Genomic DNA, 72,089 nt, shown 5'->3' with positions numbered 1-72,089 from the left:
TGGGGTAATTGTTATATTGCCCCATTCCTGCAAAGTTGTCACTTGGCCTTGGCTGCGCTTCCTGTGTCTCCTGCATGGCATTGTTCTCCCCCACATTCATTAACATAGCTCCTTTCATTGTCCGTTTCGTTCATTTCTTTTGCTCTAACTTCGCTTCCTCTATCTTTCTTTCTGTCCTTTTCTTGTTTCAATCTGCAATGATGAAGAATAGTCATTTGTATCTCAGGCCACGGTTTTTCTTCTACTTCCCCAATCTTTTTTAATTACCTCTGTATCTCTTTGGGTATTCCCTGAATCAAAATGTGATAGTAAATGGTGATATTTTTGTGCCACGGTTCTCTAGTCTCTAGTCTCCATTGTTTTGGAATGTTCAGTATACATGCCATGGGGTCTTCATCAGAACCCATTTTTCGTGTCATGATTGCACCCATATCTGATGTGCCTTGATATTGTATTCTGAGTGCTCTGCTAACTTCTGCTCTGAATTTATTAAAAGTTGCCCGGTCATGTGTTGTGTTTTGGGTGGGCACCCAGGGATTCCCTGCATGCTTACAAATGTCATCCGATTGTTCGCAAACAAGTTTTGTATGTCACCTACTGCTACTGCCATCCCAAGCTGTCATTCTTTCCAACTCATGAATCCACTTCAACACCCCTGTGGGAGCAAGGGTAATTTATAAATCACATTATTTGTATCGGTGTGTGGCCACGCTATATCTTTTGCTAGTCATCCCCCTTTCTCTAATAAAGGGAACTGTTTTATCCCCAGGCCCCATCCAACCATGGAAGCACCTTTTGTGTTTGTCACGACATCTGTCATGCTAACTCTCTTTCGTCCTGGTGGATTTCGTCCTCAAAATCTAGTCATCCCAGGGGCTGTCTCCAATATGCCCTGTCCATCAACTCTTCCATTATGTCTCTGACTTACTCTGACGTGTCTGTTCTCCAACTTCCTATTGCACCAATGTCACCCTTTCTGTTCCTGTCTAGACTGTAATGTCTCCTTCTCATAATACCTTCTTCCTCTTTATCGGATACTGCATGTTTGCTCATAATGTCATCAACTTTCTTGCACTGTCTCTCTAGGCTTTCTCTTTCTCTTTGTCACCTCACCATTTCTCTCTTTCTGTCTCTTCTCGTTTCCTTTCTCTTTCTCTGTCTGAAAGTGTATGGCCCTTAATAATGTCATCAATTTCTTGTTGCCTCACCCTACTGAAGATGAGGAGCAGTGGGTGTCATCGACCCATCATTGTGCTGATTAAGCGTCCATTCTTTTGTATTTGGCTCACTTTGTCTTCTCCAAAAATGTTATATAGTTGCAGTATACCTTACCTGTTCTGTAACTATTTTCCCTTATATGCTGCACGTAGATTGGTGCACATGTGTTGTAGTAGGTCTTAGAATGAGTGTCTTCTTGTGGCCAGGGCATGAACATGTTGCTTGCTGTGTCCCTCACCCGTTCGGTGTGGCAGCACAAAACACCATTCACCCACCGGGCAGCCCCACCTCGCAGCTCCCACACCAGACCGCACCCCTCGGGCCATACCTCCACTAATACACAAAGATCCACCTCTACAAAGCCTACAGTATCCAACAACCTGGGCCTGGTGGCAGCAATAACTAAACAACAAAATACAATACAGTTGTCTTCTCAATTTCTGCGAGGTATCTGTATCTGCCCTGTATAGTTGCTTACCATGGGATCTTTTCCAACCCTTGTCAGAAAATATATTTTTCTTTCCTTACTTTCTTATTTCTTCACAATCCCACAATATACAACAATGCCCTCCTCCCATTTTGCCACGCCTTTGTCAAACTAACATCTACGGATCTGCTGAAGTTCTACTTCAGCCTACTTCCCTCTGCCGTACGTGGCACCCTGCGGGGACAGGACATGAATTTTCTCCAAAGGGGGCTCCTGTCATCCTCTCTTTGTTGCGTGTATTCTGGCTCTCCACATGTTACCTCCACAGTCTTTGGGGACACGGCGGGACCCCTCGACAATCCAACAACACCTATCCAACCATCGTAAGCTACCATTTGTTAAGATGGTCTCAAAAAGTCCCAAATAACCAAGAGGAACTGGAGTGAATCCAAAACAGACACAAATGAAATACACAAAGTGTGCGGCAAAACACAGCTTTATTATCATCCTAATAAAGTAGGGACAGTATTTGAATCCTGTGTTTCTTGGCATACAAGTTAGAAACAATCAGTTAAATACTACAAACTCATCATCAATTACATCGTAACATACTATCAGCTTACAAAGCCTATGGGAAAGGAGATAGGTTAGTGGGATTGGATACATATAGACTGTACAGGTGTTGAACATTCTATTGGGTTACAACTATCTGATGGCACCACCTAGGACCACCTTTATTTTGATAAAGATAAAAAGACATCAACCCTACAACAAGTGATTGGTTGGCAAACTAATTCATGGGCGGTACAACACTAGGGATTCTGATAGGTTGGTTCCTTGCTAACCACCCTTGGACACTTGAAAGGTCATCGAGATATGAGCCAGACATGTAGTAGGGGAGAGAGGCCCATAGACTGTCTTTTGTTTAATTAAAGAAGTTACCATCCCTCATTCCTAGCCCAAGACACTGAGCAATCTCTTTGTAGTTTACCTTTTGTAGTGCCCAGTCTCTATGTGTACATGAAGGAAGTACTTTCAGGTGTCCTATCTTTGCGCATTCTAATGAATAGACAGTGTTCTTAATTATAAGTCACATGCTACGAGACTGTGTATGAAATGGAATGACTGTTAGGCAGAGTTTGTATGCAGTATCCTTTGGGACCAATAAACACAACTAGGACTACAGGTGTAAGCAAATCCAACCTTTCATAAAAGTCTGTACTACACAGTGTTGTGGTAGCGCTGCTGAGCAGTCAGGTTTATCTCAAGAAGGAATGTGAGCTGAAGGATGTTACACGAAGGTCTATAATTACAAGTATTCAGATAGACACTTATACTCAATGTTTCTTGGTAAAACACTTATTAATTTATTACACAGTCAGTTAGAAAACATTCACTAGAAGGAGGCAATATATATCACACAAAAATATACTTCAGTACTTCACAATATCAGATTCTGAGGCATTTAAACTACTTTGAAGGAGAAGCAAAATGGTATTCATAACATTTGAAGTAGGAGCAAAAAGGCATAAGTTAATTAAACGGATATTACAGTTAATCTTAAACAGTGCAAATAGTTTGAGTTTGCCAGAGGAGCCGATTCAAATGCAATTGGTTAGGCCAAAGTCAATGGGCTAAAGTCTTGTATTAGATCAAGCAGTTCTGGAAGTTAAATGGAAAAGTCTTTGCCAAAGTTCTTAGAAGTAGTTTGTAAAAGAAATATTCATATGTCGGGTCACAAGCTGACTCGGCCTGCAAGTTACCAAAGTTTCAAGTAATTTTGCAGTGAGAGGTAATTTCTCTCGGTCGGGTTTTCACAGTACCTTACAATGAAGAAAAAGATGCAGCTGAAGATGTTGGTTCCTGCATTTCCTGCAGATCTCGCTGTTCCTGAGCATCAGTGGTGGGGACAAGAGGGAGGACGTTGGGGGACTCCTGCACTGCATGGGGACTGGTCCAAAAAGCTGGCAAAAGCAGATCTTCGATTCCGGTAGCTGTCCTCAAGCACACAAACTGGTGTCCCTCTCCCTGGCTATTCGGTTTCCTGCAGCACTCTGAGGAAAATACAACCAGATACGAGAATGGTGTCCAAAGGCGAAGGAATAAAGGGACCAAACCTGGTTTGGCGCGCAGAGACAAACTCTAGAAGGACCTTTCCAAAAAGAAATGGCAAAAAAGAAGACCGGGACCCGTTTAAACAAAGGAGTTTCAGACGCCATCTTGAAAAACATGGCTCCCGCAATTTAACGCTAACGGTGTTCGCGGTTGTGAAAAATCATGGTAGTTTGTTGTAAAACCTCTTCCACCAGCCATTTCAAGAAGAAAGGGTAGCATTCGACTGCCACATGATTTTCTAGACATAGGGGATACTAGGTAACCCCTCCACACTCTATTGTGAGATAGGGTGTGCAGGGCCTAGGAATTTGAAAAGACTAGTAAAGTCAATTTCACTTTACTTTATCTGGGAAACAGTAGTTTATCCGAGAGAAGGTATTTAAACCTTGGGACAGCCAAAAACAGCTTCCCTCTGTTACTGCACTGAGGGTGCTGTGTGACACACATGAAAAGATGATGCCTCTGGAGTTGTCTAAAATTCCATAATCAAAGAACACACGAGTAAAACACACATCAAAATACATGAGAGAGTGGGAAAAAAGGCTCACACTCTCTCCAGGTAAAAAATCAAGTCCTCAAAAATCCAGCAAAGTTGCTGGGGGTCTCTAAGGTGAATGGAATTAGCACATTTATGAGAATTCTCCCTAACAATGACCTGCTTTTTATTTAGAGTTTAGCTAATATTATTGTGTGTCACATGCTTTCTGTTGCCTCAAGGGACACTCATGGGTTATTTTTCATGGGGTCTTTTGGCTTGTTATTTTACTGCACCTGACTGACCAAGACTGGTTGTGCTCTTATAAACCTTTAATTAATCTGGGAGTATCCTGCTTGTGTCCTGGGAATTTCTATCTCGTGCCTTCACTCCGTCATTCCTATCCTCCCTATTTCCTTCTAAACTTAGCACTAACTGCCATCTACCGTCTGAGCTGCACGGATCTGTATTTCTGTGAATTCAACATTTTGAGTTATCTCGAAGTCTTGAGGCCTTTGTTCATTTAAAAACACATTGGGCCTCATTCCGACCCAGGCGGTAAGTTACCGCCTGGGTCGTACCTTTACCACCATAGCGTAAACTACGTTTACGCCATGGTGGTTGGCGGACTTACCGCCCCATTCCGAGGTTGGCGGGGCGGTAAGTCCCCAATCCCCATTTACCCTTCCCCATTCCCATTTTTGCCCCATAGGGCATAATGGGAGTGGGGAAGGCGTTAATTACGCCACCGTAAATTATGGTGGCGTAATTACCAACGAGGTCCCTTAGCGCCATGGATTTTAACACCTGCTAAAAGCAGGTGTTAAATCCTCCATGGCGCTAAGGGACCTCGGAATCAGGCGGTAAGGGTCGGCGCTGTTTATGCTGCCGTAAACCCCTTACCGCCTGGGTCGGAATGAGGCCCATTGTGGCTTACATTTTAAAGAAGATGGCCTCCCAACTACACATGTGTTTCTCTGTTAGTGTGCTATATTCACGTATCGTTCATGTTGCATTGAACGTATACATTTGTTATGTTAGTGTTCTTCATGTCTTGTGGATGCTATGTTAATATTCTTCATGTATAAATGCATATATTACCTATTGTATGTGTTCTTCAAATGGAGTGCATATGTGCTTTGTGTCTATTGCATGCACTTGTTACTATGACAACGTTAGTTGGACTGCTTTTGACATCTTCAGTTTAAATTGTCTCTATGCCCTATTGCACCCGCCTGGCATAAGGGTGGTACGGTTGTCTCAATGAGTAATGTTTCTCATCTTTGCAGTATTGGGGCGGGGAGAGGCAGAAGCCATGGATGACATATTCATCTGTCTCCTAACATTGTCCTTAGGAACATCAAAAACAAATGAACACATCAAGTTTAAAGTCTAGGGTGATACAAATGTATCCCCATGCACAGCATTGTAAGATCCTGTGTGCACTGTTAGAGAAGTTACTAAAACAGGTCAAACGTAAAAGGGAAACATAGTTTCCCAGTACTGATAGTCTGAAGGACTGATCATTTCCCCACACAAAATGAACAAAAAGGTCAGGGAAGTGAAGCTGAAGACCACGTCTCTGTAAAAAGACATCACAGATTAAAAAACAAAAAGCAAGCATTTTGGGGTGCCTTTAAAATATGAAGGCAATGTTTCCTAAAAGATAAATCTTTCCCAACACCCCTCCAACTTTGCCCCCCGCCCCACACCCTGACCCCCTTGACTAAACTTTGCAAAATCATTTGAAGTCAAGGCTGTATTGTTTTACAAATTGTTCTGCAAATTCATCAAACAGCACCAAAGAACACCCGGCGCGTGAGTTGTGATTGCAACATTGACGCCGTATCATATGAAAAGTGAACACATGTTGTAATGTTACAAAAACAAAAATATAAAAGAATCTGCGTCATTCTGCCAGCTACGACAACGGTAAATACGCCCGCAGTGCTGCTTTATTTCCTTTTTTGTACGTGGCTCCCCCATGTAGCGCGGCCCTTTACCCTTTCCTAACTCCCATAACCCCCTTCCCTTTATACCATCCCCATGTGTGAGAGCGGGTCCACCGAGTGCCAGTCTCCTTTTATCCGCATAAAGGCATTTATAATATTAACAGTATACAAAAAAAAAACATTACCAGCGAAATCGTATTATTGCCACGATTCGTGTTTCAATGGAGTATCATTTGTCTGATGGTTGCATCATTTGCGTTCCGAAATTCCATCTAACTAACCTATTTGGATCCGATTGTGTGTGTGAGTGTGTGTGCGTGTGTGTCGCTTGTGTGTGTAATGCTGTATATCTCTCGCAAGGCTGGGTTCTTGCTTTCCTGCCAGGATATGACCATTTATATTATTACAGTGCTTCGTATCATGATTAAGATTGGTTTAAACGCCTTTTATTTGGGGCTGTCACTTTTGATAGAGGGAAATTGGACTGATCAACACATCTGACAGGAGAAGTCTCTTCTAGGAAATTGCATTGTACCGAGGTGTCAAGTTCAAACAGTGACAACTCTCTCCCTTCTCTGCTGAATTACAATGGCTGCTGTGGCGCCGACCAAGAGAGCAGAAATGCTCACATACACATGCCACTGTATTAAGATGCAGTGCATTGCTACACATTCCCTGCACTGTGTCCTTGAAGGGTGGGACCCAAACTGAAACTCACGAGGTCAAACACATTCACTGTCCACAGCTAACCTCTTCCCGGGGGTTTCATATGCGCTGAAAGCTCTTTTAAGATTCGTCCTGAGCTAGGTAGGTGCAAAGGAAGGTGTTGGATTTGCTAGGCATCAGGTATGAATTTTGTAATTTTGGTAATTACCTAAAACTAATTACATGCTCATCCTTCAGATGGCATAGGCGATGTCATCTCTCATGAATCCACAATTTGCCCCTGTTCCATTTAGGGAAGTCTTCACATAATACTTGATCCAAATAAGTAATTAAAAGCACTGCTCAGTAATACATTCTTGTATTTTACACCTCTAATAGAGAGATCTTTTTTTATTTTATGTATTACCTTATTATATAGTAGACATAAGTCAACTTTTAATACAATATTCCATGAGCCTTAAAATGGTAAAAAGGTTAAAAATCCAAAAATAACATCACAGCAAAAGCACAAAACAATCACGAATAAAATCAGTAAGTAAAGAAAAGCATCCATATACTGTTCCAAGAGTCAACCGGCTACATTATTCAAATTGAAACACATCCCACATGTTATGTAAAAATATCCCAAAAAATCACAATCTTTCTCCAAAAGATGGTTAAGGAAATAATACACAATTCATGATTTCCACTCATAAACATAGTGCGGCGAGCCTCCCATTTTAATAGCAGTGGACCTTAGTTTCAGGAGAGAGGGACATACAGACAATAGATGTTTAACAGATTCCAGTTGTGTCTCACCACACAAATGATATTGTCTCTGGTCCCTCGGGATATTCATCCAGGCTCCACCAAACTCAAAGGTCTTCACAATGTTCATTTTCAGTTTTATGTAATTCCAGACCAAGGAAATACCCACAAAGTATTAAATGTAAATTCGGGATTTCACCCGCTTCCAGAATTAATCAATGAACACTACAGAGTTGCTTTTGGTTGCTAGGCCAACAGCTGATTGTTCCTGACTATACCCATTTGAACCAACTTCATTGTGTTCTCAAAATTGTTTAATTGTAATCCCAAAGGATTCCCCTAGGCCAGGGCAAGCCATCGATCAGCAGTGAGCTTAATATTAGAAATACGGCTGGTGTGCATATGACTAGCTGAAGATAATAACACTTCATAGATGACCTTACTCAAGGAGATAGCTGGGGCATTTCCCTATTTCCAGCACGCATTCAAGCAAGAAAGCAAAATGTTCACATGTTACACAAAGATATTAAATTCAAGATGTATCATTTCAAACAGTGCTTGGGGAGGCAATCTCATAAGTCTATTTTAATAGTGCAGATTGCACTTTGTTTCCCTTCCGATAAAAGTTCAATCAGCCATAGTTCAGCCACGTACACCATGGTTGAAAGAATTTTGCCTTGGTATAGCTGCATCAAACATTCCGGCTGAGTATCTCCCACCCTTCCACGCGAGGGAACCAATGCTACCAGCTATCTGTGAAGTTTGTTTATTGGCCTGATTCAAATTCTGTGTGCCCCGTAGTTTAGTGTTCAACACAAGGCCAACATATTTATATTGGCAGACCACTTTGCTGTCCATGTGCCAATGCACCTTTTTTACCTTTTTATAAGGTGGTGTAAAAACCTTAACCTTAGCTTTATTGATGTTAACTACCAGGGAGTTTAGGTCAGACAGCCTCACCCAGTTCAGACACGTAAAGATTAAAAAATATAGGAGCAATAATGCATCCATGTTTTAGTCCTTTCTGTGTAGGTATCCATGAAGACATCCTACCATGTTGGTCTAGCCATATCTTTACTGTGGTATGTTCATGCAGGGAAAAGTATCCTTTTTAATAGACCAGGCAGAATGTTTAAATTAAGGAACATTTGCCAAAGTCTGCCTCAATCCACGGTATCGAATGCAGCGCTAAAATCAATAAATGCAGCATAGTCCGGCGTCCTAAGTACAATCCTTGCCTGTTGTATGATGGTGACCAATGCTAGAAGTGTTGACCGCTGTGCAAAAGCCTTTACGGAACCCAGTTTGCTTAAATGGGATGAGGTTATGTAATTCTACCCAATCCGCATGCTCGTTCAATAGTACTCGGGCGAAGATTTTAGCTGGGCCATCTACGATCACCAATAAATGGTAATTTTGAGGGCCGGCGTGGCTTCCTTTTTTAGTACAGAAACAATTATTCTGTACTGCCATGAAGGCGGGATGGATTGAGTATACTGATATATTGAACTAACCAATATAGAGCAGTCACCCAGAGTTCTGGGTCAGTCTTTATCAGCGAGCGGCAGATCCCATCCGGGCCGGGCGTCCTGAAGGACTTGCTGGCCATGATTAAACTACCGGATGTCATTAGGGCTTTTTGAAAAAGACCTACCAGTAGATATCTTAGCTCCCATAAACTGCGTCTCCTCACCCCCCAAGAGACTGATGAACATGCGTGACGCAAACCTGTTCCAGAACGCCATTAATATCTCTATTCATGTACTTATTATTACGATTTATGATCTTCCAGAACATAGTAGGGTCATTGGTAACTAGAGCCCTCCAGCGAGTATATTCAAGCTCATAGTTGTGCCTTCTTAGCCATTTCCGGTAATTCGTTTTTATGTTTTTCACCCGATGGGCATATTCAACTGAGTTAGTTACTTTGGTGGCTATATCACGTAGCCCTTTTCACATAGCCCTTTTCTTAAATTTGACCTGTTTATCAAAGGTGTGACGGTGCAGTGACTTAGGGCCAGTACCAGCGCAGGAATTAGTTACTGCCTTTATGAAGAAGTTGGAAATAATAACAGAGAGATAATGACTTGAATGTTCAGGCTATTGAAATAAGTTTTCAGGAGTAACAAGAAACTAAACAGATGCTACTGATTAACATATATATCCCACCAGGCAGTGTGCTTACACCTAGTATACAAGACACTAAAGGAGAAACATTGATAGGATATATGGTTGAGACCGGGGAAACAATGGTCTTGATTGGAGGAGACTTTAATGTACACTGTATAGACAAGCAAAAAACTGATTCTACTAAAGATATAAATGCTGTGTGCTAAATGTGATGAATAACCCCCAACTTGCAAGGGAAGCAATCGTCACATTGTAGGGTGGAATAGGAACTGTCCATGATTAATGGTTGCACACAGGGAGATACTCCTGGGAACTATCCATGGAAGGCAGGCCTCAGGGTGGCTACCCTGGATTACTTCATAGTAAGCAATGATGAAAACATAAGGTTCAGGACATGACCACTAACTTGGCTCCTTATAGTGACCATGCAATGCTATCCTTTCAATTAAGAATAAATGATAATACATGCAGCCCTAGGAAAACGGTGACACTGAGATAAATTCCAGAGGAAACAGGATCAACTGGTCAAGTAATGTAACAGCCATGAAGTCCCATCTGGAAGTATGGTGGATATATGATTTTTTGGATAGACCTGAGGCCTCCGCAATAGACATAATAACTTTGCATAAGAAGTTGATGGCTGCGGTGGTCCCTATTGGAAATAAGTATACCTACAGAGAAGGATCAGGGCATTCTGGAGCGTATGATCCTAAAATAAGAGAAGTTAACTGTCTATTGAGGAAATGCATTAGAGAGATCAAGAGACAGAATATGGATGTATATGATAAAATAATATGTATTAAACAAGAGTAAAATAATGTCAATAACTGGGTAAAAAGATGGCGGTATTCGGTCAGGAAGGAGCAATGGCAAAACATTTTCCACATCTTAAAAAAAACAATACTAAAAGTATGCGGAAGGCATTTAGTGAAGCTGATGGGACCAAGTCTGGTCTGGTGATAAACTCTATTGATAAGCAGACATGGTGAAGAGGGAGGCTCAGAACATACCCTCTGTCCTGGAAGACCCTCCAACAGGAAGAAGCAGCCTTGACAATACAACCACTGTTCATACAAACGCAGGCCAATTGCCACTGCTCCCACGATGGAGATCTACCACGAGAGATAACCTCCCAGCAGACCCTACAATTCAGCAGTAGTGTGAATGTGGAATCAGTAAAAATACAATATTACAGCTGTTACACCGAGCAAAGGAAAATACACCGACACAGGTTTATAAAGATTCCCAGAAACTTTATCACAAAAATGAACAGTATTCAACAAAGTACACAAATAGCTATTTGGCCGTCAATACATCACAGAGACCACCAGCAGGGTTCAATGTGAGCAGTGAAAGAATTTCCTAGCTGGACATCGACACATTTATACAATTTGTAAAATGATGTCCAGCCCTCTTACAGGTTAATCATACACTGGGCTAGGGTCGCGCCAGGTTCACTTTCCTAATTTACATATCTCGTGCATGCGGTTTACTTTTCAATACATTTACTAACACACTCCAGTATTCTTTAATTTAACATATACACTCTTTACATGCTGGTTTAATACAGACCAAACAAATGTTTCACTTATTATATTTTGGGATAGCATTACTGTCCTTATACACTTGTAGTTTAATTTTGCTAATTCAAGTAAACCCCTGCTCCCGAGGTCAACAAAGGACAAGGTCTACATGATGCTAACATATAGCCTGAGGGCAGTAGGACATTAACTCCCCTACCGAGGTTGGAGAGGTTAAGGCAAGAACAAGGACACATGAGACGGCCATTTTAGATTACAGGGTGACTTTGTATAAAACTCCAAAATGGCGGTTTCTAACCTAAAATGGAGGCTTGATTGAAGATGGCGGTTTACATCAATTTATAAGGTCAAGACCTTGCCGTAGAGAGTTATTCGCGTACAATTTTAAACAACTTGGCGTAGGCCGATATACATACAAATCATTTGTAATAAGAGGCATAATTTAATATCCAGTTTGACAAACCCTCCTTTTGGCCTATGCCAAGTGCTAACAATATTTCTGGTTTGCCTGCAAGTAACTCCATACGTCATCTTCCATACACCCCGAATCATTGTCGGACATATCTATTGCTATTAGGTCTGATACCAGAGTTTCTTTCAACACATACTCTTTGGAGAGCTCCTTTGGGGCGTATATTTTATTTCCTAATACACGTGTTGCTTGCACGCAACATCCCCCTAATACTGAGCATATACCAGGGAGACACTGTATAAAACAACAAAGAAACAGAAAACTTCCCAAGATAATCAGCAGGGCCAAGAACAACTTCCATCCCCATGACCGTAGGAGGTCCCAAAACCATGTACCAAGTTCCCAGTTTCCCTCAGGAACATGTACTTCTGAACTAAGAACATGTAGAATTTGGATCGCCCTAAAGATCGTTGGAGAGGAGTCTGGAACGTAAACGCAGCAAGCGGACCCCACTAATTTACACACTCCTCCTCGCTCTGCCAGGATGACATCTAATGCCATCCGGTTCTGAAGAGCCACTAATCTTATCGCTCTCTGCTCTAACGTCATATTATAGAGTATGTCAGTGGTCCAATTGATGGTTCTCTCCAATACTCTCGCTAGGCCCCCGATATCTTCTGAATTCGTAATTTGCCCAAAAAATGGCACAAAGGATTTCATAATATCTCCTAGAGTTTGCGCTGGAGTATCCCCTTTTACACCTCGTCGTGGATGAGTCTTTGGAATGTCTGTAGTAATGGCAATAAATACCCCATGTAATAGAATCCCTAAATAACAGGTTCCTTGCCAATCCCTGGGCAACCATGGAAATGCCACATTACCGCAAACAAAATAGACAGGTTCGCCTACGTACAGAGGTCTGTTTTCACTAGTCAAATTCGCAACGTTGGCGCACTTTCTAAAACTACCCATTGACCGTGTTCCATTCCTCTGTATGCAGAAGGATACTGAATCGGGGCTATGATTAACAGAATAAGATGGAGGCGTGGCATCCTTATTTCCTATAGGAGCCATTTTGAAAGAGATTAAAGACTGAAAAGGACAAGACAATCTATCAGAGGGCCTAACAGAAGCAACGTTTGGCTTACTTCTATTTGCAAAAAGCGAGCATCCCAGGGGCATCAAAACATTTTTTTAAAAACTATTTAAATTTGTACCATCAAAATTCCCTGAGATGCTGTCATTCCATCGACCAAAAAATAGTGCTCTAAGAGAAGCGTAACAGGCAGTTGTCAGAGGCAAAGGGTAAATATACCAACCTAGCCCCTTATCCCCATGTTGCAGTAGATGTGTACAGATCCAGCAATTGGTCTTGTTAAAAATTGCATGAGTGGCATTCATTATTAACAAAAGAGTATTATTCTGATAATCCGTCTATGCAAAGAATCTCTAGGCGACAAAGTATGCAATTGCACAGAAGGAGTGGGAATCACAGATACATTTTCAATAGGTAAAAAGTCCTCTAACGGATATGCTTCTTCCAGATACCATAACCCAAACCCAAAAGTCATTACAAATCCAGTAATTATCACGAGAAGGCAACAATACACTTTGGGGGTCCCCTTACATACTTGATCATTGTCTCTGCAAGTCACATTTTTATCTAAAAGTTCAGTACGAGCGGTAGCGGGTGCAGGCATCGTAGTCTTCAATCGAAAAAACACCAACTGTTCATTTGCTGGTGACTCCAGTCGTGCGTCTTCTTAATGTCTTTCCCACAACCCTTAGCCAACAGAATCTTCCCGTACAATCGGGCCAAAAGGCAAGCCCTCAAATGATTTTCTCAATCGCACAGTCAGACCATGCTGTACGTTTACTTCCTTGGGCGCAAATTATATTTTGCAGTTTCTGGTGGGAACAAAGTGTTGTCACTTCCTCCTGGAAGTGGCGAACGGATGGAAATGGGATCAAGAAAGGATTGACCCGGAAGTTCCACTGTTGGGGAGTGTGGAGACAAGAGGGCTGTTTTGTCCGGCCCTGTGGATTCTGAAACGGTCTCCAATTCTCCCTTGTTGGTTGTTGCTGTGTCAGGCACGCTAGTTACAGCAGTGGGAAGGGATTCTGTGTCTTCTGTATCGTGAGGCACGGGCTGTGGGATTCGTTTGGTGTGTGTCGCATGGATCCAGTGTTTACGACCCGCTACCCGTACGGCAGTCTGAGTGACCAGCAGGACTTGGTAGGGACCCCTCCACCGAGGTGCAAGGCAAGACGACCTCTCAAAAACCTTCATGAGGATCCAGTCCCCCGGTCGTAGACTGTGACCAGGACCCTCGTAGTGCACAGGTAACGCCTCTCGCACCTGGTGATAAATTGAAAACAGATTTTTAGTCAACTGGTTAGAGTAGTCTGAAAGAAGCACATTTTCTATATCCCGTAGTGAGCGACTTCTTGGCATACCCCAAATATTAGCAGGTCTCCCCATTACCACCTCAAAGGGAGAGAGCCCAGTCTTAGTTTGAGGGGTTGTTCTCATAGAAAGTAACACGATTGGTAAGGCGTCCGGCCATTTAAGCTTGGTGCCAGCACACGTCTTAGCAAGTTTGTTCTTTATAATGCCGTTGTGCCTTTCCACTAATCCGGCACTCTGGGCATGTCTAGCTGAATGGAACCGCTTGTCAATCTGTAATCCTTTGCAAATGTGTAGGATTACATTGGCAATAAAGTGTGGCCCATTATCAGACCAGATGACTCTCGGCAGCCCGAACCTAGGAAAAAACTCTTTCAACAGAGTTTTTGCCGTGGTTATGGCCATTGCATCCCTAACCGGGAAGGCCTTGACCCACTTACTAAAGGCACAAATAACAACCAATACATACTTAAGATTGTGACACCATTCCATTTCAATAAAATCAAAGTGAATAACCTCAAACGAGACGGAAGGTGGAGCGAAACTTCCTCTAGGAGTTGAGGTACCTTTTCCTACATTGTGCTGCAAGCAAACCATGCAGTTCTGGACAAAACGCTCAGCAGTTTTGAAAATCTTATCATTGGCCCCTACACTGTGTAGCATTTTTGTTAATTTCCGCGCACACACATGTGTCGGATCATGAGCCATAATAACCATCATTGTAATGTAGGCGTCAGGGAGTAACCATTTCCCTTCAACATTGTCTACCCAACACCCATCATCATCCAATCTCCCTGCACCCTCGATCCATCTCTTAATTTCCTCTATGGTAACATATGCTGGAATATCTTTTACAGCATCGATACTTTCGCCCAAAGTGCAAACATTTACAATTTCTTTTCCAGCGTACATTTCTGAACTGAAATCAGTGGCAGTTTGTTTAGCTATCTGATCGGTGAAGGCATTCCCTTTTCCTACATCATCTGTAACTTTTTGATGTGCTGAACATTTTATGATAGCTAACTGAACAGGGAATGCAAGTGCTAAAATCAATCGCACTATTAAAGTGCCGTGCTGGATTTCTGTTCCGTGCGAGGTCAAGAAACCTTGTTCTTTCCAAAGTCTACCGAAATTGTGGGCCCCATCCCGTCAGTATATATGTTCACTGTACGCCCTTCAGAAAGCTCACAAGCTCGAGTTAATGCTATAATTTCTGCAGCCTGCGCAGAGTTATGCATAATTCTTTTACTTTCCACAACCGTGCTTAAAGTAGTGACAGCATAAGCAGCCGTGGATGTACCGTCTGGAAGTTTAAAACAAGAGCCATCACAAAATAGCTCTCCTTGAGGGCTATTCAAAGACGTGTCTTTCAAATCGATTCTGCCTTTAGTCTCTTGTTCTGTCATATAAAGGCAATTGTGTGATGTATCGTCATCATCAACAGTATTTTGTGAGACAGGTAAAAGTTCAGCCAGATTTAATACGCAACACCTCTGAATTTGAATGTGGGGGGCAAACAAGATCAGTTCATATCTTGTCAATTGTGCAGAAGTGAGGTGTTGCGTTTGAGTTCTATTCAATAGAATATCTACAGAGTGAGGTACCATTAGGGTTAACGCATGACCAAGGACCATTCCCTCACTCTGTTTAACAGACGCAGCAGCAACAGCGTGCAAACATCTCGGCAAAGCGCATGCTACAGGATCAAGGGCAGAGGAATAGTAGTCGCACGGCCTATTCTTCCCTCCATGTTCCTGCGTTAACACAGCCAAAGCACATCCATCACGTTCATGCACAAACAATACAAAGGCCTTATCATAATTCGGAGTTCCTAAAACCGGCGATGAACACAGCGTGGATTTGAGCAAATCGAATGCTGTCTGGTGTTCCAAGGTCCATGGCAATGGCAAAGAAATGCCCTTCTTTGTCAAAGCCAGCATTGGTTTAATCGTTAACGAAAAATGAGGGATCCACAATCTACAATAAGAAGCCATACCTATCAAGGCTCTAACTTCCTTTTGCGTATTTGGGACAGACATACCAGAAATGGTCTTTATTCGCTTAGGTGTCAACTGTCTTCCCTCCTTTGACAGGAGGTAGCCTAAATAGGCGCCTAAATAGGCGCCCTCCTGGCAACAATATTGGAATTTCTTAAGTGGAGCTTTGTGGCCATGTTTTGCTAGATGACAAAGCAACAACACGGTGCCTTTTTTACAGGCACTCTCAGAATCAGCAGCCAAGAGGAGGTCATCTACGTACTGCAGTAACATGCAAGTAGTAGGCAACTCGAGGGTATCAAGCTGCTCTTTCAATTCCCTAAGATAAATACTTGGACTCTCAGTGTACCCTTGTGGTGCACGAGTGAATGTAAACAAGCGTCCACCTAAGGTAAACGCAAACTAATACCTGCTATTCTTGTGTTTGGGAATACTGAAAAACGCGTTTTTAAGATCAACAACGCTAAAATGAGTGGCAGAAGCCGGAATCATAGCTAGTATCTTTGTGACATCAGGTACAATAGGAAATTGAGGAGCCACAATTTTGTTAATAGCACCTAAATCAATTATAAAACGAAAGGGAATCGCATTATCACCTTTTTTGTATACTGGCAAAAAAGGGCTGTTAAATATGCTACCCGTAATCTCCTCAATTTCTCCACGATGCACAAAATCAGAAACTATACATTTCAAAGCCTGTTCGCCTTCAACTGAGATCTTATATTACGTGATGCGAGGCAATTTTACTCCATGTTTCAAAATAATTTTAACAGGTTCAATTTGGAGAATGCCCACATCATTATCATCAATTGCCCATAAGAATTCTGGAACATTACTAAATTCTGGCGGTAAAGGTCGAGTCAAAAACTGAGAGGCGAATGATTGCTGATGTGAAATTGTTAGCCGAATTCCATCCGGAGAACAATGAATTACTGCGTGTAATGCCTTCAACAAATTTAGCCCCAGCAAGTTCTCCCCACAGTTTGTGGTAAGTAGACATGAACACTGTTCCGTGAAGGGACCCAGTGTTATAGCTACTGGCAAAGAGACCGGACAAACTACAGGTGTGCTGAAAACCCTACGGAAACGTTGGATTGCCCTGACAGGGGAATATTTGGAACCCGCAAATGATCAATGGAACATTTCTGTGCTCCCGTATCTACTAAAAATAGATGCTTCCTATTTCCCACCGCCATCTCAACGTAGGGGCCTTTCTGATGAACGGGAATAGGCGTAGGTTCCAAATCCTGCTTCGGGCAATCCTAGCGGAACAGGATATTATCAAAAGGAAGTTCTTCGGAGAGGTACGCAGCAGAAGGGTGATCAAAAATGTTTCTATTATCCACATTTGAAACTTGCCTATCTTGTGAAGGAGGTTGCTGTGATTCTGGTGTAAACTGACCTCTGCCAGGGCCCCCTGCACCTGGGCGACCTCTGGATCGTCTACTCATGTTCCCAAATGACCTTTGCTGTAAGGTCGGACATTGTGCGCGCCAGTGGCCTTCCTGCCGGCAATAAGCACACTGGTTAATGGTTACCGGAGCCAAGGGCGCACTTCCCTGTGGAATGTACTGACCTCTAAACTGATTACCCCCTCTAGGGTTTCTAACTATCTGCTGCAATAAAACTTTAGTTTTCAAGTCACCCTTTTTTTTCTCAAGTTTCTCTTTTTCAGTATTTACACGATTTTCATAGTACGGAGCCATATTCAATACTTCTGATTGGGATTTTGCCTGCCAAGCGCTTTCAGAGGACATAATCTGTAACTAGATGTCAGGCAGCAATCCACGTACAAATTTGTCGACAAACAACCTTTTCCCTGACTCTGTGCCCAAGTCTTGTCCACTGAAATCCGAGAATACCTGCTCGAACCGATTGAAAAAATCGGTAGCACCCTCAGACATTCCTTGGACACAGGCCGTAAGCTTGTCCCAAATGATTCTTTTTTTCTGGAACCAAAGTTTTCAATTTTACAATAATTCTATCAGGCAAGGTTAATATCACTTGAGGTGGTCGTTCGCCAGCTGGTCTTTCTCTGTCTAGCCTAGTCATGTTATCCCATGTATCTCCCAACCCAGGTATGTCATCTATAGTTCTAATCTGCATCCACAAATCAACTGGCAGGAGTACGGGAAATAATAGATCAATATCACTTAAAGTGAATACCGACGACTGTAAGACCGACTCTATTTCTTTATAGAATCCGGTCGGATTTTTTCTTATATCAGGAATAGACTGCTTTATGGTGTTCATTTCCTGTCTTGAAAACGGGACGTGAACAAACTGTGAACCGTAATGTGCAGGAATTTTTCCGTCTACTATACCTCGTGCAGCATCAGCCGCATTCTCAACTTTTGGGACAAATGTCGGAGGGACCTCTCTCATAGGCAACTGAGAAGTAGGCAGCTCTGAACGCTTACTAAGCAACAGAGCCAAATCAAGCGCTAAGGCAGTCGAAGAAGTATCAATTGAAAAAGCTCTCTTATAAACACTCAACAATTCTGCGGGACAACAAATCTTTCTTCTTACACACTCATTCTGCAGGTGCTCTACCATCACCTGTATTACTTTCTTGTACATTTCTAACGTATACTGACTATATGTGTCATATACTTCATCTGGAGTTATCGACATATCCGAAATCCATCTTATCGCATCCTTTGTACAAATTCGTGCTTCCTCACCTTTTAATTCTCAACGAGGAGAAAACCGTTTCTGTAAGTACATAATACCTAAACTATCACCAGCTACTTCCTCGTTCTGTAACTCTTCCAACTCCTTCCTATACTCGAAAATCCGCTCAACATGCTCATATACCTTCTCCGCAGTATCTCTGGACAACGCTAAGGCGTTCAAATCCCTTGTGGGAAATCTACATCATTTAGTCTATTACACATTATACTTAAATGAGTCCCTAATACTTTGATAAAAACATTTTTCTCAGGCATATCTTTTAAATTTTCGAGTGTGGAAAAAACATGAGCTTGTTGACCTTCTCCATACAATGTTTAGCCCAAGCAGTCAATTCACTTCTCTTGTCTGGGGACACAGTATTACGAGTCACAACCCTTGGTCTTGCTCCCTGGTCTACTACAAGCGATGCAGGATCATTTGGAAGAGGAAGAGTGGGCACATTCTGAATAACAACAGGTGAAGGCAAGGGGGCAAGCAAAGGGGCGACGGCTAGAAGAACAACACGAAGAACAACAGGGAGGACTGGAGGAACTACAGGAGGGGGAACTACAACAGGAAGGGGCAAAGCGCCATTAGGAGGGACATATGGAGGTGGCGCGGAGGCATCGGGCCTTTGTTCATGCAAAAGATTATTAATCAATTCGTCTGACATATGAAAATCTTTTGAAGGGTAGATTTTCTGAATGCCTAATTAAAATGCCCTGTCCGTGCTCCTAACTAACTCCAATTGTTTATTTTGATCATATAACCGTGCCTTTTCGACACTCGTCATATGTCGACGCATATGTTTCTCTCTACTCTTTTGTTGCTGCAAAGCTTCTGTTTTCCAACTGTGCAACGCATCAAATGCTGCAAGCCTAGCCTTTTTCTTTACTAATACAGACTCTAAATATTCTATACACGAGATTTCAAAACTACCATTGGTTGGCTACCGGAGATTAGAATTATGTCTGGTTTGTCTGTGCCAAATGTCATTAAATGCTATACTACCAAAGCCTTTCTTACAGTACATAGTACATGCCGGCGACCCCTCCTGTGGTGCGGGACGGCTATATTCTAAAGATTGTCTGTCACTGCGGAAAAATGCTCTAAAGCAGGCAGACAATTTCCCAGGCATATCAAAGTTCTGGTGTTACCTGGTTAAATAATTGTGCTTGCGAGTACAATGCTCTAAATTCAAATTTGTCAGGGTTAGATTAAGAATCGGGACACGATTTACCTGACCAAAGGACTGGGAGGCCCGATCAGGTTACTAAGGACAATGCAAAGGACCCACGTGTCTGGTGATTTTCGGCAAATTTACCCACCTCAAATATATGGACCCTCGTCAAGACGTCGTCTCGGGTTACAGGGATCGGATTGTGCAGTTTCGCTGAGGAATTCACTTCTCGTCTAGAGTGGCCGGTTCTGTTGGCACCGTCCGATCCCGGTCCGATAGCCGAGCCAACCTTCAACAAGACGAAGTGAATCTTGAGGGTCCCTATTCGGGCACCATCTGTGGAATCAGAAAAAATACAATATTACGGCTGTTACACCGAGCAAAGGAAAATACACCGACACGGGCTTATAAAGATTCCTAGAATCTTTATTACAACACTGAACAGTATTCAACAAAGTACACAAATAGCTATTTGGCCGTCAATACATCACATAGACCACCAGCAGGGTTCAATGTGAGCAGTGACAGAATTTCCTAGCTGGACATCGACGCATTTATACAATTTGTAAAATGATGTCCAGCCCTCTTACAGGTTAATCATACACTGGGCTAGGGTCGCGCCAGGTTCACTTTCCTAATTTATATATCTCGTGCATGCGGTTTACTTTTCAATACATTTACTAACACACTCCAGTATTCTTTAATTTAACATTTACACTCTTTACATGCTGGTTTAATACAGACCAAACAAATGTTTCACTTATTATATTTTGGGATAGCATTACTGTCCTTATACACTTGTAGTTTAATTTTGCTAATTCAAGAAAACCCTTGCTCCCGAGGTCAACAAAGGACAAGGTCTACATGACCCTAACATATAGCCTGAGGGCAGGTTGGACATTAACTCCCCTACAGAGGTTGGAGAGGTTAAGGCAAGAACAAGGACACATGAGACGGCCATTTTAGATTACAGGGTGACTTTGTATAAAACCCCAAAATGGCGGTTTCTAACCTAAAATGGAGGCTTGATTCAAGATGGCGGCTTACATCAATTTCTAAGGTCAAGACCTTACAGTAGAGAGTTATTCGCATACAATTTTAAGCAACTTGGCGTAGGCCAATATACATACAAATCGTTTGTAATAAGAGGCATAATTTAATATCCGGTTTGACATGAATCTTACCCAGAGTGAACGAGGAGACACAAGACGTAGCTGGAGAAGGTTACATGGACAGACTCAATTAACCATCTGAAACAAAGCCATTCATTGTTAGAGACACCACAACGGCCTAGCTGTGTTAGTCATGAAGCACATTCTCCACACACCCTGGACACACACATACACCCAACTACACAAAGAACACAGGTATACAGCTCTATAAGCTTAGGACAGTGACATATACATACTGTCTGCATGTTTATTATTTTGCCATTTAGGCTTGCTACAGCACCGCGTTAACGCAAGAAGCAAGAAGAGTTTGTGTAAATGCTTTAAGAGGCTCATATGCAAATAACCACATGGTACGACAGGAGTACTCACAAGAACTGACAGCCATAACATAATAACCTACAGACTATAAAAAGATCTGCACAGTAGAAGCCAGATCATGACTATATGAAATTTAGTATGCTGCAATCAATATGGAAAGGTGTCAAACGGAAAATCATATTGTGCCTCCTATACTGTATGAATATATGTATATTGGCCTATGCCAAGCTGTTTATAAGTCGCTTACAGGAAAACCACATTGCAAGGTCTTGACCTTAGGTCAGTGTAAGCCGCCATTTTAGATCTATCCACCATTTTAGATTCTCCCTCTAAAGTCACCCTGTGTTCTAAGATGGTGGACAATGTCATTCCGAATGTAACATGGCCGTCTTGACCTCTGTGTACAAACTAATGTGTAACTTGCCTGCAGGCCACATGTTAGGGTCATGAACTGAGACCTTGTCCTTCGCTGACCTGTGTGTAGAGGATTGCTTTCTCCATCAATGCTAATCCGCAAGCATATGTTAAGCACAATATATTCAAATACCAAAAGTTGAACACTTGTTTGACTGCATTGTATAAAACTGTTTGAGAAAGCTCTACGAGAAATCCTAAAACAAACTATTGCTATTGTAACCTGTTAGTGAATGTATTATAGGTAAACCCTAAATGTATAGATGTATAAACTCGGCATGAAACCTAGATCCGTAATGTATTTACTTGTATTAACTTGGGAAGTTGGTTGAACATCATGATTTCAAGGGTATAAAAAGTCTGACTATTATAATGTACAGTCCCACTGACTGAGCACACCGAACCAAGCTGGAGTTCACTGTGTTGCACTGAGGGCTGATATCTATCTGTTGCTTTGTCCTTTGAAACTGTTCGGTATAAAATAAAGATCTTTTGTATGTTCCTTTGTAACCCGCGTTTGGTGTATTTCCTTTTGGGGTACTCAGCCTCAATATCTTCTTTTTATTTTCACAAAGGGACCCCAAGCCTTAAAAAATGCTGTGCAAACAGAAACATTGTGGCAGGAGCAAAGCCGCCACCAAGGTCGCCATGTTGCAAATTACATTTCTCACTCTGAACCAAAGTAACACCGGCTGCAGGAGAGGTGTGCTCTCCGACAAAAATACAGAATAATTCAAGATCCTGGGCCCACAACCGTGGTCTCCAAGCACGTGATCTGGCCGAGCTGAGGAACTGCCAAGATTGGTGTCTGGGAAAAGCAACCTGTTCTGCCGTCCAGACAATAGCTGCAACAAAGTTGTTACATTCACGCTACAGTTCTGCGTTGGGAACCAGGGCGCGCTCTTTGCAGCTATGGGCTAGACACCGTTATGACACTGACAAATAGTTGCACCTTGAAGATACATAATTGCACTAGGAACCATTCACAGGTAATTGGCGGGCTGGGAACAAGGTTAGTTCCAGGCTTGGGGGCTCGTGGCTCATCAAATCATCACCACGATCCATAGGGGTGGACAGAGGGGGACAACGACCAATCAGAGGTCTTGCTCACTGTAACAAATTTCAAATAACAACATTTAGCGAATGTCCAAGCATACCACCTGACCCTGCCGCATCCAATAACACTGCACACCTATAGGCTCCTATATGGGACCTACTGATCAATGACCTATCAGGATAGGTTTTGAGACAGTTCCCAAAACTTGCGCCAAATGTGTTGTCAGATGTTATCAAAACTGGCTTGCGAGCCAGGGTCCGCTGAGAGATGCGTGGACGTCCTTCCATGTATGAGATCCCTGTGGTGCTTTGCTTGTAATAAACTGTAGTTATTCCGTGCCTCTTGTGTGGACGTGGCGTTCTTGATTGGGCTGAGGGAAGGAGTTAGGCCTTCCACGAGTTCGCACCCACGGACTCCCAGAGTGCCTCGGCCAGACTGGGGGTCCGCCCCTAACAAGTTGGATGCCCCACCAAGATCTGTTGTGGTGCCAGAATGGCCAGAAGCTGCCTCCTTAGCCGTCGGACCCTGAAGACTGCAGGACCCACGCGGGAATTGTAAGATAATCGGACAGCGCAACCGGAGATAGGCCGTCGGGAGCCGCCTTGAGAAATCTATCCCGCCCGCAGTTGGAGGAGTCCAAGCAGCATAGAGGGCAAGATGAGTGTTTAACAGGGAGACAACGGCCGTGCAGTGTCGACGCACAGAAGAACTTGGTCCTCATAACAGTCAATGTATCAGGCTTAATGTATGTGGGAGGGTGGAAATGTGATTTGTGATCAATACTGGTGCTGAAGTGACTTTAGCACGTGCATGGTGGTAGGGATCTGAGCGGAGGTAGAAGTCCCTTTCCGGTGTTTGTTTGAGTACCGTGACGAAGGGCTGTGGTGATGAGCAGGGATTGTGGACTCAGTAGGCTCGTACTGTGAAATATATATATATACATATATATATATATATATATATATATATATATATATATATATATATATATATATATATATGTATATATATATATATATATGTATATATATATATATATGGTATTCCTGTGTGTTGGGTGTTTTAGTTCGGGGCATACATGACGGATCCCTGTAAGGGTTAGCTGGAGCTATCCTAGATTGTGGAAGGTGTTTTATCTGGTTAAGCCCCCTGGACAGAGACATTTCAGCCGCCAGGCGATGCGTCAGTTGCAGTAAAACACGAGAAATAAAAGAGAATACTCCACCCCTGGAGAGGCGGGAAGAAAGCTTTGTGGTTATTAAGGTGTTGGGGTGCATTTGCAGGGAGTGGGGAAAATGGGCATTCATTTTGTGCGCACAATTGTCCCTTAATTTGTTGAACTTTAGCTTGGTGATGTCACCCATAGGTAGATGTTAGGTCGGCGTCTTGGGAAGGAGAGGAGTTGGTGTTGCGAGATTGGTATTGGAGGACAGGTGAACAGGTGGCAGTGCATGCAAGGCACCTGCGCACAGTTGAGGTGGAAAGCGGCAGTGCTGGTGAAGGTGGGGCTGACTTTGGAGCCTGCTGGGTAAGGTGCAGAGCTGTGGAGGCTTGTGGTGAAAAGTATTGATAAACAATGTATTATAGACTTTATTTTTTCAGACATCGAAAACCTCGACTAGAGGTCAGGTAAAAGGGTCATATGGCAGGACAGGGACCATGTATAGCGGGACGGTAACCCCCATACAGCATCTCTGCAAGACCTTGACCTCATATAAGGACAAGATGTTCAAATACAGTATACAATGATCTAAAAGCACAGAAGGAAAAATTGGCAAGGCCATGGCCACCTAACCTAATGGCAGCTTCTCCAAAGATGTGCTGCAATCACTTTTAACCCATTTACAGAGTACCTATAAAGGGAAAAGGTTAGCTAAATGCATGGAAATATTTGAACTGTGGTTTTTGTTCCATGAGGACAGGCAATGGATGATGAACTTAAGGGAGGTGAAAGAGGAGGGATCAGATCCATCTGTCCCACCTCCTGCACCGACGAGTGTTTTATCTGATGACGTGGAGGAGGAACAGGGCTTATATCCATTAAGAGAACTAAAAGCAGCAGAGGGTTACTAAAATTCAGCATATAAAATGCCCCATATGCCCAAACTGAACAACCACGAGGAATAGGGCAGGAGGCTGCCAGTCCCAACCCAGACGAGGAGGGGCTGAGATGCACAAAAAACAAATTTGCAGGTATAGGACCAGAAGAGTGGATAGCTGCACAGATGCAATTAAAATTAAAGGGGGCCACAACAGAGGAAGCGTAGGGTTCAATGAAGGCAATAGAAAGCCAGGAACAGGGACATGGGTGCTGCTGAAGGATAATTGGGGGGGAAAATGAACATTCTCAGGAAGGCGAAGAAGCAAGACTAAGATAAGAATATAAAGGTGCAGAAGCAAAAATTGGCAAATGAGATGGAGTTGCGCAAGTAGGGTAGGATAGAACATTTGCTATTATTAGAAAAGGAATGAAAGGACATAGTAGGGAGGGAGATGAAGGAAGAAAGACATAGGTAGGAAATGGTAAGGAAAAAGGACGAATTAGAGAAGATGTTGGAGGAGGAAAAGGAGATGAAGATGGTGTTGTGGAGAAATAAGATGTTATTGCAGGAATCACGTAAGTATGAGGATAAGCGACTGAAGCAGTTGAGGATGGAAAGTTGGGCAAGGGGACAATGTAGGAAGGATAAAGATGCACAGGTGTTAGAGCATATAAGTGACCAATTTAAAGCAGAGCTAGCAAGGAAAAGACAAGAGGAGGACAAACAAATGGAAGAGGAAAGGACAGGTGAGTATAACGGAGGGAAAAGTGGGAACGGCACAGCCCGTTTTTGCGAGTGTGGGAGGAGGGGGATATATGTAAATTAACTGACATTGATCTCAATGTACCACACAACCCCAGCCTAGTAACACGGAAATTGAACTTCTCAACTAGTTTCTGTAGCAACATGGATGATGAATCTGACAATGACGATGACCATATCGACAAGGAAAGGGAAGGGCCTAACAAGCTCTACCTCACAAGGACTAATGGAGGGAACTCTTGGGAGTGCCAGACACATGAACAGAGGGTTAGACAGCATGACAGACTTATAAGGGAAAAGGCACAGAAGGGTGCACCCCAGGCGCTTTACAGCAGCAGACTGAGGGATCTCCCCGGTCGTAGGAGGGACAGGGCAACAACACACAATTAAAGGGACCTTCCTGTTCCAGAGGGCTCACAACACTCCACAGCAGGCAAATGCAAGAGAACCTGTAGACATAGGTGCAGAAAGAAAACACAAGAGAGGACCCATTCAGGTAAAACAGTATAGACGAACACCGGAAGAAAGGGCTGCATAGTCACAGATGCCGGTATTAGAAAGGGGGGGACAAGACCACAATACGTACCCTGGAAACACACAGATAAGGAAAACATCAAGTGTAGCTTACCCTCAGTAAGTGGAGGAGCTGGGAAATGGATTTATGAAATGGAGAACTTAACAGCAGGACACAGGCTGGCAGTGGGTGATGTTAAGGGATTATTGGTTTCCATACTGGGTGACGCAACTGACGGCATCTGGAAGAGGACCAAGTTCCCAGGGGTCACTACTCATAACACTGCACACAACAGAGCACCATTTGCAAATTGCAAAGCTTCAGTATGGCCAGCACTGCAAACGCAATACCCCGACACGTCAGACATAGGAGCTATCACGTCACACAAGATGCATGACGATGAAGATCCTGTTAATTACATTCAGGAGATTCAACAGCTTTGGCGCCTTGAAACTCGAGAGCCGTAGACAAAACAATCTCAATATTTGACCACATTGTAGTGCAAGGGTTACCAGAGCCGGTACAGAAAAACCTGAAAGAATTAGTGTGGATGGAAGCGAAGGCATGGTCAGAAATACAACTCACCATAGTACACCATGGTAGGTTATGGCAACGAAAGATTAAACAAAAGGCAGAAGAGAGGAAGGCATATGAAGCAAGGTTAGTACAGACAAAATTGTCCAAATATGTACGAGTAGGAGCAATAATAATGAACACCGGCCCACAGGCCCAGACGGTGACCTCTCAACCACAGCCTCAGCTCCAACCACAACAGCCATGCAGCACATACACACCACCCATAGGAGGAGGACACATGGGGAGAAGCTGCTATACACAGAGTTTCAGAGGAAGGGGAGGATTCCAGAAAGGGCAGGGGTTTGGGCCGCTATCACACCAACATACAGGGGGCTTTCGGGGCTACACACAGGAAATATCACAGGGACCAGGTGGGGGAGAGTGAGGATTCCCATGGTAAGTCAGGGAGCTACCGCAGTTTGGGGCCTGTGGACAGCTAGGGCAAATATCCTGAGCCTGTAGAAACAAGGCGGCACAACCAGGGTGGGGAGAACAGGGGTACCAGGGAGGACAGAATTACTACTACGTCCCAGACATACAGCATGGACACATACAGAACACTCAGCAGCAGATACAGTTGCCCCCACAGACACAAGTGCCCCCACTCCAGACGATGATGCCTCAGGCAGCAGTACCACAGCCCCAATATCCACCGGCAGCGCAACAGCTAGCACAAGTAAACGCCCACTCCCTGGAGCCCATGGATACAACAGCAATGGTACCAATACAGAAAATGGGAGGGGTCACTATAGTTGGAAACAACCCCTACACAGGGAATGGATTATCCCTATTTCCCCGATAGGACAGCCACAGACGAACTTGCTGTGTCCCATCCTGTCAGTCACACCTAATCCTGTAGAGGAACCTTGCATAAGGGTGACGATAGGTGACAAAACCTTTTCCTTTCTTGTTGACACTGGGGCGAATAGGTCATGCATCCGGGCAGGGAATTTTGTGTTGTCAGGCAATGCCATGAACACGCAAGGATTCTCTGGGGCTCGAGAGGTGGTTCCATTCACTGATAACATCTCCTTATCTATAGGAGATAATTACTTATCTCTACCCTTACTTTACTCCAAACAAGCACCTTTAAATATACTGGGTCGCGACATAATGAGCAGACTCAACATGACCATCTAATTCACAGACAAAGGCATAATATGCTCATGGTGAGGCAACTGGTTCAGGTATATTGCGGGAAAACAGTACAGAGCGGGGAACCAACAGAGCCCAAATTGTTCTAGTACGGGACAGATATGCCCCTGCATGGATACCAGAGATTATAGGGCAGGTGTAGAGGAGACCGGGTGAGTACCTATTCAGATCAGAGACACCATCAGATGAAGAAGAAGGAACAGTTGTAGCTGTAGATCTCAAAGAATGGTGGTGAGAAAGGATTGGAACTCAGTACATGCAATAGATGATCAAGGGAGAGCATGGAGAACAATAATTGCAGCAGCAGAATAGTGTAGGATAACACAGGTGGCAGATGAGGAGCTGTTTTCAGAAGACAGAGGGGAGACAGAAATGAATCTGGAGAAGAGTGTACGCTTTTGGCTACATATCACATACAAAGAGGTTGCCCAGAAAATGGCAATGGCACTACAAGCACTGCCCCCATTCCAAGAGAAGGACCTGTCGAAAGTACCCAATGACTTATGGACCACAAGTCCCTATGATGTGCGGTACATAAAAAGACTAGGGAGAGTGAAGATAAAGCTGAAACCCGGTGCAATACTGTCTAGGGTAAAACAATATCCCCTAATGAAAGAGGCGATGGAGGCATTTATGAGACGATAAATACTCACATTCAAAGAGGTATCTTGGTACCATCAGAGTCTCCATTCAACACTGCAGTGTACACCGTGCATGAGGCGGACGGGGGTTCATGGCGTTTTATTCAAGATTTAGGCCCTTTTAACCTCATTGTAGAAGCAGAATACGCTGTAGCAGCAAACTCTGCAACAAACATGTGTCGAATTCCAGCAGGAACCACGTATTTCACTGTCATCGATTTCAGAAATGGGTTCTTCGCAATATCATTGCACCGAGACTCAAAAGATTTGACCAGTTTCATGTACCGTAACAAGAAATAGAAACACACTAGGTTGCCACAAGGATACTGTGACATTACAAAAGGCACAGGTGCCATGAGACATGTGCAGACCCTCTTCACATTTGCATCATTAATAAACAAATCGAATACAATAACTTCTTAAAAAAGGGATTAAACAAAAATGCATGTTGTCATTACTTTTTTATTATTTTATTCTTATTTTCTTTTTTCTTTCATCAAAATCATCATAATATATAAGACTGTGTACAAAAATGACAATCATTGATTAATAATCGTTAAAACCTTAAATGAAAAAATACACTAAAGGCTAAACTTGTACCATTCCATTATTTAAAAACGCCACACCATACTATGACCTCATAGATCAACACATTAGTATCAATCACTTTCATTCTAATTCAAAAAACCATTCATACTTGTGCAAAGAAAAAGCAATAATAAACATTTGTTTGGGAAAAACCATCAGGTCTAGCCTTTCGACCTTAGATGATTGATGGTATTCGTCGTCTGAGAAAGTGCATCAATATTTAATCTACTGTTGGCATATATTATCAAGTCATTCTAATATATTCAATCACCAAAATAGCTTTTGTGTAAAATAAATACAATCAGACTCCTGGTAGGAATTTAAACTGTTGTCATGTCAACTTGAGTTTAGGGCTTGGTTTGGATGGAATTATCCCACCAGTGCCCTCACCTGGACATAAAGAGCAATCTTGCTTTTGGGTCACAATGATGTATGCTGAATTGATTTTTTTTTTTTTTTTTGACTCATACTTTCTATTTTAGTCAAAATTGTCATAGCAGTCATAGGTGAGTTTAGTAACCTTTAGTGAGTGACCATTTTACACATTATTTTCCATGTACACAAACATAGGTCCTCACGAAGAGGTGTTACCTCTTCGTGAGGACCTATGTTTGTGTACATGGAAAATTTATCAGAGGTGAAATCAGATTAATTGTGTTTTGTTTATGTTTTAACTTTTTTGTTTTGTGGTTTCTAGACATGTTTTTTCAGGCCTTTTTATGATGATCTTTCAATAAATTGTTATTTTGATGTATCAGTGACCCATTACCATTTAATTTATTTAATTACGAATATGGTAACACCACCATTGTGTCATTTGCTTTTTCCCTAGCCAAGTTTGTAACAATCAGGTAGCTTTTTTGGGAAACCGTGTATGTCTGAATATATTGATGGCCCCATCTAAAAAAGCCCCCTTTTCAAGAAAAGAGGACCTGTTGTGCTCACCCTGTGTTCACTAAACTCCAGCACTGCCAGGCTGTAGTATTATACATTGGGCAGATAATATCAAAAGATGGGAGGCACATAGCCCGAAAAGATCACAGATGATACAAAACATTCCCCAGCCTAAAACCGTAAGGGAGCTGCAGCAGTTCCTCAGATTATGTAATTACTGCAGAGCATGGGTTTTTGACTACAGCTCTTACACATGCCCACTTCTAATGGCCCTCATGGAAGCACAAAGAAAAGCAAAACCATTAGGGTGGACAAGAGAAATGACTGAAGCATTTAATGAGTTGAAGGAAGCAATAAGTACAGCACCAGTGTTAGCGTCGCCAGGCTACAAAAAGGAATTATTTCTGTTTTCACACACGGACGGCATGTTATGAAAGCAGTACTGAACCAGAGGACATGTATGGGCCATATGCCGGTTGCATATTACACAATTGGACCCAGTGATGACAGGAACTTCCTGTGTGAACAAGATTTGGCTGCTGCAGCATTAGTAGTAGAAAAGGCTTTATCAATAATTATGGGATTCACCGCAATGCTTTACGTGGAGCATGCCCTCTTTACGATACCGCACAAGCCAAAGAGCACACTAACAACCCAGAGAGCAACTGAGTATGACATATTATTATCCAGACCAGAATTGAAGATGGTAAGGTGTAAAAATGTTAATCCAGCACAATTCATAGCAGATGTTCAGCAACCAGGTGAGTGGGCTCATGATTGTACAGAAAACATTGGGGGTCATTACGACCATGGTCGTAGGGGATTAATGGGGTCGGTAGAGCTGCCAGCTCCGTTAACCTCCTACCCCCTCATTACGAGGTCTGCTCGTGCGACCCGCTAAGGACGGCTGTTAAAACCAGGCGTCCTTAGTAGGTCCCGCGAGCGGTCCAGCATGCTGACAATGGGCCCGTCATTAACAGGCCCATTGTTAGCATGCCCCCATTCCCATTGAGCCCTATGGGGGCTCGGATGGGAATGGGGATGCACAGGGTATGGGTTCCCTGAATGGGGAAATACTGGGCCCTCCAAGGTCGGAATGACCCAGTATTTCCCCATTCAGGGAACCCGGACCCGGTACCCGGTATGGGGGTAGCCATGCCACAAATAGCAGCATGGCTACCTCCATAGTCGTAATGACCCCCATTGAGTTCTTCACTGAAACACACAAGGTAGAGGAAGATGCACTTGAGGGGGGAGAGGTACTGTATATTGATGGGTCTTCCACAATAGATCAAACTGACAGGGTTAGGAGAACTGGAGCAGCTTCAGTGTGAGGCTGAATGAAGATTGGACCAGTGAAGTAGTAAACAGTGCTCGGTTGCCCACTCAGTATTCAGCACAAGCTGTAGAATTAGTGGCATTAATATTGGCACTACAAAATAGTGTGGGGAAAAGAGTGACAATTTATTCAGATAGTGCTTATGTCACCTCCACAGTACATTCAGGGTTGGCAAGGTGGCTTAGAAGGGGATTCAGGAGGGCAGATGGGACCCCAGTGCAGCATGTCCTACTACTCGGCAAATTAATAAACGTCATAACATACCCTGATGAAATAGTACTAGTGAAGTGCCAAGCATACACAAATGGAGAAGATCCAATATCAAGGGGAAATGAAGCAGCAGACTATCAGGCAAAACATGCATCGTATTTCGTAGAATTATGGGATTTGAAGGAGGCCCAAAATAAAAGGGGAGGGGTGAGACATATAATGGAACTACAGGCAGATGCACTGAGAGAGGAGAGGAGCTCTGGGTAAAGAGAGGGCGTTCAATGTCTTCTACTGATGGCCTATGGCGGCAAAACAACACTGGGAAAATGGGCATGCCACTCGCACTGCTACAAACAGCATTAAAGCAATTGCATTATCCTGCAAACACAGGGAAAGAGGTAATTGTAGGATGCTTTGAAGAATCATGGTCCTATCCCGATGTACTACTCCCATGTAGCAACCTTTATTAGTAATTACTTGACCTGGATACACACTGAGAGTAATGACAGGAACTATACCCATCCCCCAAGGGCCATTCCTACACCTCCATGTTGACTACATTGACATGATCCAGTTATGTCAAGGATACTGGTACTTGATTGTGGTTGTCTGCCCCTTCTCAAGGTGGATAGAGGCTGGGCCATGCCCTCAGAGCAGCAACATTCCTATTGAGAGAAGTATTCCCAAGATGAGGCGTGTGTGAGGTTCTGCGGTCTGACAATGGGCCTCACTTTGTCAACGAAATGTTCCAGCATATCACTGCCTTGCTAGGAATAAAACACAAATTCGCCTGTGCATACCACCCACAAGCAAATGGAGTGTGTGAACGCCTCAATGGTCTCCTGAAATAATTTATTTCAAAAACACAGCAGAGCACGAAGAACTAGCTTCATTGCCTGCCATTCGCCAAGCCAGGGTCTGACCACCATCTAATGCCCCATGAGGTGGTGACAGGACGTAGAATGCACCTCCCATTAGCCCTTCCCACAAGGGCTCTGAAGGAATGTGAAAGTACAACAGATGTACTGAGACAGGAGATGTATGAGTACATAACTTCACTTGTGTCTAGCATTTCTTTCAGCTCTCAACAGATACAACAGACAAAGGGGAGGCCAGAATACGAGACACAAGAGGACACCAGTAGCACAGACACGCAGAAACAAGCACCTATCCAAGTAGGAGATAGGGTGCTGTTATGAAATTCTATGAGGTGCTGGAAGGCGCCTCGGGTTCACCGGCCCCCACATTGTGGAGGCAGTGACTGACCAGTGTATGAAGCTGCAAGGCAAGTAGGTCTGGTACCACAAGCATGATGTAAAGTGTATAAACCATCGGCCTCACCCCAATGCGCAGCTACAGAAGTAGACAGGACATCAACCAACAAGACAACACAGATACTCCAACAAACACCGGACAACCCATGATCAGATGTTCTCAAGTAACAGAACCTCCCACAGCGATACTGGTGCAGATTGACCAGTGATGAACACTGCCCCATGCCCAGAACATTCAAAAATGGAAGTAGAAGTTTTCCTTACTCATATCCCCATACCTTCCTAGAACATGAACAAAATAAAAACGTTTTAAAGAATTGCATGGTAGCAACATGTTCTAACTTGTCATTACGCACGCACATTTCGTACTACCAACTACGAGTAACACTGTCTTACCATTCTCTTTTCTTGCACATACAGGGTTCTGTGATTGTTGATTGTGATGTAAATGTGTTATAAACCGTAGGTGTTAGAGAATTTCTTGATGCTGCCTCCTCTCCCACAAATGAGTCCATGCTATAAGAAGAAACATGCATTCTAGGCCCTGATCACTGAAAATGTACTACTATGCATTTCTTGAATACTTAGTACAAACATACCCACAACTTGAGCAGAGAGCATATCCTGTCTTACCCACACTCTGACATCCTTCCATACAAAGGATTTGGGAACAGATGTTTGCATGGGCACGTAATGATTATTTAATACATAGAGCTTAATCATACTTACCAGTACTGACATAATAATGCTTTTTATCGCAAATTTCAGGTTGGCAACAGTATCATCCAATCAGCTGCTTATTGGGCGCATAAGTAACAATGCTGAAAAGGACCCATAAACCCACCTGCCGGACCTACTAGAGGCACTGGGAGTGTTTGGCAGGTTATCGGGAATCACCATCAACAAGGGAAAATCCTCAATGTTCCCCCTGGCAGGCCTGAGGGCGACGACATCAGACCAGCTGCAATACCTGGGCCTGACATGGACGACTCCAATCACCTTCAGATACATGGGGGTGGACATATATCACAACACCACGGAAACACACATGGCCAAAACGCAGGCAGCGCTGGACAAGATAGAGAATGCCATGCAGTTCTGGAAAACACTACCGCTGGGGATGATAGGCCGGGTGTCCCTAATGAAGATGATAGTTTTCCCCTGACTCTATATTATTTCACCAACATCCACTACAACATTCCCGGGTCCTTCTTCAGACGATTACACTCCATGACAAGGGCCTTCCTATGTGGGGGAGGGAGGAACAGGGTAGCACTAAGCACATTACAAAGGGGCTACGAATGGGGAGGGATTAAGCTCCCGGACTTTGAGCGTTACTACTTGGCCGCACAACTCTAATTTGTGGTCCGGTGCCTGGGGGAAGACACCTCCATAGATGCAATACTGTTTCAACCATCGCTCCAGCGATACTATTTGAAAGAACTCCTGTGGTTAAAGGAGACCCAAGTAAAACCCTTCCCAGAATAGTTCAACTAGGCCGAGCACTGTGGAAAAGAGCATGGAAAGTGCAGGGCATGAGAGACCCCTGTTCAAGGCACATCCCCCTGGCGAGACTGGTAGACACCCGTATAGCAAGCCTGGCAGTGTTCAGAACACAGTGGGAAGACAAGGGAGTGGCCCAAATAGGTGATCTGTGGCAAGAAGGACATTGGCAGAGGAGCAGGACATCCACAGTGGCCAATTCATATTGTATAATTGCATGGTCCAAGGAATAAGAAAGAGGTGGGAGACACTACCGGAAGAGGAAGACATGGGTGGGCCACTGGACGCCTGGTACGAGACATCTGACGGGGATCACACTGTGTCCAGACTTTACGATCAACTGTTGGGTTCCATCAACTCTAGGACACTGAACAGTCGAACAAAATAGGAGGAAGAACTTCAGCGACCCCTCAAGGATGAAGAATGGAACAGAGCCCTTCAATACGCGAAGAAAGTCTCCAGAAACGCGAGGTTCAGACAGCTGTAGTTCTACATAGTGCACAGGGCATATTTAACGCCTAAAAGAAAGTCAAACATGGGGGACAGACAAATACGGAGTTGCCCACGCTGCCAGGAAGAACAGGCAGATATGGTGCATATGTTTTGGACATGCCTGGGAGTGACAGCCTTCTGGAATGCGATACAGGAAAGAGCATTGAAGGCAGGAATCCATATGTGAGCCTGGTCACCGGCGTCCTACATACTGGGCCTGTTCCTGAGGGGAGACACGCGAGGGTCCATGTAGCTAAGATGACAGACTTGATGACAATGCTGGCAAAACGCTGCATCGCAATGGCATGGAAAGCAAGCACAGGACCCTCGATAGAAGGCTGGTGGGCGGACCTACAAAAATGGGCAGTAGCAGAAACAACTGTCTGGACCAGAGCCTCGCAAAGGGGAGAAAATAACAGTGGGGCCAGAATACTAGCGTGGAATACCTTGGTACAAGACTTATTTGGGAGCGACGAGGAAAACAACACAACTGATTCGAGCGAGCCGGGAGGAGAGGAGAACTGTCCTGTCCGCACCCGAGCGCAGCACGCAGATCGGAACGAGGACACCATGATGGAGGAGGAGGATGCCTAGCCGTCACCTGAGCGGATAAAGAAGATTGTGAACTCAAACCTGAAAGTGCCAGAGCAAATGTTGTGAGTTGTTGTTTATTTGTGTTGTGTTTGTTTGTTATTAAATGAAAAGGAGGTAAGGGCAGTTTTTCCACATACATGAAAGGGGTAGAAACATACCTTACAGATACCACACTCATAACCAACAATATTGGTACAAACACATCTCCAAAATTGGGAGGGACACAACTGATGAGAGCTATTATGTATGTTCATAGATCCCCTATGCCATGAACACCTCCAGGACCTTCGTAGAAACAGAAATACCAGTAGCAACAGCACAATGACTTATGTATCTAGCTATGTTCCAAACAAGGGGAAGGTTCCACGGGAAGACAGCCACTCTAAGATGGATGTACAAGGCAACATTTCTATATGAAGACACATTAAACATTACCTATCATGAACAATTACTGGCAACTCGCTGAAGGCCTACAGTGTGTTACAGAGGGACCAGAGAAGGGAGAAACAAAAAACAATAACTTTGAACTACCTACCATGTAAGTGGAGAGCAAGAGAGATAGGAGGAGAACCCAGGTGCTAGGTAAGACCACACACATTGATCTATGGACAAGTGTACACAAACGATGGTTGGGTGGATGGAGTAGTGGGAAGCAAATCAGTTACACTGGCCTTTTTTCTCTCTGATCGACCCTCCCAGGTACAACTGGGTCCTTCCTATCTTCTATCTCCCTCTCTAACTGCTGTGTTCCTTTGGGGTCTAACCTCTCGCCCAGGCTTCTCAACCAATACCTGGCAACTCTCGCCTACTGCATTTCCATTTTCTGGTCAAATTTCCAGTGCTATGCTGATGACACCCAACTCATTTTCAGGCTTCCTTCAGCCACCTCCTCTCCTTCCCTCATCTCGGACTTTCTAATCGTCATTCACAATTGGTGTGCTGCCAATGATCTTTGTTTAAATGCCAACAAGACTGAGATCCTCCTCATTGGTACACCCTCTACATCCTTTCCCCTCACTCTCTGGCCAGCCTCCCATGGCCCTCCTCCTGCCCCTAACTGCGAAGCTAAGAACTATGGGGTCATCTTTGACTCCATACTTTCCTACTCTGCACACATCTTTGACATTTCTAAAAATTCAAACTGCACACTGCACCTCCTTAGAGGTACTCTTCCTTTCCTCTCCTTCCCTCAGAAGCTTACTGTCTCCCAAGCTCTGATTCTCTCTAGGTTGGACTACTGTAACAGCTTTTCTAAATCGACCTGCTTCCACTCTCTGCCCATTACAACTAATCCAGCTCTAAATCCCTTCATTGGCTCCCAGTGGATGCAAGGATTACATTTAAAACCCTTTGCATTGTCCACAAGGCTTTCTGGGGCCTGGGTCCAAAATACATTCAACGATCCCTCCATAAATACCTCTCCTCTCGAGCACTTCGCCCCTCTACCTCTAACTCCCTCAGGGTCAGTCGTTTTCAAAGAAACGTGGTGGGGGTAGATCTCTGTCTTCGGCTGGGGCCTCCCTTTGGAACTGCCTCCCTGCCACCTTGAAACTTGAGGAGAACCATCTACGGTTCTGAAAGCTCCTCAAGACCTTCCTCTTCGCCTCTGCCTTTGCCCCTCTTCTACCCTGCTGATCTGCTTTCTCTCTCAGCACTTTTGCACCTGGCCACCCTCTGTCCTTCAGTCCCAGGTACCTGCTCACCCTGCCACCCTCCTGCACTGCCTCCTGGCCACCCTTTGCACTGGAGCCTGTATCTGCACCCATACAGTCCCCCCGATCTTCTGCACTTATCAGATACACTCTGACTAACCTTGCACTTTGCCACTGACAGGTTGCACTACCACTGTTTCTTTGATCAACTTATGTATTTATTTACTTATTATTTATCTTGTTCTCTCCTATGCTCTGCACTTTCCAATTTCTCCCCTCCCATGCACTTTCTACCATTTCCCTTCCCCATGTACTTGCGCGTTCTCAATGTCACTGGCCCTAGTAAGATAGTTGTTTTTGTTTTTCTCCCCAGTTCCCCTCCCTTTGCCTGGTCGCGCTCTGTAACACCTGTGTACGAGCGCAATATAAATAAAATATCATATCATAAAAGCAACGGTGAATAAAGTGCAAGAAGAAAATGACAACTTCCTCAAAGAATGGGACAAGAGCGCAGGATTAGTGACGCAGGTAGACAATGAAGCAGGACCCGTACCAATAATAACACTAACTACACCAGCACTCTGCTTCCAAAACAATGTTGAAGAAGAAGTGGGAGAAAACGTTGGATGCAAAAGAACAGAAATAATACCAGAGATGGGAATAGGGACAATTGTAATAATGAACCACTATTGGGCTTTCTGGGGGAAGGCCTACGACAAACTACCTCCCAATTGGGGGGTATACTCCCTGGCACATGTGAACATGCCCTCTCTAGTGGTGCCACGAAAGGACCTCCAGCTAGACGAATTCCTAAAAATGCAATACAACAAGGGGAAAAGGAGATCATCAACCCCCGCATCCAACAAACCAGAAGAAGCCTGCGAACATCCAAAGCTCAGCAGGAAGAAGAGAGAAGGAAACTACCTGTGGGGACTTTTTGAAGCAGCACAGACTATTCAGCAGAACACAAATGTTCATTGCATCACTGTTACCTGGATTACAGGCATATGCCAATGATAAATGGCTGCAAATTACCCGCTGGGAACTTATGGTCACCATCTATTCAACGAGTTCAACGCAATAAAAGAAAAGCTCAGGGCGACAAGATTGGTGGCACTACAGAACAGGTATGTCCTAGACCTCCTTACAGGAATGGACGGAGGAGTTTGCACAAAGGTAGTAAGTTCCTGCTGTACTTTCATACCTGCCAATGACGAAGATAACGGAACACTGTCAGATCCAGTAGCACAGTTGGCACACATGCACCAAAAATGGAAGAAGAAGCATGAGGGACGGAAAAGGTTAAGAGCTGGATTACGTACTTCTGGTCATGGATGCTCTCCTGGCTGGCAAATAGCCTAAAGATATTGGCTGGAGGACTGATACTGGGAACAGCCTCCTTGGCTGGAATAAAGATGTGAATCGGGAAATGCCAGAGGACAGCAGAAGAGGTAATTGGAATACAACTGCTAATGGAGCTGGAGAAGGGAGATGAAATAAATTACATGATAGAGAGAGACTGAGACAGCAGATAGCAGCATCAGATATGTTCCTGCCAGGACTGAAGGTAGGGAACCCGCGCAACCCAAATAAAGTATGTTGGGAAATGGGTATACTGCAATCCAGGAGGAATATATATATATACATGTTTTGGTCCTTTGAAGATCATGTAAACTACTATGGACACCTGGCCGGGATAACAAAGGTGTGGCGGTTGGCAGACGATGGAAGAGATAATGGTGGTGTGGCGACAAGTTGACCAGATGGGGGACTGAAGAAGGAGGCTCAGAGCATACCCTCCATCCCAGAAGACTCTCCAACAGAAAGAAGCACCCGAGACATTATGACCGCCATTCATACGAACTCAGGCCAATTCCCACTGCTCCCATGATGGACATCTACCACGAGAGAAACCCTCCCAGCAGACACAACAATCCAGCAGTAGTGCAAATCTTACCCATAGTGAACGAGGAGAAACAAGACAGAGCTGGAGAAGGTTACATGGACAGACTCGACTAAACATCAGAAACCAAACAATTTGTCATTAGAGATGCCACAACCTAGCTGCATTAGTCATGAAGCACACATGCTAAACACACACCCTGGACACAGACATACACTCAACTCCACGAAGAACATAGTTATACAGCTCTATAGTTAGAGGAAAGTGACATATACATACTGTCTGCACGTTTATTATTTTGCCATTTAGGCTTGCTACAGAACCGCAGTAATGCAAGAAATTGCCATTTAGGCTTGCTACAGCGTCGCAGTAATGCAAGGAACAAGAAGAGTTTGCGTAAATGATTGCAGATGCTCATATGCAAATAACCCCATGGTACGACAGGAGCACTCACAAGACCTGACAGCCATAACATATTAATCTACAGACTATAAAAAGATGTGCACAGTAGAAGCCAGACGATGACTAAGGAAAATTAGTAGCCCGCAATCAACGTGGAAAGAGATCCCAAGCCTTAAAAAAAGCTGTGCAAACAGAACCTTTGTGGCAGGAGCAAAGCCGCCACCAAGGTTGCAATGTTGCAAATGAAATTCCTCACTCTGAACCAAAGTAACACTGGCTGCAGGAGAGGTGCGCTCTCTGGCAAAAATACAGAATAATTCTAGATCCTGGGCTCACAACCATGGTCTCCAAGCACGTGATCTGGCCGAGCTGAGAAACTGCCAAGATTGGTGTCTGGGAAAGCAACCTGTTCTGCCTTCCAGACAATAGCTGCAACAAAGTTGGTACATTCACGCTACAGTTCTGCATTGGGAACCAGGGCGCGCTCATTGTAGCTATGGGCTACACACCATTAAGACACTGACAAATAGTTGCACCTTGCGGATATTTAATAGCACTAGGCGCCATTCACAGGTGATCTGCGGGCTGGGAACATAGTTAGTCCCAGGCTTGAAGGCTCAGCGCTCATCCAATCATCACCACAATCCCTAGGGGTGGACAGCGGTAGACACAGACCAATCACAGGGTTTGCTCACTGTAACAAATTTCAAGTAACAACTTTTAGGGAATGGCCAAGCATACCACCTGACCCTGCCCCGTCCAATAACACTGCACACCTATAGGCTCCTATATGGGACCTACTACTCAACAACCTATCCCGAGTCAGGATAGGTTTTTGAGATGGTTCCCAAAAATGACATCAGATGTTATCAAAACTGGCCTGTGGGCCAGAGTCTGCTGAGAGATGCATGGACGTTCTTCCATATATGTGATCCCTGTGGTGCTTTGGTTGTAATAAACTACAGTTAGTCCTTGTCTCTTGTGTGGGCCTGGCGTTCTTTATTGGGCTGAGGGAAGGAGTTAGGCCTTCCATGAGTTCACACCCGCAGCCTTCCAGAGCGGCTAAGCCAGAGCGGGTGTCCGCCCCTAAAACTGGATTGACTATGTTAATAAAGTGTAGGGTAGTAGCACTAACTGTAATTCACAGAACATGGAAAATGAGGTGTTTCTGTTTCACCTAATCTTTGACAAAGAAGATGTCATGCTGAAGATAAAGGCATTGAAAAGATCCATAGCCCCTGGGCCTGATGGCCTCTCCAGTGTGGTCTTAATCAGTAATCCTGATATCACGGACAACATTTTGACAACACTGTTTAAGATGATCTGTGAGGAGGGGTCTATCTTTGACACCAGGAGAAAAGCTATAATGATCCCTGTTTATAAAAAATGAAAACTGTGTTCAATGGCAGCCATCTATAGGTTGCTATCCATGCTGGATGTCCCCCAGGTAACATATTTGCAATTGGAAAGCTAAAAATCTGGGTAGAAGAAAATAAAATCCGGGGGACACTTCAGACGGGCTTCAGCACTGGGTCGAGCACCTCATACAATTTGCTATTAATGAATACTCTGATGAACATGGCATAATAATCACCTCTTACATCTGACCTTTGTCATTTTTAAATCAGCTTTTGACATCGTGAATAGAGATAAGTTGTGGAGCAATCTTAAGCAATGGGGCATCCCAATGTACCTACTGTGCATATTGAGACAATTCCACTTTGAGTTTAGAGTACAGGTTAGCTTAGATAGGATGTGTGCTTGCAGAAAGGACATTCACACAACTAAAGGCTTGCAGACTTACCTAGCCAAACGTCCCTTATAAGATAAATTGAATGAAGGACAGTGCCAGAAAACTCTCTGAAATCGTAAAGAAAAGAGAGATTATGAAAGGATGTAACCATATTGAGTGAAAAGATGTGATGTAGACTAAAAAGCAATTTAAAAAGGAAAATTGTACCTCACGGCTTCGCAATTGCGGTAATTTCTGTAGGAAACACAACATTTCTAAGCATCAGGAATTGCAAAAGCTATTGTAACGTACCAACTAAGTTATGTAATGACAATGTGATTAGGAAGCAAACACACCAAGCATTACGCAATCTAATTCCAGAGAGTAATTGACTGGTACTAGAGAGAATCAAGTATTGGTGAATTGAGACATGCAAGTGCACTAATTGCAAGTGTCAGTGGGGCCATGAAAAACCATTTTACCAGCACAGCAGGAAAAGCCAAACAATGTGAAAGGAAGCAGCCTGGGCTGCGAAGATAGAAACAGGACTAAAATAGAAAGCTGCAGCTAAGCAGGGAAAGGCTGAGGGATTCAAACATGGCCATGTTGCATTGAAAATAAATCCGCCACATTGGACTTGCTGAATTCAATGGAAACAATATTAGGGAAACTAACCCCGACTTCATAAACAGATTGATTGCGTGTCAAGGAGACAATTAAAACATATTGGATTTCCAATCGAAAAAATAAGTATATCCGGTGAAAAAAAAACAAAAGAAAAACAACCATGTTACAAAAACGAAATTGAAAGGGAGCCATATCGCGCTAAGCCGCGTTCGCCTGGTGCTATTGTGTGAATCATTCCCAGGAGTGAACTGAATGCAATTCAGTGCGGTCGCTAGCCGATTGCAAGCGGTGGTAAGAACCCTGAATTTGAGTAATATATTTACAATTGCTGTCTGTGAGTGCGCTACTGGTGAGTCATAAACAATAGGAGAACCTGATACAGTCAGTTGTGGAGAAACAAATTAACACACTCATAATTACATATAAATAATATTAAATAACAAAATAAACATATATAAGAAAACTTGTGTCACTATGTCACAAAGCCTGTAAGAACAACAGGAAATGAATTAGGTACACACATGTCCACAGAAAAATGGGAATTATGAAACCTGAATAAAAGCATGAACAATAGACAAATGAATGTTCACAAGAAGTTTGCAAATTCATGATATAGATATCACACATTTTTTGTGACCTACTTTTTGGTCGTTTGAAAAAAAAAACTACTGGTTGGATGTTCACACTCGTGACAAAGCTACTGCTCCTGCCGCAAATTTGGGGAAATTACGTCCAGCGGTTTGGGCTGTAGGCGTGAGCAAATTTTTTCCCCCATTCTGTCTAAGGGAAAAAAAAATGTGGGACCCGCCTGTAACTTTGCCCCCCCCCCAGACCAAACCTCACCAAACTTTGCAAATAAAATTCAGAGTGGGCCATATACTTTTTTTTCCAAAGTTTGGTGTGGATTCGTCCAGGGGGAGCAAAGTTATAAGCCGCCTAAAAAGCGCTCTTTCTATGGAAACAGCAACTTAACCATAACTACATGGCTGCTACCGCAAAGCCCATTGAGAAGGTTACCTCATGTAAGTATTTAGGGATTTATTTATGACAGGGAAAGGTGTATAGATATGTTCGAGTCCATGGTATGGATACCTTTATGGGAACATGAACATGAAGAGCAAATCCTAAAAATGTAATTTATCGAAAAATGTATACTTGGGATTGGGTCTCAAATCATGTCCACAGTGGCCAGCTGAAAACCTATAAAGATTATGTGGGATGAAACATCTCTTATTTATGTCCCCAGATGTATTTGTTGCTATCCCCGGTTCCTGCATTGAGAAGGTTTATTGTCCTTATGCGCCTTTATCAAATACCTATGCTGGGGTTCCTAGGGCATAGATTAGGGAAGCCTCCTGAGGAAAGATGCTGTACATTGTGAAAGCATTAGGGCCTGTGTAATAGATTATTTGGGAACATGTGTGCGCGTGCTAGGAGCCTAACCCTCATGTCCTGCTCGCGTCCATTTAGTATAGACTAAAACTCACATTTTAATGGAACATGCGTTTCAATATTCCGCATACACAGTGTTACAGATATCTCTGCCGTCTCTGCATACGCTGAGAAAAGCGTGATATGAATTTTCCTCAACACTAGTATCTTCCTGCTGCCACATGAGTGATGCATGTGGTTAAGGTATTTTTTGGTTGCTTCCCGTCCCATTCGAGTCATGTGTGTATTTTGACTTTTTACCTTACTACAACTAGAGGAAAGTTACCCGAGTTGTTTGTTGTGTTGTTACAGGTTATGCTTAGTCTGCACAGTATACTGAGAATTCCTATGGATCTTGTAAACGTTTCATAATAAGTGAGAGGTAACTGCATAGCCGTTTATGTGTATATTTTTCTAGAAGCATAATTGGAAATGATTGATGAACTAAAGCGTGGGAACATTATTTTAAAGTAATTTTGGTTTCTTAGTTTTTTTGTTTTTGATTTGTTAGAGCCATTTGCGAATACCTGGCATGTCTGGAGATACATACCATTAGTGAAAGAAATGAACGTGGGATAGCCCACTGGCATGTTTTAAGTCCTGAAGAAGACAGACAGGATTTCACTTGTTGTTCTAGATGACCGTTCCATCAAAACCAAAAAAAGGGAAGAGTATACTATACTATTGGGAACAACCAAGGGGTATAGCAGTGTTCGCTTAACCAGCCGCTAGTAGACCATTTTCATTGTGACCTTTGTGATAGTAATGATTCAATTTTATATGAATATGCACATTCTCTGTTTGTATTGTGTACATTTTGAGTATACTCGTGTGCACTCATGTAAATTTGCACAAACACTGTTTATATCATTTCTGTAGAGATGCTTTATGCACTCAGACAATTTTGCACATTTAATGCCAGCAATTCTTGCATATATTAAATAGCATTATAATTGTTTTTTCTTGAGATTTGTTTAAAGCACTGTCTGTATATGTGCAACTCTTGGTTATGTTATTGTATGTGGCATTTGTATGTGGCAATTACGTGGTCCATATTTAATTGCCTTTTTTCTACTGATGATTAATACATAATTAGATTGATTCACCGACTTTGGCCAGTCAATGATTATTTTCAAGCTCCAGTAGAGAATTGATTTTTCAAACAATAATTAGTAATACCGGTCACAGATCCGCGCGAGACACCACTTTGTGCCAGTTTCGTGCTAGAAGCAATAACATCAGCAACTTGTTAGAGGAAGTGCATTCTGACCAGTAACAGCCATTTAAATATGGCCCTTTTTAAATGGTCAAGAATAAGCGTATGCTTGGGAGAATGCATAAAAATTGCTAGTGGACATTTTTAATTTCAAATAAGGACTCATTCTATGAATGTTGTGAATACATTGAGGATCATATTGGATTGTGTACTTATTACTCTTTGATGTTTTAAGATGTGTAGGTATTAATGGAATTAGGACAATCTGGTATATGCATGTTTTTAGATAATTAATTAGATTTAGTATGATGAATTAATTATTTATGCATTGTTATTTTAAAATAGTATTTAATATTATGTAGAAACTTCTTTGAACTGGCACACAATAATGAAAAAAATACATGTATATGGAAGATGATTTAATTCCTCTGGTCAACAAAACACTTGGTCATAGTTCACTTGGATACTAATGTAAGTTTTCACTTATTTATGTATTCATGTATTCGTGTATTTACAATTTCAGCTTAATCGGCCTTTGGCAACAGACAATTAGGACATACATATACACATGGCAAATGCAATATATAGAATCTTCCATAACGCACACATTCATAAATCCATAAAGACATAAAATACCAGATTATAAAATCAAGGCTGTATTAATGCAGATTAGAGCAGATTTGTTTTCTTTAGACAATCAGAAAGCCTTGAAACCATCCAGGCTCTAAATACCAGTTGAAGCCTTCATGCTATTCTACTTCTTAGTTCTACCTGTTACCAATTCCAACTACCAGAAAGTCACACTCCCTCATCACAGTACCACGCTACCAAAAACTCACTCTTCCTTGGCACAGTCCCACACTATCACCACCTCACTTTTCCTCATCAGAGTCCTGCACCACCAGCAGCTCACTCTTCCTCATCACAATCCCCTACTAAGTCCAACTCAAACTTCCTCGTCACATTACCCCACTACCTCTGACTCACTCGTCCTCATTAGTACCCCATTATCATCACTTCAATCATTTTCATCAGTCCCCAATGACCACCACTTACCACTTCCTCCTCACAGTTTGCCACTACAGTAATTTCAATATTCCTTGTCACAATCCCAAAACAACCACCACCTCACTCTTCCTCTTCCCAGTCCCCCATTTACACCAGCTCACTCTTCCTCATCACAATACCACACTACTACAGCATCACTCATCCACTTCACAATCCCCCACTATCACCAGGCCCCCTTCCTCCTCACAGTCCCCCACTACCAGCAAGTCACTCTTCCTCATCACAGTACCCCTCTAACATCAACTCACTATTACTTGTCAAAGTACTGCACTAACCCCACCTTAATCTTTCTCATCACCATCCCGCACTACAACCTCCTCGCTCTTCCTCATCACAGTCTGGCACTACCACCACCTCACCCTTTCTAGTCACAGTAGCCAACTACAAGCAAGCCAAACTTCCTCATCACAGTACCACACTACCACCAACTGACTCTTCCTTGTCACAGACCCATATTACCACCACCTCACTTTTCCTCATCAGAGTCCTGCACCACCAGCAGCTCACTCTTCCTCATCACAATCCCCTACTAAGTCCAACTCAAACTTCCTCGTCACATTACCCCACTACCTCTGACTCACTCGTCCTCATTAGTACCCCATTATCATCACTTCACTCATTTTCATCAGTCCCCAATGACCACCACTTACCACTTCCTCCTCACAGTTTTCCACTACAGTAATTTCAATATTCCTTGTCACAATCCCAAAACAACCACCACCTCACTCTTCCTCTTCCCAGTCCCCCATTTACACCAGCTCACTCTTCCTCATCACAATACCACACTACTACAGCATCACTCATCCACTTCACAATCCCCCACTATCACCAGGCCCCCTTCCTCCTCTCAGTCCCCCACTACCAGCAAGTCACTCTTCCTCATCACAGTACCACTCTAACATCAACTCACTATTACTTGTCAAAGTACTGCACTAACCCCACCTTAATCTTTCTCATCACCATCCCGCACTACAACCTCCTCGCTCTTCCTCATCACAGTCTGGCACTACCACCACCTCACCCTTTCTAGTCACAGTAGCCAACTACAAGCAAGCCAAACTTCCTCATCACAGTACCACACTACCACCAACTGACTCTTCCTTGTCACAGACCCATATTACCACCACCTCACTCTTCCTCATCACAGTCCCCACCACCAAGTCACTCTTCCTCATCACAGTAACCCTCTAACCTCAACTCACTCTTCATAGTCAAAATACTCCACTACCACCAACTCGCTCTTCCTTGTCACAGTGCGGCACAACCACCACCTCAGCCTTCCTCTTCACAGTAGCCAACTACCAGAAAGTCACACTTCCTCGTCACAGTCCCACACTATCACCACCTCACTTTTCCTCATCAGAGTCCTGCACTACCAGCAGCTCACTCTTCCTCATCACAATCCCCTACTAAGTCCAACTCAAACTTCCTCGTCACATTACCCCACTACCACTGACTCACTCTTCCTCATTAGTACCCCATTATCACCACCTCACTCATTTTCATCAGTCCCCAAGGACCACCACCTACCACTTCCTCCTCACAGTTTGCCACTACAGTCATTTCAATATTCCTTGTCACAATCCCAAAACAACCACCACCTCACTCTTCCTCTTCCCAGTCCCCCATTTACACCAGCTCACTCTTCCTCATCACAATACCACACTACCACAGCATCACTCATCCACTTCACAATCCCCCACTAGAACCAGGCCCCCTTCCTCCTCACAGTCCCCTTCTACCACCAAGTCACTCTTCCTCATCACAGTACCCCTCTAGCATCAACTCACTATTCCTTGTCACAGTCCACCACTACCACCGACTCACTCTTCCTCATCACAGTACCCCACTACCAAGTCATTCTTCCTCATCACATCCCCCAACTACCACCAACTCACTCTTCATCATCACAGTACCCCACTACCAACTCACTCTTCCTCATCAGTCCCGAAGGACCACCACCTAGCACTTCTTCATCACAGTCCCCCACTTCGATCTTCTCAAAATTCCTTGTCACATTCCCCAACTACCACCACCTCACTCTTCCTCTTTCCAGTCACCCACTAACACAATCTCACTCTTCCTGATCACAAACCCACATTGCCACCACCTACTCTTCCTCATCACAGTCCCCAACACAAAGTCACTCTTCCTCATCACAGTCCCCATTACCACCAACTCAGGCTTCCTCATCACGGTACCCCACTACCAACTCACTCTTCCTCATTACAGTACCCCACTACCACCAACTCACTCTTTTCATCAGTCCCCAAGGACCACCACCTAGCACTTCTTCATCACTGTCCCCCACTATGACCATCTCAATATTCCTTGTCACAGTCCCCAACTACCACCACCTCACTCTTCCTCTTTCCAGTCACCCACTAACACAATCTCTCTCTTCCTTCCTGTATTTGAAGAGCTCGCCCTGAAGCAGGTCCACAATCTGAAATGCATCGGCGGCTAAGGCCTCTGCAAGACAAATATGGAGAATGAATAAGAATAAAACAAAAGATTGTATTCATTTTACATGAACATTGCATCATTATTGGTGTTTATGATTAAAATGATCATGGACTAATTGAATGTTTTTTTTTTTTTAAATGCAATAGTGTTTACTACATACATTGCGACCCCAGGTCTGGTGAAGGTTTCACCAGACACTTTTTTTGTTTCAGTTTTTCTCACTGGTGTAGTGTACATCAGATCTCTGAGGGCCGCAATTAAGCTATTTAGTAATGTTATCTTCATTAAATACTATTCTATATAGAAGTGGAGCCCACCCTACATCTTCCTTTATTCAGCCAAACTACCACCATGTCACTCTTCCTCATCACAGTCTCTCTCTACAAACCTGCCACTCGTTCTCATCCCAGTACCTCACTACCACCATCTCACTCTTCCTAATCACAATACCCCACTACAGGCCAGCATGAGTGTGTTGTTTTGAGGCAATGCTGGCATACATTGGCAACAGACAGTATGGTCACATTACTGATACTGTGGGCAAATCAAACATGTAGATGTTCTGACATGACAATACAGGAATATGCCTGTGCAGCTAACTTGTTTATATCTTCTTACAGTGGCATTACTAGCATTGTAGGCACACCCAAAATGTGCATCTTGTTTGTGATGATACTGGCACATTTTGGAATACCCATCAAGGACATGTCTTCTTAAATTGGCATTACCTGCATTATGGGCAAAGTCACACTGAATGTGTTCCTATATGGCAATAAAGGCATATTTAGCAAAGCCAGCAGTGGCATACTTTCTTGCCGTGACATTACTGTCATTATGGGCAAAGTAGAAATGTGTTTGTCTTGCAATGGTAATATTGACATGTTGGGCACAGCCAGCATAGAACTGTCTTTTTACACTGCCAGAACATTAGCCTATATTGAGAGAAAAGTCCCAAAAAATGCATTGTTTTTAACATGCTCCTGTGTACTGTTGGAGACCTGGCATGTTCTGGAGTTTTTCATATGTGACTTCACAGAACTGATTGTACAGTGTATGTCTTTTTACTAGGGCTAGGTGAAACTTTGCCGAGTGTCAATTAAGTACACATCACAAATGGAAGCTTGGAAGGCAGCCTTTGCAGGATGCGGGTGTCTCTATTCTAAGCTTGCTCATTGCCAGAGAATTGGAAGGCTGAGGTGGTGGTTTGTGCCGCACTGTGACAAGGAAGAGCGAGGTGGTGGTAATGGAGTATTTTGACTATGAAGAGTGAGTTGAGGTTAGAGGGTTACTGTGATGAGGAAGAGTGAGTTGGTGGTTGTGGGGTAATGGTATGAGGAAGTGTTAAGTGGTGGCATTGAGGAACTGTAATGAGGAATAGTGAGTTGGTGGTAGTGCAGCACTCTGGTGAGGAAGAGGGACATGGTGGTAGTGGGCGACTTTGAAGAGGAAGAGTGAGTTGGTGTTAGTGGGGGCTGAGATGAGTATGAGCAACATGTCAGTGTGGTACTGTGATGAGAAAGAGTGAGATGTGTTAGTGGTGTTAGTGGAAGACTGAGAAGATGAAGAGTGATGTGGTGGTATTCAGGGACTCTGACAATGAATATTGAGATGGCTGTAGTCAGGGACTGTGCTAATGAAGTGTTAGATGGTGATATTGGGGGACTGAAATGAGAACGAGTGAGTTGGCGGTAGTATAGTACTGTGACAAGGTACAGTGAGTTGGTGGTAGTGGAGGACTGTGATAAGGAAGAGTGAAATAGTGGTAGTGGTGGACAGTAATGTGGAAAAGTGACACAGTGGTAGTGGAGGACTGTGAAGAGGAAGAGTGAGTTGGTGTTAGTGGGGTAATATGATGCTGAAGAGTGACGTGGTGTATTGGGGGCTGTGATGAGGAAGCTTGAGGTGGTTGTAGTGGAGTACTGTGATGAGGAAGTGTGAGACGAGTAGGGGACATGGAAGATGAAGAGTGAGGTGATGGTAGTGAGGGACTGTGACACGGAATATTGAGATAGTCTTTGGTGGGGGACTGTGATGAGGAAGAGTGAGGTGCTGCTATTGGGCACTGAGACAAGTAAGATTTACATGGTGGCAGTAGGGAAAGAGAAGAGGAAGAGTGAGTAGGTCCTTGAGGGGCACTGCGACGAGGAAGAGTGTGAAGGTGGTAGTGGTGGACAGTAATGTGGTAAGTGACATGGTGATAGTGGGAACTGTGAAGAGGACGAGTGTGATGTGGTAGTGGGGGATCCTGACAAGGAAGATGGAGGTGCTCATAATGGGGCACTGTGGCAAGAAATGGTGAGTTGGTGGTAATGAGGTATTGTGATGAGGAAGAGTGAGTTGGTGGCAGTAGGGTATTGTGATGAGGAAGAGTGACATGGTGGTAGTGAGGGACAATGATGAGGAAACATGGCATGTGGTAGTTGTGCGCTGTGAAGAGGAAGAGTGAGTTGGTGGTAGTGGGATTCTGTGACAAGACAGAGTCATTGGGTGGCCCTGTATGACTGAAGAGTAAGAGTGAGGTTGTCATAGTGCAGTACTGCAATGAGGAAGAGTGAGCTGGTGGTAGTGGGTTACTGTGATCAAGAAGAGTGAGGTTTGGTTAGTGGGGTACTGTGACGAGGAAGAGTGAGGTACGGTTAGATAAGTAAGATTACAATTCAGTACTCGAAAGGGGTAGAGGTATGTAGGAGTTCAGGTACGTTCACTAATGATGTACTTTGTTGAAGAAGAGGAGGTGAGATAATATAGATATCTTCTCTTCTGACATCGAGATCATCAATGTTAAGTCACGTGAATAGCTTGTCGAATCAAAATGAAGACTGTAGTAAACACGCATCAGAATCCCATGGATCTGTGTTGCTCACTTTTTAAAACTAATTAAACAAATTTAAACCTATTGAGGGCAAATATAAAACTAAAAAAAATAAAAAACACTAATATACTCCTAAAATCCCCCTCTCAACTGTAAATTTAAATTAGGAAGCAACCCTTGTAATTTTTGTTTTATATAAAAAAATGCTTCATATTTACAAAATTAGCTTAAAATACTCCTCTTCCCACAATTAGCAATCACAGTGATTGCCACATCTAAAACTCGGAAAAATGCTTGGAAATAAACAAAGAACTACACCATCCTGAAGGCCCAAACCATCACAAACCATCCTTTCTTAGCCTACTTTCAACTATTATATTATTTTAGGGCACTTCCCAAAATCGATTTGAGAAATTGATCCTCGAAACATGTAATGTCGGATTTTCAGAAATTAAAAGGTCTGCCACCAGCAATGCATCATGGGAGATATAACTAACTGTTTGGGTAATAGGGCACCAAACCGTAAGCCATATCAAAAAATTAAACATGGTAGGCAGACCGGTAAAGGAAGCGCCAGCACCATTAGCAACGGTGGTAGGCTTCTGTGTCCTTATGGGAATGGGTACTTACAATTTACCATCACCTGACATCCCGTCCTGCCGGACTCGAAATCTCCCGGTGGCACTGGGAAGTCAGGCGGCAGTGATATTTTACAAGTCTAGCGGCAACCCGCCGGTAGCACCGGCATGCTTCTACAACACATGCTACTACTTTATACACTCTTACAACACACACTCCTACAACATGTGCTCCTACTGCATCAAACATGCTACTATGGGACACACTCCTACCACATACACTTACAACACACACTTAAAGCACACTATAATAAAACACTTCTACGACATGTGCTCCTACAACATATGTACCTAATATACACAAGGTTACTACACATGACAAATAGATGTACCACAAGTGCTCTCACATGCACCTAGAACACACAGACCTATTGCGCATGCACCAACAACACATGCACCTATAACACATGTTCCCATTAAACATGCTCCTATTACATATGCTCTTTTGACAAATGCTGTTATGATACACACTCTAATGATACACACTCCTATGACATGCACACCTACTACACACGCGCCAACTGCACATCACATGTGGATATGCGACCCATGCTCTCACATGAACCTAGGACACATGCACCTACAACACATGCACCTATGACATGTGCACCTATGACACATGCACCTATGGCAAGTGTTTCTACCACACATGCTCCAGTGACACATCCTCCTATGACACACACCCTTATGATACATGGTCCTATGACATGCACACCTACTACAACCACACCCACTACTCATAACATGTGGACATACGACACATGCTCCAACCATGACACACTCTTACAACAAACACTCTTATGACACACATTCCTACAGTAGGCAGACTTAATACACGTTCTCATATGACACATGCAGTTACTATACATGCTCCTACTACACACATGACACATGTTCCATGAAATGTGTTCTTACAACATGTGCTACTACAACACATGATCCTACAACATACACTCTTACAACACATACTCCTACCACACGAGCAACTATAAAATTTGCTGAAAACACACAAGCAGCATATGAGTTTTACAGTTCATATATTACAAAATTAACATTTCCTGAAAACTCACATCAAAGGCAAGTCAGGGCTAAATTTGATGTCAGTCTTAAATAGATGGAATAAATATTCTCTTTTCATATGAACTGTACCAAGAAACATATGAGTTTCACAGTTCATACATTACACAATTTACATCTAAAAACTCCCATCAGTCAGAGCAAATTTTGATGTTAGTTTTTAGGGATTCAATACATGTACATTTTTCATATCACCTGTAATTTACAACTTTTGAAAACTGACAGTAATGTCAGGGCTTATTATGATGTATGTTTTCAGGAGTTATACATTACATGCAAATACACATTGGAGAATTATTCATATAAACCCACATTTTGAAAATGCACATTAAAAATAAAATGTACTTTACTATGAGCTTGCATATGCAAGGAGGTATACAATGCATGAGCAAAATCTAGGCACATTTTATATTAAAACCCTACACATACATGTGTGATAATAAAATTGTTTATATGAACATTAATAACACAAACTCGCATACCACACACTCATACAACATGTGCACCTACCTACTTCACCCACGTCTATGACACGTACTACACCACACTGTCCTACGACATACTCTTATGAAAAATACTTATATGATGCATGCATCTACATGTTCTGCTATTACTCAAACTCTTATGACACACACTGTTATCACACATGCTCCTGACACATACCCCATAACACATACACCTACAACACCTGCACATACAACACTTGCACTTATAACACATGCACCTACAATGTGTTGAAGTACAACTTGTGATTGACATGTGGATGTACAATCTGTGTTCCTATGGCACATGCTCTCACAACATGCAATCTAACCACATACACTCTTATACCACACACTGTAATGACACAATGCTATAACCCACACTCCTGCAAACACGCTCCTACAACACGCACTCACTGGGGGGATTGAGAAGTGCAGGTAATGAAAAGTGCAGCCAGCTGGAGGCTCAGTGAAGGTAATGAAGTGCAGCCAACGGCTGGCTCTTAAGCACACAGAGAGGGTACTGTAGGGTTACAGATACAGACCACAAGTGCTGGGGGAGCCAAGAAGCCATGCAAGGCGCAACTGGTCATGTGGGTTCCTGGGTCCAAGTTCAGAGGGTGGGCAGGTGATGAGTGTGTGAACCATATGGGTCATAAGCAGGGGAGAGAAAGAGAGAAAGTGGAAGCAAAGAGCAAGGTCTTGAGTGGCTTCCAGAACCGGATGTGGTTCTGTTCAAGTTTGAGAGAAGTAGGGCAGCTGTTTCAGAGGGAGGCCCCAGCCGAAGAAAGAGTAAATACCCCCAACCCTCTGCTATGAAAAGTGACAGACCCTCATAGAGTTGGAGGTGGATGAGCAGAGAGCTTGAGAAGGGAGATGTTTAGGAAGAGAGCATTGGAGGTAGTGCGGTTCCAGGCCCCAGAAATGTATGTGGACGATGCAGAGGGCTTGAACTTGATCCTTGCTGCCACTGGGAGCAAGTGCAGAGATTTCAGTGTTGTAGAAAGATGCGATCCCTGGGCTTGAGGCCAAGGACAAGTCTTGCAGTCCTGTTCTGGATAAGTTGTAGAGGACGGAGAGTATAGGCAGGAAGATTAAGAAATAGGCTGTTGCAGTAGTCCAGCCTAGAGAGGACCAGAGCTTTGGTGACAGTGAGCTTCTGGGGGAAAGTGAAGAAAGGAAGAATACCTCTGAGAAGGTGCAGCTGATAGTTTGACTTCTCAGAGGCCTGAGAGGTATGACAGAGAAGGTGAGGGTCGACGATGACCCCATGGTTCTTAGTCTCACAGGTTGGAGTAGGACGAGGGCGCAGAGTGGGTTACCAGAGAGAAGAAATGAGGGAGTTGGTGTTCTGATGAGAAGGATCTCAATCTTACTGGCATTAAGGCAGAGATCATTGGTGGCACTGGATTGCGGAAAGACAGTCTGGAATGAGAGAGGCAGCCGAGGGGAGTCTGAAGGAGAACTGGGTGTCATCCACATACCACTGAACATTTGAGCAGAGAACAGCGATGTGGTGGGCATGAGGTGCCAGGTATTGTTTGAACAGCCAGGTAGAAAGGATAGACCCCTGGGGTAAATCACAGATAAAGCGATAGACAGAAGAGAGAAAGGACCCCAGCTTTACCTGGGAGGGTCAATCAGTGTGAAAGGAGGTCAGCCAGGCCAGTGCCTGATCAGTGACACCCAGGTTATCACTGAGGTGATTGAGCAGGATGGGTAGAAGGAAGGGCAGAGTTAATGTGAGAGAGCAGTTCTTCATGGATGTTCAGGATAGAGGTTTCTGTGCTTATGGCTGCTCTGAAGCCAGGTTGGTGGACATGGAGATAACCAACATATTCAGTGTGAAGATTAAGTTGGGAGATGGCCAGCATTTCCAAGAGTTTTCTGAGGAAAGCAGTGATGGAGATCGGTTGATAATAATAAGACAGAGAGGAAGGATCGGCAGAGGGCTTCTTAAGGAGGAGGTGCACAAGGGAGTGTTTAAGGGGGAGGGAAAGATTCCAGTGGCAAAAGAGTTATTGCAGAAATTGGTTACGGCTGGAACAAGGGGGTCAATATGGTCCTTGATAGTTCTGGAAGAACAGTGAATAGCCAGTTTTGATGAGACTTTCATAGATCAGGCTTGATTAGAAATGTCGTTGTTGGTGAACAAGGAAAAGGAAGAGAAGGGAGGCAGAGAGGAGACCACTGGCTGGCCAGGAGTGGTGGAGGAGAAATAAGAGGAAGAGGAGGAGAGGGTGGACAGGATTTCCAGAGTTTTAGAGGTTAAATGATAAGCCACGGCCGTAGAGAGGGGCTGGGAGGGAACATGAGAGGTAGAGAATGCAGCTAGGTTGACCAGCTCCTTGCATATTTTGAAGTGTTCGGCCGAGTTGTTAGATGCCACAGAGATACAGGCTTGTATGTGTGCTCTCTTCTTGGTGAGGACAGAGAGTCTGTATTTCCTTTGGAGCAGGTGGCAGGCCAGTGTGTCAGAGGGTGCACCTGTAGCCATCCACTTCCTTTCACTTCCTCTCATATGCCAACTAACTTTCTTTTACAATTACAGGAAAGAAGAAAATTCCCAAACACACCAACAAGAAGAAGACTACTTTTCACATCCTACGAAGTAAGTACATTACTATAGTATTAATCTGTCTGTTATTGTAATTGTATAATTTCACCGCATATTAGCCTATAATATTCCTTTCAAATCAAAAACATGTATCTTAATCTCACCCATATTTCAGCATTCACACTATTTCTATTCTCATCTAAACACCATCATTACAACACCCACTGTTCTCCTCAAAATATCATGATGTCCCTGCGTATTCATTCACGCCACCACTCTCTCACTAACCCAAACCCTTCACATCTCTACACACTTTTACTCTTACAACCTTCCCACCCACTATCTTCCAACTGCAAAATCACACAACACTCTATTAATCTCTACCATCACATTCACACACCCATTCACAATACATCCACATACTTTCCACAGCGTTCATACCCAAACTTTCTTTTTTTCCAACAGACACAACAGAATGCCTACTAAAAAGCAAGACCATAGAAAACAACAAAACTGCTAGTAACGTCACTCAACAAAACTGAACCAGTGAGCACTAAAAAAGTAAGGCCCCTCTTTCAAAAACAAAAACTGAAAACAAATGTCTAAACCAAACCAAACCTACTAATGAACCTAACACTATATATACCAATGTTAACAGAGCAACAGTAAAGCATTCCAAAAAATGTATGTCAAAAAACATGTTCCACCGTAGAATCCTTTGCAATCTTATGAAGACAGCTGAAAAGTCACGGCCTAGGCTAAAAAAACTACTGCAGAAGACTAATCCTCAAGGCTCCAATTGACAGTGAATTTGTACTGAAGTTTTTTATATTAATTTTAAACAGAATGAAACCACAAAATAAATGTATCAGTACATTACAAAAAACACTTCTAAACATGTGCAATGTCAATATTGATACATTTTCAAACTTCTATGAATGTGAATGGATTCACACAAGCAGCGCAGAACCATATTTCAATGAAGACGTTGCAAACAAGAACAAAAAAAACAATTGCCATAGACAATAATGACCGAGGGTATGAAATGGTAGGACACACCATTATGGCACAAAAAATCATTATAGAAAAAACATGCTCAACAAACATTGAACTAAGTGTTGGTTTCGCCCAAACAATCCATCTGTATACAAATGGACATGCACCTAAATGTGCAATATACGCCAACAATCGTTCAAATCTTTATGACAATTCCTCAATCACTATGGGCCTCATTACGAGAAGTGCGCTTAAAACGGGGTCATTACCGGCATGGAGGAACTAGTGGGTCCATGCTCATTTGACGCCACTAATAGCGGCTGATTACGAGTGTGCAAGCACGTGCAAACCCCCATGCCAGTAATGGCCATACCGGCATGCCGCTAAAGGCCCTCCAACTCCCCGATAGTGCCATCACGGGACCCGCCTAGGAGGACACCCTTAATACCGACCCGGTAATAGCACCATGCTAATACCAGGCTCGCTATAGCGGACCCGGAAGTAACGTCATCGCATTTAAAAACACGATCCATTGCAATCCTCCCAAACCACCAGTGTATTACAGGAGAGACCATGGGCTTCCAAATCACCATGCCCAAGGCAAGCAGAAAATCTAACCCCCACCTGCACAAGAAGTGTTTTTCTGATGGAGAACTAAACATGTTGGCAGACTCCCTCGCTGCCCATGCTGAGGACATAAATACCCATAACCTCAAGAGGGAGGCACAGCAGAAGAAAAAGGAGATTTGGGAGGAGGTAGCCCGCAAGGTGTCTGCTGTCGGCACCACCCCACGGACAGTTAAAGACTGTAAGAAAAGGTGGGATGACCTCCTCCTGAGAGTACGAAACATCCTGGCCAGCAATCGGAGGGAGGCCATGGCCACAGGCGGGGTGTCCACTCCCCGACAAAACTAATGCGCTGGGAGGAGAAATGCAGTACCTTCATCCAGATGGAGTCCATCGAGGGCTTTGGGGAGATGGAGATGGGTGCCGCAACATCTGGAGATGGAGGTGAGTGACCCTGCAGACCCCAGTAGGGGAAACGATGACAGAGCACAACTGATCTGGAATAGAGAGTAGGCAAGGAAATGCATGTCCCAACACACACACATCAACTTATCCATGTCCAGATGGAGGCCCAAACCCTGCCACACTGAAATCCATGCTGAGTGGCAATACCATTACCAACAGACAGCCAACACATATGGACCATTCCTATGTCATACATCACACAACCCCAATACAATGGCATGCCACCTGCCATGCAGCATTCCTGAATTGAGACGTCACGGCTAATTCAACAATGCCCCCCTTCAAACTACCCTGTGCGACACACCTGTAAAATATGAATGCATGAAAAATAAAAATTTCCACAGCACCATATAATGCAACTTGCATGTAACACCATCACTGATGGCCTGCATCTCTTCTACCCCCCAGGCACCGATGGAGAAGATGCCAGTGAGGAACCAACCACAAGGGCATTCACATCCTGGGCCAAGACAATTGTAACCGACAAAACCACCTCCGGGGCAGCCTTGCAGCCCACACCAAAGCGCAGGGCGAGTGCCCAGGCCATGGCCGCACATGAGGGCCCCACATCTATGCCTGAGACCGGGACCACAGAGCTGGCAACACGAGCGGAAGGCAAGGCCAGTGGCACAAATTCGACAGAAACAAGTTCCGTGGGCGAGGCAGCATCCACTGCCCCACTGAGCCGACATTGAAACTGGAGTGGAGGAGTATGTGGACGAGGATGGACTAACCCATGTGGCATGTCCACATTCCCCAAGCCCCGTGTCCACCCACCAACCACACACTCAGGCCACACCATCAGCAGCATTGTGGATCCTGCACTCCACGATTCAGACCTCAGCACCACCCCCGAGGCCAGCCCTGCCAATGCACGCCCGGTCGCAGCACCCTCAACCACTGCTGCTCCCACCAACCTTGAGGCACGACTGTCAAGGGTGGAGGCAAGACAGAACTCAGTGCTGGACCATGTCCGACAATATGTTGTGGAGGGAGAGAACACAGCCACCATTAATGCCTCTGCGGTGATGATGCGAGACAGTCTGGGGGCCGTCACGCAGGTCCTGACCTCAATCCTACTGCACATGCAGCAGCAACAACCCACACCAGCCATGTCAATCACCACGGCCTCCACCCCATCCACCACACCCCCATCCTCCACACCCGCTTCCTCTGCACCCTACAGCCCTGTGCATCTGACAAGGCAGAGTGTGAGGCAGTCAGAAATGCTGCACCCGGTCACCAAGAAAGCAAGGAAATAGCTTGGGTCAACAATGGGAGTGTGTCAGATGGTGTCGGCGGTGTATAGGTGTATTAGGCGGTGTTCTTTGGGGGTATGGGGAGTTCATTGGGGTATGGGGAGTTCATTGGGGGTATGGGGTGTTTTGGTGTTGTGGGGATAGCACATTTCTGTAGTTTATATTAATACACCCGTTGTGTGAAAAATCATTCAATGCCTGGAGATTGTTCATTTTGTGTGTATACATTTTATTCATGACAGTGCACAGTGCCCAACTCCCCACATTCCTTGTGTGCATGTCCACATGGACCCAGTGTTCAGTGTGTTACTGACACATATCCATCAACGTCCCTGTGGGTCAGAAGAATTTGTCAATCAGTGATTGGCGTACTGCACGGCCATCTTGTGCATCACAAACTGGCAGGGGTGCTGCTTCTCCTCCGTCTTCATCCTCATCATCCTCACCCGGTTCATGCATGTCAATGTGAGGTGGCAGTTGTACATTTCTCTGGACGCACATGTTGTGCAGCATGACACAGGCCATGGTGATATTTGCAACCTTCTTAGGCCTATAAAGGAGTGCTCCACCAGACCTGCTTGGGCAGCAGAATCGCGCCTTCAACAGGCCAAAGGTCTGCTCAATCACAACACGGGTACAGGTATGGACCCGATTGTACTCCTCTTCCTGGCTGTTACGTGGGTTCCGCATGGGGGTAAGTAGCCACAGCTTCAAGGGATATCCTCCATCACCTGCATGGGAGTACAGAGAGGTCTGTGTGAGTCATTCTGAGCTGCCACCTTCAGGATTCACAGCCATGGCCACAGCAATTTGCTGTTGACATGCACATGTCCCTGTATCTATGCACAAATATTATTTAGATGCGTTGTATACTGCAATATGGTGTGCTAGTCTGGATGGCATTGAACAGATGATGCTGGGTGTACTGTGGATGCCGGACAATGTCTTGCCTCCCATGATTGCTGTCTATAGTTCTCTGTGCATGATCACACTAGCCACATTGACACTGTTTCTATCATGTCTGGTCATGCATTGCTTGACATACCCATGGTGGCCAGGTTGGGAGTCTTACATGTCGTCATTGATATACGGCATTGGTCCAATGTGTGGTAGTGGTGTGTCATGTTCGGGTTGGGAGGTTCATGTTAGGAGTGTATAGCTATGCATGCATTCTCTACTCATCGCCCATTCCCACCCTGGTGGAGTATGCATCCCCCCACCTCACAACCCCCATGCACTGCCATGGCCCAGTCAGGCAACTCACCAAGCAGCCAGATACATCGTCCAGCATGTTGCTCCATGTGACAGGGTAGCGTGGAGTTATGCAGCACCATGGCATCATGTGTAGATCTGGGATATCGGGCGCAACAATGTGTGATGATCTTGCTGGAGTCACATACCATCTGCACATTGATGGAGTGGTATTACTTGCGATTGCGGTACACAGCTTCTAGGGCATGAGGGACTACCAATTTGACATGGGTGCAGTCGAGGGCACCAACGCAATTGGGCATGCCTGCCAGTGCATGGAAGCCTACTTTGGTGTCGGCGATCTCCTGGGCAGTCCGTGGTATGATATGGTATTTGTAACGCGCCTATACACAAGTGTTTCAAGGCGCGACGAGGCAGGGAGGGAGGGAAACAAGGGGAAGACAGACAAACGATCCTACTAGGCCAGGTGTCATTCAGATCGCGCAAGTGCAGAGGTAAGGGGAAAAGGAGAAAGTGCTGGGGGGGGAGGTGGGGGGGGAAAGTGCAGTACAAGGTAAGTAGCGTAAAAAAAATAATAAATAATAAATAATAAATAAAAGGGCCAGCTGGTGGCAAGTGCGAGGTAAGTGCAGAGCAAGTGCTGGGAGGGGGGCTGTAGGGATACAGTGACAGTCCCACAGTGCAGGGGGAGCCAGGGAGGCAGGGCAAGTAGAGAGTGGCTGGGCCCTGACCGAGGTCGCTGAGAGTGGCCCAGATGCAGGTTTAGTGCAGAAATTCAGTGGGGAGTTAAGCAGGTTTAGCAGGGGAGAGGGAGAGAGAAGGCAGAAGCGAAGAGGAAGGTTTTGAGGTGCTTCCGGAACCGGAGATGGTTCTCCTCAAGTTTCAGGGAGGCAGGAAGGCTGTTCCAGAGGGAGGCCCCTGCTGCGGAGAGAGATCTACCCCCAGCTCGTTGCTTCAAGAAGCGGCTGACCATGAGGGAGTTGGAGACGGATGAGCGAAGGGCTCGTGAAGGAAGATATTTAGGAAGAGAGAGTTGAAGTTATTTAGGCCCCAGGCCCCAGAAGGCCTTGTGGACAATGCAGAGGGTTTTGAACTTAATCCTCGCAGCCACTGGGAGCCAGTGAAGAGATTTCAGTCCTGGAGAGATACGGTCCCTGGGCTTGAGGCCAAGGACAAGTCTCGCAGTTCTGTTCTGGATAAGTTGCAGAGGGCGGAGAGTGGAGGCAGGCAGATTAAGATAGAGGCTGTTACAGTAGTCCAGCCTTGAGAGAACCAGGGCTCGAGAGACAGTGAGCTTCTGGGGGAAGGAGAGGAAGGGAAGAATACCTCTGAGGAGGTGCAGCTGGTAGTGTGACTTCTTAGAGACGTCAGATATATGAGGAGAGAAGGAGAGTGTGGAGTCGAAGATGACCCCGAGGTTTTTAGCCTTGCAGGTAGGGGCAGGAAGGGGGCCAAGGGAGGCCGGCCAGAGAGCTGCAGGGAAGGAGGGAGTGGGTGTGCCGATGAGTAGAATCTCGGTCTTACTGGCGTTAAGGCAGAGGTCATTGGCGGCACACCATTCCTGGATAGCAGACAGACAGTCGGAGATGAGGGAAGGAGAGGAGGAGGCCGAGGGTAGCCTGAAAATGAGCTGGGTATCGTCCGCATAGCACTGGAAGTAGGGGCAGAGAGCGGCGATGCGGTGGGCAAGGAGTGCCAGATACTGGTTGAAAAGCCAGGGAGAGAGGTTGGATCCCTGGGGGACACCACAGGTGGAGAAAAAGATGTCAGAGAGGAAGGAGCCCATTTGGACCTGGGAGGGTCGACCGGAAAGGAAAGAGGTCAGCCATGCCAGAGCCTGACCAGTGATACCCAGGTTATCACGGAGACGGTTGAGCAGGATGGCATGGTTGACAGTGTCAAAGGCAGAGGAGAGATCGAGCAGAATGAGAACACAGGGAGTGTTGGAATCGAGGTTCATAGCAAGTCCTCACGGATGTTCAGGAGAGCAGTTTCCGTGCTTCTGGCCGCTCTGAAGCCGGATTGATGGTCATGAAGATTACCAACAGATTCAGCATGGAGGTTAAGCTGGGAGATGGCCAGTTTCTCCAGGAGCTTGCCCAGGAAGGGAGTAATGGAGATTGGGCGATAGTTGGCCGGGCAGGAGGGGTCGGAAGAGGGTTTCTTGAGGAGGGGGTGCACAAGGGAGTGCTTGAGGGGGGATGGGAAGACTCCAGAGGCGAATGAGTGGTTGCAAAAGTCAGCCAGGGCAGGAGCCAGTGAGTCGATGTGGTCCTTGATGGTTTTGGAGGAACAGGGGTGAACCTGTTTAGACGAGGCTTTCATAGATCGGACTTGTCTGGAAACCTCATCAGCAGAAAAAGGTGGAAAAGCAGAGAAGGAGGGCGGAGGGGCGGCTGCAAGAGAGCAAGAGGAAGAGCCGGGAAGAGAGGGAGGGAGGAGAGAGGAGGAGAGCGAGGACAGGATGTCCTGAGTTTTTGAGATGAAGTGCGAGGCTAGTGCAGTGCAGAGGGCCTGGGAGGGGACAGGAGAGGTAGAGACTGCAGCAGGGTTGGCCAGCTCCTTGCAGATTTTAAAGAGTTCGGCCGAGTTGTTAGATGCCTCAGAGATGCGGGCTTGGATAAGGGCTCTCTTCTTGGTGAGAACGGAGAGCCGGTATTGCCTTTGGAGCAGGCGGCAGGCCAGTTTGTCAGAGGATGAACATGAAGCACGCCATTTCCTCTCTGCCACCCTGCACTTGCGTTTTAGGGTGACGAGATCCGAGTCATACCAGGAGTTACATTTGGCTTTGGGCTTCAGGCGGATTCTCATGACGGGGGCAAGGATATCGAGAGTATCAGATATAGAGGAATAGAGCATGGAGAGGGCTGTGTCGGGGTGGGAGTCAGCCGAGGGGGGAGGAGGGGGCGAGAAGGTAGCAGCGAAAGCCTCAACTGACACGCGCTTCATGGGTCGGATTACCGAGAAGGTGGGTGGCAGTGAAGAGGGTGGCTTTGCCTGTGGGGTGGGGAGGGAGAGGTGGGAGGATAGGAGAAAGTGATCGCTCCAGGAGAGAGGAGTGGAGAGAGGGAGGGAGAGGGGAAGGTCAGATGAGATCAGAGCATCAAGAGTGTGCCCTGCAGAGTGAGTAGGCCCAGACGGGAGAATAGAGAGTGAGAGAGAGTTGCAGAGTTCGCGAAAGAGACCAGTGGGGGGACAGGAGGCATCGAGGTGGATGTTGAAGTCACCGAGAAAGAGGAGTTGGGTGGTTGAGGACAGGAGTGAGGAGGAGAGGTCAGCCCACTCAGAGAGGAAGGAGGAAATTTGACCAGGTGGCCGATAGATAGTAGCCACAGTAAGGGAATGGCTAGGAGAGAGAGAGAGTCGGCAGACAAGACATTCAAAAGAGGAGTAGGTCTGCGTAGGAGTGACAGAGGCGGGAATCCACTCAGGGAAGATAAGAGCAACACCACCCCTGAACGGTTGGGCCTGGGCACGGAGAGGATCTTGTAGCTGTCAGGTAGGAGTGTGTCGAAGCTGGTGGCAGAGCTGGCAGTGAACCATGTCTCAGTGAGACCGAGGACGTCGAGGTCCAGTTCCTCAAGAAGGCGACATATATCAGAGGAGTGCTTGATGGCAGAGCGAGAATTTAGAGTGGCAATGTGGAGAAGGTTGCCACCCTTGAAAGACTTCCGGGGAGGGGTACAGATCAGAGGTACGCCCTGCGGAGGTGTTAGAGAAGGAGTTGAAGAGGGAGCAAGAGAAGGGGCAGGGAGGGAGGGGGGAGGCAAGGTAGCCGAGGACAGAGGAGGGGGGACAGCGGGAGCGGAGAGGAAGTTGATGAGGCGTGGGAAGCGTCTATCAAAGAGGTGAAGGTTGGCCTGAGGGCCTTGGACCAAGACGGTCCCGTTAGCATAGACATTAATGATGGCCTTAGAGGAGTGGAAAGGGGCCAAGAGGACATCCCAACAGGTGCCACCATTAATGGGAGAGGAGGAGAAAGGAGAGAGCACAGCGACCATGTGAAGGGTCCATAGGTCAGGTGAAGGCACGAAAAAGAGAATGTCAGTGAGAGTTTCCTTGGAGCAGGCGCTCGTGTAGGTGTCAGCGATAGGGAGGCCTGGGTTGGAGACCAGGATGTCCTTTTTAAACTTTTTCCTACCGGATTTAGTGAGGAGAGCAGGATAGTCAATAGAGAAGCAGTTAGAGTAGATAGGCGAGATAGAGAGCACCATGGAGTAGGAGGGGAGGCGGACGACACGAGTATGCAGACAGGAAGTGAGTGGAGGGCACTGGTTTACCACAATGCAGAGCAAACAGTAATGCGTAGTAGGTCAGGGCCACCTAAGTTTGAGAATCCCGCGAGGGGAGAAAAGCACCCTAGTTTAACACAATGCAGAGCAAACAGTAATGCCTAGTAGGTCAGGGCCACCTAAGTTTGAGAATCCTGCGAGGGGAGAAAAGGCACCCTAGTTTAACACAATGCAGAGCAAACAGTAATGCGTAGTAGGTCAGGGCCACCTAAGTTTGAGAATCCCGCGAGGGGAGAAAAGCACCCTAGTTTAACACAATGCAGAGCAAACAGTAATGCGTAGTAGGTCAGGGCCACCTAAGTTTGAGAATCCCGCGAGGGGAGAAAAGCACCCTAGTTTAACACAATGCAGAGCAAACAGTAATGCGTAGTAGGTCAGGGCCACCTAAGTTTGAGAATCCTGCGAGGGGAGAAAAGGCACCCTAGTTTAACACAATGCAGAGCAAACAGTAATGCGTAGTAGGACAGGGCCACCTAAGTTTGAGAATCCTGCGAGGGGTAGGGATATGTGGGTGCTAGCTTGCTTCAAGAGGGCATCCAGCACTTGGTTCAGCATGCGTGAAAAGAGTGGTTGTGAAATGCCATGCAGCTGGCCCACTGTGTACTGGAAGGTGCCTGTGGCCAGAAAGTGGAGCAGAGACACCACCTTTAGTAGCAGCGGGATGGCAGTGCATATTTCTATGAGGCTGACAATGTCGTCATGTATCATGTCCACAATTGTGGTGATGGTGTCCCGGTCCAACCGGTACAGGGTGTGGATCTGCTCAGGGGTTAGGTTGAATGGACTGGGTCTGATGAGCAGGATTGGTAGCTGCCGACGAGGTACTACTGGCTCCACTGGTGCTAATTGCTGGGCCTGTCTCATCCTCCTTCTCCTCCTGCATCTCCTCTGTTCTGCCTGTGGATGTGGTTGTTGTTGTAGTTGTTGTTGCTTTAGTTGTAGCAGTATGGACATGTCCTCCAGCCCCATGATTGCAACAGCTAGTGGTATCATTTTGGTGCGGGAAGGGGTGTGGTGTGTGGGTGTACTCCTTTAATGCTGGGACAGGCTCCATTGACCCCACCTGTGGTGATTGTGTGCACCTGTGGCAGTTGCCTTGACTGCAGGTTGCTGTTTACGGGTGGTCTGCGATGCCTGAATGTCCGCCATCTTGCAGGCCCTAATTACCGCCTTCGGGATGCCGGTAATTGCATGCCCGCGTGAGTTGTGATGTCCTCCTATTACCGGCATCCCGGTATTTCCTCTGTGGAGGGGCGCGTGTACGTGCGCAAGCCGTTATGAAGGGGCACGGTATGGGCAGTGGCGGTATTGGCGGGTTGTCGGGTCATAATGGCCCGGACCCATTAACGATGCCAGTATTACCATTCCGCCTTCCTTTATTCATTACCTCCATTCTCGTAATGAGGCCCTATGTCAACTAAAAGACAAAAGCAGAATAACAACTTTACAAACCATGGACTCCTTTCCAGTGTGCAGCCACACTGCGAGGCATCAACATGTACTAGCCTGCATTTGTGGAACAGCTTGCAAAAGCACATTTCACCACATCAAAATGTTATCATCACACCATTCCACTATACGGAATCGTGTGCATAGATTGTATTATGCATCAAGTCCTGCTCTGCAGCTGCAAAATATAAATAACTTTCTGCTACATGGAACAGCCAAACAACTCCTTCAACAAATAGAGCACATCAAAAGTAAATATTTTGGAACCGAATTTCACGTACAAAATTTAGTACCTTCAGAAAACATTACCAGAAACCTCATAAACACAAACATCCTAATGAAGACATACAAAAAAGTAATAGTTAAGTTTCAAAACACATCTGCTGAAATACCAGACCAAATATGTGTCTGTCGCAGAATGTTTTATGAACTCACTGAACATGAGTCTGTTGCTCGGGCCTTCGTCACAGAGGAACAGATCCAAGGTGTGGGGGGACTACCTGATTATGATGCATTGTCCTGTGAGTGCCCACGCATGTGTGTGTAATGCATGTGTATGTTGTTTGGGTGACGGGTTCTGATTGAGTGCCAGGTGAGGGTGTGTGTGCCTGAGTGGTATGGGTCACCCATGTGATTCATCCAAAACATTCAGCGGCCTTGGATTTGGGTGTGACAGTATCCCCTCTGCCCACATTAGTAATTTTGCTCAACATTACTGCAGTTGCTCTTGAAGTGGCATCTTGCAACAACATTGTTTGTATTTTTCAGTGTTCGTTCAGGCTGATTGTTACAATTCTCCCACTTTTGCTATGCATTCCCAAGCTCTATTGTCACATTTGTGACATGCTTCTGTCATTGATGAACCCCACATTGGCCCACATATGTTACCTTGTTAGATGAATGATTTGACCATTCAGGCTAATTGGGTATTGGCCTGATCACAGGAATTTTTGGGGCCTGTTTGAACGTGGAACATGATAGTTCTTTCCTGTCATGTTGAAGTAACCAACCATTGATGTGTACATCGGCCTGCAATCACTGTATTTTTGTACACTGGATGTGTTGCAGTGTGTGGCTCATGCCTATTTTGTCATACTATGTAGCATTTTTGATCTCATCATGTCCATGTCACATGGATGGCTGACAGTATTCATTCACTGACATATGGATGTACTTGTGGAATGTACCATGGCTATGGTACATGCCATATGTGTGATGGCATGTGTCATGTATGTGTATTGGACATGCCACTCACGGGCCAATGTGTGATGGCAGTGCTACCCAGCATGCAGCAAATGTGTTGCTCTTCCATTTTGGTGTCATCAGTGTCTGCCTTTTGCCTCCCCGTCCAACTCAACTATGACAGTGCATGCATGCGAGGGTTATAGCCATGTGGGACATTTGTAAATCATGTACTGGTTCTGTAGCTTGGCAGGCCTATTTGTGTGCTATGGTGCTAATGCCTGTTTCCATTTTTTGTCTTTTATGTTTTTGCAGGGGATGACGCACTTGATGCTGTTGAGGTTGAGGAGATGGTTCAGACCCAGGAAGAATCTCAGGCACGAACGGGCACCAGTGGGGGACGTGGTGTGGTGGTGGGTGAGAACCCAATCTTGCTGCAGAAAATTCTGTCGAGGGGTGCCTCTGGGTGCACCTCCCCAGACCTCTATTCAGGTGCTGATTCGGATGATGAGACCTATGTGGCGTCGCAGGTAAGTGTTTCTGGCAGGGATTCTGTTCTGTCCAACCCACCTGTACCAGGGGTAGAACCCTCTGTGGGGATGTCAATGTTGGTAAATCCGCCTTTGGCGGTTATGGATGCAGGGTCACACTCCACAACATCTGATCCTGTTCCTGGGCCAGCAGATCAGAGGGGGAATGCAGTCATGCAGCCTCAGGCAGTGCCGGCTCAGCAAGGCGCAGATCGCCTTGCCCCAAACAGGTGTGGTGCCCGCCGACGCGGTGGCCGTACGCCACCAGGCAATACTGCATGGGAACAATCCATGTACGATATGGCAAGCCAACAGGCAGCATCAGTTGAGATGATGGCTCAAGCAATGGAGAGGGTGGCAACTTCCATTGCCCCCCCTGAAAGGCAGATGGAGCAACTACAGCAGGCAACAGATTCCATTTGCCAATCACACAGGGAGGACATGTTGGCGTCCAACAGGGACAGAAGGGCGGCACTGGAGACTCTACACCAATCGATATCAATAGAGTCCCAGGGCCACAGGGAAGCCCTGACGGTAGAACTCCATCACCTCAGGGAGACTCTTGTTGACCTTGAGGCTTCCACTAACTTGAGGACAGAACAGCAGCTGGAGCGGCTCACACGTTCGCTCTCAGCTGAGATGCAGGCAACTCGGGAGGAGATCCTGGCATCACATCAGGTGGTACATGGGGATCTCCGCACTATAATCCTCCACAACGAGACCTTCCACACCCGCATGCTTGCTGCCATGGAGGACCATACCAGGGCTTTGCGTGGGCTGCCTCCCATAGCACCACCACCTCCTGTGGCAGCACCACCTCCTGTGGCAGCAGCAGAGGGTGATGAGAGCGACAGCAGCAGTTCTCCCACATTGGCATACCCATGCAGGCCATGAGCCCATGGAGGTGTTTTTTTCCCCCAACATCCACACAGGTGGGTGTTGGTGCGCACCCTGTCCTCTGACCTCCTGGGTGGCCTCTCCCCCCAGCCCCACATGGCCATTTTTGATTTTTGATTTTTTTTTTTTTTTACAGTGTGTTGCCTTGTGTGGCTCCCGTGGGGATCCACTGTATTTCGGCTGGGCACATGCAGGCTTGTCCTGAGTTTGGGTTAGATGCTTGGGTTCGTGAGACACACACCCCTCCTGCTTCCCGTTTCCATGGGCTTGCAAAGGGTGTGCCCAAGTGACAGTGACTTACACAGTGACGTTGGACTCCCATGAGCTGTGTGGGCAGTCTGTAGTCAATACTGTGTATACATTCCTAGTGGATATTGTTGTTGAATTGTACACTGCATGGTGTATTGCTATGTGCTTGTGGATCCATGTCTTTCGCCTAATTTGCAGGTTAATTCCTCATGTCTTCACAAGGCCGTCTACTTTGGAGATGGAGTTCATGTTGTAAGCAGTGCACTTAGAAATTTGCGTGGCAGCAGCACTGTACAGTTGGAAGTGGCCGATGTGCTGGCATGATCAGGTTGTAAGACTACCACTACTTTAACTTAGTACTTTCATGTTTATGCTATGTTTGAGGTTGTGTAGCTGCATTGTATTGTTGGTAAGTATTTGGTCATGTGTGTTGTTAGTTCTACATTACTGGGAGCATATTGTGTGTGGGCAGTTTCCATTAAGGACACTGTACTTTGACACTTGTGTCATGTTTTGGGGATTGCTTTGTTTGCTCTCACATAGCATGACATGACATGGTGTGTTGGGTCGCGGTGCTTGGGAGGGGTTGGGTGACATGGCACTGTTGTCATGTTGTATTTTGCAAGGGGGTAATGATTTTAGCAGCATAGAAGTGTGTCCTTTGATGACACAGCATTGGTGGTGTTTGTATAGGTAGGGATGCACACAATGTAACACTTCCAGGTGACCAATCTCAGGCTGTTATGGTTGTGACAGTTGACTGTCCCTTATGTCATCATCATTGATTGTCAGATGGTATGTGCCAGGGCTGTGTGCACTCCACAGGGGTGTGATTTTAGGTGAAGTAATTAGCCACCAGCTGCGTACGGGCTGCCTCAACCCGTGCCCTTTCCCCTCCCATGCGCAGCAGCCGTGCATGTGGTTGGGGATGTGGGGGCACCACCATGTCCACCGGCAGACCCCGGCGTGTTGCAACGTTGTGCAGGACACATGCTGCCACTATGATCCTGCACACTACTGGGGGAGCGTATAACAGCTGCCCGCCAGAACGGTCAAGGCAGCGAAAGCGTGACTTGAGCACTCCGAATGTGCGTTCCACTATGCCCCGGGTTGCAATGTGGGCTGTGTTGTATCTTACCCCGGGTGGGGTGGTGGGGTTCTGGATTGGCGTCATCATGTGGGTGCTCAGAGGGTAGGCACTGTCCCCTGGGGAGGTGGTGATGGGTATCCTTAGTGGGGTTGTGACATTACTCAGTATGTGACATGCATGCATGTGCAGTGGCATTTATACTCATCGAGCAGCCATGTATCGCCATGCCGCCCAGCTTCTAGGTCCTGGTTTAGGGTTGACATTCTGCTAATAAAACTGTCGTGGGTGGACCCTGGATAGTTAGCATATACTGAGGTGATGATTCCCTTGGCATCACATACTACCTGGACATTGATGGAATGCCAGTGCTTGCGGTTTCTATAGATGTGCTCAGATGCCCTGGGAGGACGTAGAGCCACATGGGTGCAGTCAATGGCACTAAGCACTTTGGGGAAGTGTGCCACCGCGTAAAAATCCTGGACGACAGCCTGCCTTTCTGCAGGTGTTCTGGGCAGGTATATGTGCCTGCGGACTGATGGGCGTGCAGTCATGATGGTCAAGACCTGGTGTAGGCAGCGTGACTGTGTGGCCTGTGACACCCCCCACTATGGCACTTGTCCGCTGAAATGATCCAGTGGCCAAGAAGTGCAGTACATTGAGGACCTTATGCAGGGGGCTGAGTGCTTTGGAGCACGGGGTGGGTGATGTGAGGTCATCCTCTCACTCACTGACCGGGTCGAGTATTATGTGAGGTGAAAACCTCTGCCTCCCATACACCTGGTCATCAGGCATCCCAAATAGGCTGGTTCTGGGTGTAAAAATTCTGGGCCTGACTATCCTCCTCCTCCTCCTGCGGTATCCCACGACCACTGCTGCTAGGAACGGTATATTCATCCTGGCGTCTGTGCTTGTTTGTTGTTTGCACGCACTTTTATGCTGCACAGGTCCATGTACGCCTGCTTCCTGCTGGCCTACGTGTTTCCTGATTAGCGCATCTTTTTTGGCGCACGCCTTAGCCCCGTTCGATTCCATGAATACGTGTTTTGAACGTGCGTGTGGGCGTTCCGCACACTTGCCTCCTGTACTTCCCTGTGACGCCCACATTTTCACAAGTTGTTCCCCATTCCGCGTATCACGCCCCCGTTCCTCCTACTTTTGTTGTGTGCGCTGCTTTCGCTGTGTGCGTAGCGCACGCTGTTTGGAGACGTGTGCGCCAGCGTGCGCCACGCAGAATTTTTGCGCATATCCTGGAATTTCCACGCGCACGGACTTCCATGAATCGCTGTGCGCGGGTTTTGCTGTGATTTTCGCACTGGCAGCGCACATTAATTCCATGAATCGGCCTCATAATCACTAAGTATAGTTGCTGCATTGAAAATAAAAAAATGATCAAAGAGCAGTAGAGATGTGATTTTATTTACAATGCTTTTATAATCACTTATAGTGTGTATTAAACTGCTTTTGGGGTTGATCTGAACATGTGTGTGTTTTAAAACGCTGTTTTTGTCTGAATTGTGTTAGTCTTTGATTATATGTAAGAGATTTGTTTGTTGTTTTGTGAAACCTACTGTTTAATTTAATGAAAAATATGTTTGTTTTGTATTATCCTTAAATATAAATTGATAACGAATATAGGAATGGTATTAGTTGTTTAAACTCCTATCATATAAAAAAGAAATTGCCCCAGTAAATGCATGTACAGTATGGGTTTAGCAATGCAATTTCAGTACGCAAATTAGAGGTTGTAAAATGTTGGGATGGTTTATTGGAAGTTACCATGTGCAACAGTTTAAAATAGTAAATACACTGAATTGTTTTTATGTTTTTGTTACTCTACTGGTACTTGATACAGAAATACTTGCAACTGTCAATGTCATTTTACTGGACACACTACTTCTTCCATGGAGTTCAGGCAAAATTTAACATACCCAGAGTTACAGGTGCTATCAACATGAGGGCTTTAATGAAGACCCTGGGACATTAACGGATGCAGTAATGCCCCCTGGTTCTAGGCTTATTGCTATTAAGAATGTGGCCCATTAGACTGAAGTAGTAATAATGTGTTTATTTGATTGTGAGACATACCAGAATTTTGTAACTGAAAAAGATGTATGCCATGTATGGGATGGAATGGAATACAAAGTATATTCAACGGTTCAATGGCCGCTATTTAATACTAGAGGAGGTTATGTGCATACGTTGAGAAGTCAGAATGTTTTTAGGCAATATTTCTGATCTTGTCCATGCCTTGGGAGAACTTAAACCAAATCAGTATGAGCAATAGATGCTGTGAACTATGTCTCATACTGGCACCTAACGCCTTCTGGATGGTCTGTCCCATACTGAGCTGCAG

The sequence above is a fragment of the Ambystoma mexicanum genome, chromosome 2q, assembly GCF_040938575.1.
Source record: "Ambystoma mexicanum isolate Mex_15411 chromosome 2q, UKY_AmexF1_1, whole genome shotgun sequence".
Taxonomy (NCBI): Eukaryota; Metazoa; Chordata; class Amphibia; order Caudata; family Ambystomatidae; genus Ambystoma; species Ambystoma mexicanum.
This window is presented reverse-complemented; position numbering follows the sequence as displayed.